Below are 58,667 nucleotides of genomic sequence, written 5' to 3'. Positions count from 1 at the left end.
GAGAAATTACTTGCACGCCTAGCAGAGAAAGTGGGAAAGAAAATGAACTATGCTAATCCAGAGCACTCAGATGTGTGAATCGGGTTGGTCTCAAAGTTCATGTGAATGACTTATATAAACAAGATTTAAAAAGAAATACAACTCTTAGTTTGTCTTACAAGAGCCTCTTTTCTCTATTTCTGCTCTTGTGCTGTGTAACACCTCTAATAGAGTTCCTGTGGCCAGGCTGGCTTCTTCTACCACAAGTTTCATCTCTTATTATCCCTGACACATTCATTAGTGACACATTCACTAAACAGTGCTTAAAATTAACTGGTTCCCCTGCCCAGACTTGCCTCTTCTTCAAATTTGATTCTCTCTGCAAACCCTTTGTTCTCCTTCTGCCTTGCCTGCACTTCTTCGGATAGGAGTTCACCGATTTCTTCTGAGAAAGTACAGATTAAATTCAAACTAATTTAGTTTCTGTTTAATCTCTTCCCCAAGTGATCTTCAAAGCCTTTCTTGATGCCTTTCTCAACTTGAATTTTGCTTTCTTCTCCTGCTTCTCTTTGCTCTTTTCCTCCCCTTCCTGCCTGCCACTTTCTCTTCCCCAGCTGCCCCCTCACACATGACAGGTGTAGAAATCCCTCATCTGCTGCCTTCCCCTCACCCCAGTAATCCCATCTCTTGGTCTCCTTTGTAATTAAGGTTACTCCATCCTTTACTCTCCTCAGCCTCTTGCACTTTTCATGACACCAGTAAATGTTCTAACTCCCTCAATCTTAAAGCAGGTGACTCCCCAACCACCAGAATTAAGAAAGCCTGGTTCCCCACGTTTGTGCCTCGTGGTTTGTTAACTTTAGGGTCTAAGGTGCAAGCTTTAACTGAAATCTCTTCCAAAGTTGTCATGTACATAATGTCTCTCTTTAGTCAGTGGATGCTGTTGCCTAAAATCTCCCACTGCAGACTTTCCATCATTCAGGGAGTACATGATACATCTTCCCTATGCCACAACTTATTGGCATGAAAGTTACAGGAACTAAATTATTCTCACAGCTTTAATCCTATCTGGAGTAAGTCGCGAGGTTCAAATATTATTAAACGACATGGATACACCCCCAAATATACCTGTATGACATGACTGTATACCTCATGACATGACCATGTAAAACTTGTTCCCATAAGAAAGCAACCTTAAAATCACACCTGATGTAACTCGTGCCTTCCTGCTGCCCATCTCTAAACTCACTGAATGCACTCTTCCCAATCACTGTCAAGAGGTCCTTGCTTTTCATTTTATCTTCAGTTCTCTCTTATACAGCTTCTGCAGGCTCGAAAGCTAAGCTTAATTTTTAAAATATCACAGCTGAAATGACTCCGGGAGATGAAGATTTAAGAAAAGCACTAAAAATTACAAGGCTTTTGAGAGAAGCCTGCAACATTTGGAAAATAGAAGGAGCTGGTTGCAGCAGGGGAAAAGAATGAAGAAGTAACTGAGACAAGTGATTCAAAGGCAAACAAACAAACAAACAAAAAAAACAAAAGGGAAAGGATAGGTAACCTTTTCTTTCTTTGTTTCTAATTGTCCAAACAAACTGTGTTCTCCCTCATCAGTTCTGCAAAAAGACAAGGGTTCAATACATAGGACAGAAGACAGCAATCGTGAGGAAATTCTTCATACTACACATTTTATAAGGGTTGTTACACAACTGATGTAGTTTTATGCTATGAACTTCCAGGGGTATGGGTGTACTTGCTCAAATGCAATAGTGAGAGGGCTGATTTTTTTTTCTAAAAAAGCAAAAGCTGCATGCCAAGGTGAATGAAATGCCATTTTAATATTTTGTAATCGCAAATTACAAGTACGTAAAAATGAGGTTCTCTAATATTTAGGCTTGTAACTGCAAATAACAGAATACTCACATTCTCAAACCTCTGTTACTTTCTCCACACTGTACATATTAAATACGCTTATTAAGTATAGCTCATTACTTAAAGCATGCAAAGATATGTTTGTAGGGTCAGGACCTTACTTGGTTACTGAGAACAGTCCCAGATATATAAGAGCATTCCTCACAGTTGGACCAAATATTTGCAAACACTAAGCAATGAAGGTCCAATCTCACCAAATGAGAAAAGCACCCTCCCAAATCTATTCTCTGAAACACACTTTCAAGTGTGATTTAGCGATAGTAGGATTGTGTAAATGTATTGGAGGGCAAAACTGTATCCTACATACAGTTGCTAGACAAATTAGCCTTACTCTGACATCCTTTATTAATTTCCAAGTTCTAAATATTACAACTGTGTGCATAATATAACATTCATATGCACTTAACGTATTCAGAAAAAGGAGACTTCTCATGGCTCTTGATTGCGTACTTTGCAACTGTTTCATAATTAAGCTTTCAAAGGAAACATTTACACAGAGGTGAAGGGATGGGCTTCCATGCAGGTGGCGGTAATCCACACTCATAACTTACTGAATAAAGACTGTCATTGCAGTGATAAGACTGGAATAATCTAAACAGAGCAGGGTTTTCCCTGGATTCCCATAAAAATCAGGTGAGTTTTTAAGTGCTGATCTCTTAACAATGGGAGGCCTCTGCAGCAAACCAGTTTCTTCTTTCATCACTCCAAGGGAAAAAAGTATGTAATAAGACATGTCAACGACTTAGATGTCCTCTGGCTGTTTGGAGAGCATTCCGAAAAGCAACCTCTGTGTGCCCTGTTTGCAGGCACAGCACATTCACATCTGCAGCCACAACTTTACGTGGTACAGGAGGAGCCTGGGAAAAATGTGTGACTTATTTTATAATGGATATGGCTTTTAAGATTTTAAGGCTGAAATTAATGAGTTAACTCAGCCTAAATAAATGTCAAGCTTTGCTTGAACTAGATCATGGAGATCAGTGTAACTCAGCTGGGAACACTCCCTCTGGAGAAATTAAGAGCTCATGTCCCACAGCAGGAGCTGGGCTCGGACCAAGAGCTGGCACTGCAGTGCAGTACTACTGCAAGGAGTTTCTGTGTGGGGATCAAGATGCCATCCTTTTGATGAGCTGTTATTGTCCTATGTTTTTCCACCCTGTCTGTGCAGTAGAAAAAACCAACATACTTAAAGCTTCCTTCAGAAAAGGAAAAATTATAAATGTCTTATTCAACATTTCTCCTCTTATTAAATCAAATTTGAATTTCCAGAGCTCTACATTAGCTGAATCACTGGCTGCATACTACTCACTCCATCTGTTTATATGGTTGAGTCACTGCATTACCAATATCTTAACACATTACTTGGAAAGAATTTTGGGCGATCTGGAGGATAAAACCCCAAAGCTCTATAAGATAATGTTCCCTTCTGTATGTTCTGTAGCACCATACTTTACATTGATCCCTTTCTGCTATCAGAGATGTTAATTTGAACAAACTGCTATTTTGGGAAAAAGAGCTTATCATAAAAGTACCGCTTCCGCTTAGAAGCTGAAGACTGAGCTGTGATGTAGAAATCCACTGCCACCTCCCCATGTGCAATGCCTTGCCCTGAGAACTGTGCGAGGACTTCCATGGTGATGGAACAAACACCTTTCACAACCCAATCTATCTTTTTTCCACTTGAGATGCTATAAACAGATTACCTTCTGAGGGCAAACTGTCTGCTTTTAATGATGCCAAAAGATGAGAGTATCTTGTTTGACTGCAAAGTTGCATCAAAAATGTGTTATACTTAAAAAGACATTTTCATTTCCATTTGGGGGGGGGGGGGGGGGGAAAAAACAGGGCAGCCGGCCAGAAAAGCAGAATCAGAAGGACCAAGGTGGAATTGCTAATACACACCTTGATTTTTATTTTACAAAAAAACATAAAAAGAGAATATTTTGTATGAATCTCACAGTGGAGGACTATGAACGTATTCACGTTATTCTGGGAATTGAGAAGCAGAAAGTGAAACCAACTGAAATAAAAGAAAACCAGTGAGACTAGTTTTACCTTCCAGACAAGGGGCTAGATCCAACTCTCACAGAAGTCAGTGGAACAATTCCCACTGGCTTAGGCGGGATTTGGATTCGGCAAAGCGAGATGCAGAAAAAATAACCAGGAAGCATTAATGAGAGGTTCTCAAACACTGGTCTACAGAGCACTTTCTTCAGTCCATAGAGACCTGTCTTTCCTCTCCATTACTCATTTACTTCCAGCCGCTTTTATGGGTTTCTGCCTTTTGGAGCCTAGAAGAACCGAGAGGCGTTGGTAACAGGGAATGAGAATGGCCAGCCAGCCAGCCTGCTCCCAACACTGTTTTGCAAATGGAAGGGGAAAGAATTCAATTGCTGAGCAAATAGAGAAAAAATAAAGAAGGGACTATCTGAAGGAGTAGAAGGCCATTAAGCTGAGAGGATTAGGTGGCCTTCAGCGAGGATTAGGTGCTTTACTGCCTAATGCAACTGTCTAGCCAGGCACCCGAGCTCCTAGCACAAAGCAAAAGAAAAGCTGAGCTCCACACAGACGTCTGCACTGAGCTAAAAGCAAATAGGAAATGCCAAGGGCAGAAGCGTTCCACAAACATTCCCCTTCTCATCTCCGCCAGGTTGAGATTTGTGGAAACTACCATGCACACCCACCCCTGGGCTGAAAGCAGACAAGCCCATCTCTGATGGTCCACGCTGCAGTACTGACACCATATCCTCCAGGCCCACCACATCCACACTGTCATTCCAGATGTGACACACATTCCTACCACCACGTCTAGCTGAAGCCCTTCCTCTTTGGAGCAGTCAGACATCTGGACCAGGCTCTGGATCAGCTGATCATTGATGTTTGGGATGACATTCCCATTAACGCTTTCAGGCTCTTCCTCAACATAAAGGGCTGTTGTCATCTGAGCACAAAGCTAACACACGCATGCATGACAGCCTGGATGGACCTAGCTGGCACCCAGTTCTTAAATGCAGGGCACTCCTTTCTTCCACATGTACATGTGGGTCAAACTACCTTAAGTCCAACAGTGGCCAAGTAGTAAGTGCTTACTGAAAGAGTGTAGGAAACGTGAAAAACAACTGAGTCGGCCTTCCTCCGGTGTATCTTAGGAGCTCCTGGGGTCGACAGTTTAGCACCTTTCTGAATGAGAAGTTGGAATCAGACCATCATATTCACTGGCCACGGGCAGACTTCTCCATTAATTCCTGTATTCCCTTTTTTGAACCCATTTACAGATTGCAATTCTATAATGTCCTTTTGCCCACCAGTGAATTTCTCCTGGAGTTAGACTACCTAAGTCAGCCTTTCCTCACAAGAAAGAGGAGATACAGGAGACTTTATGGACATTTTTTCTAAGATCTATTGGTGAGAAAACATTCTAGGAAAGAAAGAATATGTCAACAGCTTGCAGAACAATAAGGTACAGAGATCCATATACTGGCTCTGCATGAAATAGCTTTGGATCTGGAAGCAGTAGAAGTAATACTAACCTCATGCTGGGCTGGGGATCTGCAGCACAGAGATTCATTGTCCCACACTGGCACATCCCAAGAGGCATGCTCCCAAAGCTTTGCAATGCCTGAGGACACAGACTCACCTCCCCCATGGACCATCTAACCTGGAAGCTGCAGGGCAGTGACTTTTCAGCTCTTCTGAGTTTGCAATATCCTGTTTATTACCCAGAGCAGGTGCGGATTCCCAGGGAGAGACTTAAGCCTCCTCCCATACAGGCGGTGCATGAAATCCCACAGATCCGCAGACCACATGCCTCATACCCTTGCTACAGGGCCTCCTGGGACAGGAGCTGCACCCATCCATTACTGAGATTCTTCCTCATCGCATAAAATATTTATTGACCAGCACAGACAATGATGGAATGATACTCTGTAGGATTATTGAAGCACATCTGATCCAGAACCAGACCAGAAATAAAATTTGCCCTGTAGCATGCCCTGATTGCTCTCATGCCCCACGTCCAAGCTGAGTCACATCCTGCATCCATCAGAAAGCCCCATACTTCACACCGTGCTCTTAGGAAGGAGCTGAAGTGCAGCCCCTGAGGAAGGGTGAATTGCTTGGTGTGCCCAACAGCCCACTGCTGTCACACACTGCTTCCCACTGATAGGACCTTGGTAAAGTTCTCCAGCAGACCTTGGACTGCTGACCAAGGCTCGTCCAGACTAAATGAGTAACCCTGGTCTAGTGAGCAGCACGCTGACCAGGGAGAGAGGAGACCTAGGTCCCAGCTCACAGCCCCAACCAACAGCCAACACAGTCATGCTGAGTGGCTTTTTTTCTCTTACCCAAGGAATTTTGAGCCCTGGAGAAGAGAGCTATTAGCAACTCATTCCCTTTTACTCATGTAAGGCATAAGTCATGTCAGTAAGGGTTGGAATTTTTGGTTTTTTTAAATCTAGTAAGTGTAGATTGCATCTCTTTTCTAATAATCTGTATATTTTGGTAGCTTTACTTTCATAAATATGGCATTGAACAGGGTCAGAAAGAACACACTGGAATCAGCAGAGGCCTTTCAAAAAGTGCCAGAAACAATACTGCTTATGGCTTTGTAACTGTTCATAGAAAGCAAGAGTCAGCATTGCAGTCCATTTCATAACTAACCCATACACTCCGTAAGTAGTTTAAAGCATCAGAAAAGGCAGCAACAAAATCCATTCTTCACTGAGAGGTGACTCTTGTTATGCTCCCTCACCATTTCGGAGATTTACAGTTCAGCTGTCTCTAGAGTTTGCTTCCTGCAGTCCTACTTTCCGAGTATTATCACCGAACCCTGTCAAAATTGTTCTTTTGTTTTGCACTGCCTTCTCCAGTTCTCTTCTAAAATTGATCATGCTTCTGCTTTTCCAGGCGCACAGGAGTCAAAAAGCTGTATCAAACCCAGCATGTTTATCTCACTATGACATCCTATGTATAAAATGTGTGCCTATTCCAGATGTCAATCTTCATTATTTTATTTACTTCAGTCAGACCTAGGAAAACAATCACAAAACATGCAGGGGATTTTTTTTCTTCCTCAGTACTATTTCAGAGTACTGTATGCATCCACAGGATGACGGCATTCCTCTGACTGCTAAATAAGCATATTCCCTGACTGCACAGGCTCCATAGGCAGCAAGTAGCTGAGCTCCCATGCTGCACAGTTTGTGCGACGGACTGCATTTGCACGGTGAGATTCAATTCTATCTTCTTGTAGGGACTGTAGCTTGCTTTTTCTTTTTAAAACTCAGGAGCAAAGTTTTACATTATCAAAGGTTTGGTGTTTTGTGGTTTTTCCCCAATTACTATAACATAAGCTGCATGTAGCCAGAATCTGTGGTGACTATAAATTCCAGCTGCTCCCCTAGTAGACCACGTAGTGGTAGGACGCTACTGATATAGTTAAACATGAAAAAAATGAAAGATTTCAGAACCCCCATTTTCTTGTTGTACCTAGACCCAGCCTTGCCACTTTCTCATACTCCAGTTCAGTTTTGTATCACCGCCTCCACTGCTGACAATACTTTTTTCAATGGGAATATCACAGCCGTAGCCACTGCCAGAATCTCTTGGCAAACGAGCTGCTCTCTGAGTCAGAGCCTAATGCCATTACAAGGTCTGCAACAGCTGCAGCAGTCATACATCTGCAAGTCATTTGAACGTTTTATGATGAATAAAAACTATCCATTACATAGACCTATACATTATATATTAACCCTAATACTTATTCAGTTACACTAACAATAACCTTTTCCCTCTGCATGCTGTAAACTTCTTTGGCTACAGCATGTGTTAACAGAGATACTTAGAGCTCCGGTCCATGGTGGAGCAGTCCCTGTGTACATATTACCTAACTTATTCTACCTATTTAAACACGAAATGGGATGGTGGAAAGAAAGAAAGAAAGTGAATGTAAAGCTATAAAAATTCACACCATGCATAAGGAAACCATTTTTTATATAATTGCATGAGATTGCATACACTCATACAAATAGAGAGGATACAAAACAATGAGAAATGCAGAGGAAGAATGAAAACATGGGCTCAGAATATATAGTTGAGAGATTTGATTATGATATGCACAGATCTCAAACCCATCCAGATGTCCCCAGCCGGCAACCTGATCCTCAATACCATAGCCAAGATTTGAAATCTAAAAAGTCAGAATACTGAAGATGGGGCAGCAGGGCTTATGGAAAAAGAAACAGGAGTTGTGAGTAGTCAAAAACCTTTAAAATAATAACGATAATAAAGAAACATAAATGTGGTTTCATGAAGGAAATATATACACAGCCGCAAATTATGAAGTCAGCCCTTCAGGATATTACATTCCTCATGCAAGTTGCTGAGCCCGCTCAACATAAATAGGTGTAAAATACACTCACCGGCTTAGTGACTTCAAGGATAGAGTCCCATATGTGATTCCCTACCAGTGAGTCTTCTACATATGTATACTTTTACAACAGTAAATGCGAACTGGGCAAGACATACCTCCCTATGAGTTTCACCATAAGAGTTTTAAAGAGACAAGGCGAAAGTCTGGCATGACAGAAATCTATCATAATTTTTCCATGAGATGCTTCCAGACCCAGAATTTTACTAGCAACCCATATGCATGTAAATACTATTTCATGTTCCTTCTTTATCTGTCATTTGCAAACTCTTTTTGGATTCTCAGAAATACATCTCTATTGCTTCCCATTCACTTTTACTCTGTATTTCATGTATCGGTTTAGTGCCCTTCATAATATCAGTATCGCTTTGGAAGCAGAATGTCAATTAACTTGCACTTCCACACTAAGTTAAATGTGTGGAATAGTAAGCTATGAAATAGTGTAGGTTTTAAATAAGAAGCAGCTATTAGAATAGTCTTACAGTTAGAGAAGTGACTTTTAGGAAATATTTTCTTGACTTGATCTGCTTCCTCTGTGCAGTCAGAGGCCAAACTGTTTATTTTACTGGCAATCCATCTTTATTGCTTGTGCTGGCTTTAATATTTCCATTCAAACAATCCACATATTAAAAATGAAAAAGAAAATCCTAATAAGGTTACAAACAGTTCATTTAAAGGGGATTCGAAAGGCGTCCAGCAGAGATCTTTTTTTTTTAAGGGTCAGAAAAGCATTACATTTCAGGGCTGAAAAACCACCTTGCCACTGATGAGTGGGATGCTTTACTCGACATGGCCAAATCCCCGTGGTCAGTTTGTGGAGCGCCTACCTCCCGCTTAAGAAAAAAGGGAAAATCCTGGCCCTTCTGATTGCAAAGATAACTTACCAAGCGTGACGTGACGCAATGATGTCTTTCTAAGTCAGCAGCCAGCCAGCTGTCTCTTTGCTGCTGCTCCTACTTTTCCCATGCTCCGGCAGAGCGGAGCTGAGCAGCCAGGCCAGTTGCACAGCCGCTATCGAGTCAAAGGGCAAGAGCGAAGCTTAGAATAAACACGTTGTTTTCACTCGCTTGCTTGAAGTGCTGCCAAATCTCTTAACATTAGCACACATAAATCGGTGAGTATCATGAAGCCCGAGGCCTGAGCAGCTGGAATCTTGTAGTTGTTACCTGAAATCTTAACGTCCAAAAAAATAGCTTCCCCATTCCTTGAGGCTATGTGGAAAATCTCAAAAAACACAATCATAAAAGTATGACTAACATCAAGGAAAAAGAACTCCCAATTATTTCTTTCTTTAGTTCTCTTTTTTTATAGTAATCTCAAATTTGCAGGGGTGGAGGGGGGGAATGGGGTGTCTTTCCCTCAAGATTTTCAAACATGCCGGTTTCCCAAGACCACACGGAAGGAAGCACTCATTGATTCTAGAGGTAAATCCTCAAGTTATTCAAAGGGGAGGAAGACTGTGAAGATAAGCAGCTCAGGGCCCAGCAGTAAACAACGGTACAGCAGGAGCTAAGCAGCTGGAGGAAGGGTAGACTGGTCGATTTTCCTCTGCCCAACGGCGACCTTCAGGAGGCAGGAGTGGGGTAGAGTAGTGATGTTCCTCCTCTGGACAACAGCTTTGAAATGGTTCTTCAGCAAGGACTTGAGAGAAAAAGCTCCTTCTCCATATCCAGCCGCCAAGAGAAAAGGAGTTGAAAAACGCCGAATCCTTACGGCTAATGGGAGGGTGATATAAAAGATGGAGTCCATTGACTGGTGTCCAGAGACAACAACCTGGTATGAATTCCAGCACCATTCCACTTCCCAGCAGCTGGATTTCTCACCAGGGTGGATTGCTGGTTTTGGACACCTCCCCATTTTTTCCCGTCTGTTAACAGTCTTCCACTAGTAAGTATTTGGAACAGTTGTAAAGCTTTTTTTGTATCTAAACGGCCTTGCCATTGCATAAATGCAACTTCAAAATTGCTGGCATTTCTGCACAGACTATCTGAAGTGTATTTTTGTCATGCTGTTAATAAGCGTTGCATCTCCTGGGAGAACCTCAGCTAGCTCAGAGTTTCTAAACGATGTGCACGCTCAACGCAGAGGATGTAAGGAAAAATCTTTCCCATTTTTTACTGGTTTTTATTCTGAGTTGCTCGCTAAATAGATGTGATGAGAAAAAGAGAAAGTTGGGACCACTAACTCATCTATAAAGTGAGGATGAGAACCCAAGAAATGATGCGACTTGCCAAGTTATGCAGGCAGCCAGGGGTCTCACAAATGATCCAGAGCCAGTCCAATACCTGAGTCACGAGGACTATCCTTGCTCTCAGTTCCTACATTATCCTTCTGTTTTCTATATTCTGAATTTCTTTCCAGCTCCCCTCACGTTTCTCCCAGCCCTCAAACAATAGAACATAGCTCACTTTTAGGGATACCTCAGGAGAGCTTGGGAAACATCAATAGAGTTTAGAATGGCCTAGTCTGGCATGAGTCTAAACCAAAATCTAAACTAAATAGGAGATGCTTTTTGGTAAAGGACTGCATGAAAATAAGAAATGAAAGCATGAAGGGGTGGTTCTTTCAAGTCCCTTTCCAAGCCTCCAGGGAAAAATAACTATTGCCCCCTTCTTTGATACAAGACATTAGCATTTCCCTAGTACAAGGTGTGTTGTGGCTTGCATGTTCCCTCTCCAGTGGTAGACAGATGCTGTCAGATTTCAGAAACCAAGTGTATCTCCACTGTGCAAAGAGCCAAACGGAATACCAAGAGCACTTCGTAACCAGGGAGAGAGGTAAGACAGGAACAGAAAACAAATTAAAAACTCAACCAACAAAAAAAAGCATAAATAATCTTAATTAGCTCATTTTTTACATTACTGGATGTTAACTGCTTTAGGAACTACCTATCCAGACCTGATAAAACACTCAGATTTGGAAAGGGGTACTGCAATTTGAACCATATGTCAGACTGGAGAAACAAAGACGACTACTGCTAAGAATTTTAGGCATTAATTTTAACTAAGACTCACAGCATGGGTTCTGTGAGTATTAGAAGTTAACATGCATATAGGCTGTACTCTGTGATACTACAGATTTACAGAACCATGTTCCTGTTAATCGATTTTGCAGTTAAATGTTTGTTGAGAGTGCAGGGGAAACCAAAATAAATTCTGAGAGCTTATCCACTGACTCCATACACTGACCCAAAGTTTGTGGGATACTTTATTATCATAAACACACATGCTTAAACTTATGTCCCTAACTATGCATCAACACAGTCTTTTTTATCCCAAACCTGCCACATATCCTAAGACTTTCAGAGGTGGTTATGAATTTCCAAATGTAACTGAATGTGTGTAGGCAAACAAAAAAAAGGGAGCTCAAAAATACGTCCATTGGGAGTGGTACCATCCTGAGATGAACACTAAGGATAATATGTAAGCGCCAAAACCACAGAGTCATAGAAAAGATAAATAAGTATTATAATTCCGTGAAATAGAAGCACATGAAAGGAGAAGGATGCTCTGGAAACTTGATGGGATTATTTTGTTTAGAGTCCTAAAAGTTTAATTAAAATCATCCAGAGTTTAGAGGAGTTTCTCTCAAAGGATAAAATTAAAACAAATAAAGAAACAAAGCCACAATACAAGAACACCATGGTTGTAAAGTCAATCACTCAAACATTCAAAGGACCTGTACTGAAGTGCCTATATTACCCTTATTGTGTTAGTTCCTTTTGTCTAACTCCGTATGCAAACAAAAGCATACAATACAGAACAGCATGGGAGGGCTGTAAATCACAGGCAGATAGCAAATGCTCGGGCCAAGAACGATTCCAAGATTTTTTTTATTTGTTTTTACAGCAGGACAGTGGGGACCTGAACCTGCCCTGCACTACTGTCGCTGCGTAGCAGCCTGAAGAACAGGAGTCTCCCAGGTCCCTTCCCATTCACTGCAGAGGATTCCACACTAAAAAAATTAGGAAAATTAACACAAGCCCCCTTCTAGCACGTTATACCTTGAAGCATAAGCTACGGGGAGGAAGACAGTCAGAGACCACTCAGGCAACCTCTGTCGCTACAGAACGGAGTAGGATGCGCCAAGGGTGCGCTGTGACCACGCGCAGACGCAAATGGGCCTGGAGTATGTCGCACAAGGTGAGCCTGAAGGAACAGAGGTTATCTGTCTGAAGAAGAGAACAAGGGGGATGTTATTACTACCTTCAACTACCTCGTTGGAAGGTATAGAAAAGACAAAGCCAGGCCTGTCAGAGGCGTGTAGTAAGGATTAGTGTCAGAAAACAAAAAATTCCAATTAGATAACAGGTAAAGGCTTTGCTTGCTGGGTTTTTTGTTTGTTTTTTAAATCACGAGGGTGTTCAAATGCTGGAGAAGGTGACCAGAGATTGTAGGATCTCCATCCTTGAAGATGTTCAACACTCAGCCAGACAAGGTCCAGGACAACCTGATCTAATTACACCTGCTACAGAGCAGAGGACTGATCATCTCAAGGCTTTCCTTCCAACCTCAGTTTGCACGATTCTGATGTTACGATGCTACAGGATATTGTGAGCATGCTTTCTACTCGCTCACTCGCTGCACAATAGTCATTGACTGGACCCACCAGGAATTAAAACTGTTCGGAACAGACAAGCAGCTGCTCTCACCAGCTTCTCCTACTCTTCCTCCCAAATGCCACAAGATCACAAAATCTCACCAAAGCACTTTATGAGCTGTGGAATTCTCATCAGCATAAAGCTGAGAAGTCCTGCTCTTCTATGGACCTTCAGCAGATTTGGACAGTGTGGTGACTGTTCTCAGCTCACATTCTCATTACCCTGAGTAGCTAAAGGAAGAAATGTACATCATCCCGAGACAGCCTTAAAACTTCTACGTTTTCATCACATGTTAAGAGCTGACTCAACATAATGCACAAGTAGCTTAGACAATGGCATCTATTGTGGTGAGAGAAAAAAACTAAGGGCAGGTTTTTATGGCTTATGAGTTTACAAGAAACCAGAGTGAGATCCACTGGATGTGTTTTGATTGTTGAAAGTTGGGGACATACTGTGGAAGATCTCATTTCCCAAATTTAAAATAAATCTTGAAGATAGCCTTATAGATTGCAGTGCTTATCATGACCGGATGCCAAAGAAAGCACCAGGAAGGCCAAAAAAATCTTGACCTTGTAATTACTAAAGTGATCACCACAAACTCTGCTTGCATTACTACTTCAGGACCTTGGATTAGTGGGTTTTTAACTGCTGTACAGAACCTTCTGGGCTCATAAGTTACTTTTGAAGGTGTAAGAAGTTCTTTACTGAGGGTGGTGAGACACTGGAACAGGTTGCCCAGGGAGGTGGATGCCCCATCCCTGGCAGTGTTCAAGGCCAGGTTGGATGGGGCTTTGAGCAACCTGGTCTAGTGGAAGGTGTCCCTGCCCATGGCAGGGGAGTTGGAACTAGATGATCTTTAAGGTCCTTTCCAACCCAAACCATTCTCTGATTCTATGATGAAATTATAAAAAGCAGTTTTATTAGCAGTTTGCTACACTAAAAAAAGAAAGTCAAAACACCTGAAGTTTGAAAACCATGCCCTTTGACAAGGTAAGTAGTTGCTTCATCTTTTTAATGAGAAGTTAGTGAATTCCACTTTCCAGATTTCCATGTACTCCCCTCCCCCCCAATAACATTGAAAACCCCACTTCTGAAGTTTATGCTGGTTCTGAAGAGCTGGTTTTCACAAACACTAAGCTGAGATTTCATTTCTTTCACATTTGAGGTTTTCCAGGAATTATGTTAATATCCTGGATTACACATTCTTTAAAACAAGGTCCATGACTGTATCTGAGAAGTGCCTAGCATAGCAAGACAAAGTTACTAATGTTACAGAATTTCGGCATATTGTATCACATCCTGCTTGAAAGTTAAATGCTAGCATATGACTCAAACACAATAACATCTGATAAAAGCCAAGGACAAAAAAAATGAAGCCTTCTTCATTGAAGTCCAGGAAAACACAACAGTGGGAAAAAGTCTTGGTGCCCTTCCTCACATTATCTGCCCTTCCCGGAGCAGACTGGTTCACTGAACAGAACAAACATTAAAACATGCACTGTAGGTACCAGAAGGGTTATGAAGTTATTTGACTTCCAGCTTGATTCTACAGGCGCAGAAAAGATCACCGGAAGACACCGAGACAGGATTAGGAAGGGCATTCACCATTACTTTTTGCTGTAATTGCGAAACAAGGGTAGCAAAATGCCTGGCCCAAACACAGCTTAGAATCTCCTCAGCTAGATATGCAGTTAAGGAGAGCGTAGGAGTTGACTAAAAGCAAGACACACTTCTGTTTCAACCCACTCCTCCTCAGCTTATTAAGTCAGTGTTTATAACACCAAACCTCCTTAGAAATAAAAAGGGCACTAGGTGAACAAATCTGACTCCAAACAGCTAACAGTCACAGCTACTGTGGGTAGATTTAGTAAATACATAAGCATATTAATGGACTACATTTAACTTTCACTGTTTAGATTCTGACAATTTGCAGCCTCCTTCCGTAATCACAAAACAGTTAGGAACACAGCTCAGCACCAACACAGATCTAAGCTACAGGGTTCAGGTTATTACACAGAGTCTCAGTTAATAACAAAACACAGATTTACTGGGGCCCTCCAGTGGGCACTTAATAAAGGAAGACCCTTTTCCTTATTCTTTCATGTTTTTAATGTTAACAGCAAGTTTCTTTCCATTTTATAAGTACAGTGTACATGGTACCACTGTTGTCTCAAAGTGACTTTCTGCTCTTTATACCTAAGCACATGGATTTATACATTTGCTCATTTTTAAATTTCATAGTTAGAGTCAGTAATATGCTTTTTAGTTTTTACAGGACAATAAAATTGCTTGCCAGGGGTTTTTGACTTAAAATTCTACACAGCAGATTGATGTAGGCCTCTTGATCCTTCTTACCACATTTTTGCCAAGTTAGAATATAAAATATCTGTTCTACTAATTGCACCCAGGGATTTGCGTCCAATATCCAGATAGACTCCTAAAGCTGACTCTGTTTTCCCTTTGATCTTGCATATTCTGTTGCTTGAAAGAATACAGACAGGTGATGGAAAATGCTGGAGCTATTGAAACTACAACTGCTCAAAGACCAATTAACTCCAAAAAACCCCAAATGAACAAGAAGCCAAAATGGAACTAAACCCGCAACAGCTGGTGGTCATCAAGGCAGTTTTCCCAGAGGGCAGAAGACTGTTACTAATAGGATGGAAATACAAAATTTACTGAGACCAACTGTAACTGCTGATAACATATATTGAGGAGTGCCTCATTTCTCACATTTTCTGCAGAGCAAGAGTGAAGCAGGACAGCAATCTTACCTTTTATTGGGGAGGGAAGGGAAAAGAGGGAACTGAAGCACAGTCCCACTGAACAATTAGTACCAGGAGCTGATTTTACACCACAATGCTATTTTCATCACATTTAAAAATAACATTCAGGTCATTCTACTCATAGAAATATGTTATTCCTCAGAATTTAATCAATGTAGTGTAGTTCATTAGGAACTGCCCACTGAGGTTCTCTTACATTTTACATTATTTCAGTCACTGCAGAACCTGGATGTTAGAACCCCCAATAGAAGATTAAATAAAGTTGGACGTTCTCCCTTTACAACAGCAGAGGTTTTGAGATGTTTCAATCACATTACATAAACTTACATTCCTCTACTAACACAAAACATACACTACTCGCCACAGGAGACAAATACTTCTTATGCTGTTTCCAGCCAATGATTTTAACTTCAAATCCAGAGTAAACATAGCCTCTTCAGAGCTGGGAACATGTTTGTGTGCAAGGAGAACGGCCTGTTGCAGTACAGTGATAACAATACCTATTAAAATCCATGGCACATACCAAAGAGGCACATATGCAACGGCCATTACATTCTTTGACATGGTACTGAAAGAATGGTCAGTTTCAAAAGTTTGGAGAAGCTGAAAAGTCAGGACTTGTTTACACTATCACCAAATAATATATATACTGAGAGGCAGAAAAGCTATTTTCATTCAGTGATGATTCATTTGCAGCTCATTCATAAAAGTCAAGTGAGGGACTCCAAGAACCAAGAACAACTGTTCAAAAGCATAAGCATAAGTTATCATGCATCTATTTATTATTTATGATCTGATTTATAATACAGATGAAGCAACAGTGCTAAATAGAACAATTTATCATTCTGCCTGGGCATTTGTTTTGAATGTGGTTCTTTCAGTGCCTTGGTGACGGTCTTCCAGAAGATGGCTGAGGCTGCCTGAATTTTGAGAGAACCACAACAGAATCTACAAAGGTATAAATGTTATATTCATGATGCTGAAGGTTCTTGTAGGTAGAATTATCCAATTCCTCTGGAGCAGGCTCAGCAGCTGCTGTGGTCTCTGTGAAAACAAACGGTAACCGGTGACTATAAGGATGCCACAACAGAGGGCAATATTCTTAATTACTAAGCGAGCCTTCATATACTGGCATATCCCTCATCCAGTCAACATTAATTAAAAAAAAAAAAAAAAAAGAAAAAAAAGTCAGCAACTATAACAGAAGGATAAACTTACTAAGTTCTGCTGGTACCTTGTCTGGTCCTAAAGCAGCATATTAGTATGCAGTAGGGGAATAGGAATCAGTACAAGTCATCTAATACAGCATGGGTTTTAAAATCCAAACTACCACCTAATGCTGGGGGTGGATAGGGCAGAACATTTCATTTATATTTTGAAGACATATGTCTGCATTTCCCAGCTTTTTCATAGTTGCCTTGGTTTTCATTCCAGCCAGAACAGTAGGTGACATTCTTAGTAAGCCAGGAGAGGCAAAGCAGCAGTACAAATGATATATCTTCATGTCAGACCATGAGATACAGCTATTAGAACTACTCTACAGATTGAATTTTTTCCATGGGGAGAAGTGATGGAATTATTGAGGTCTCCACAGTTCAATTTCAAATGTGGTTATACTGAACAGTAATATATCAAGAGCCTTTGATGTAAATTTCCTTTCTTCTAAATGTAATCTTCTAAACTTTGTATCAGCTCTTCTTCCTAAAAGAATAACCTAATGAAGTTATTCAGAACTCCTTACTTCACATTAAATCCAACATTAATTCTTACACTTTTAGAATATTATGCAAATTTAGGCAGTACCATTTACATAAAAGGTTCCTGTTATGGACTGATTTTACAATCAATGAAATTGCAAGAAATAAAACTTTACTCCCAATATTAATTTATTTTCATATACCCAGAGTTTTAACAACAGGAAAGACATAAGCATAATCTAGTTAAAAGCTTTGTCATATAAATCTGTACGTAGTAGTTTAGGTTAGACTGTATATTAAGCTTCTTTTTGTAATACAACTGTCTACAATAAAAATACAAGAACTCAAGCAACTGAACACCAGAATTTCCCTTTAATCGTGACATAATTATTGCAGTGTAACAGTACCAGTTTAAGAGCATGTATCCATAACATTTAGCAAGGCTTGCTTATAAAATGCAATGTATTAAGCCATGGTTTCAGCAAAAGAACACACACAACCTATGAAAGGAAATATCCCTGTGCCTACTGCTTACTTCCTACTGAGACAGCTCATAGGAGACAACACTACAGATATAAAAGCCAGATGATGTGGTCTTTGCTGCAAATAGCCTCAAGAACAGGCAAGCGTAGGCAAGTGTACATTCAACCTGCAAGAGACAGTTGTTCCAAATTAAGAGACAGATGCTCAGGAAGAAAAGCAGATGGAGTCTCATTTTTCCTGCCCAAATACACTGTACTTGGCTTCTCAAAGGAAAAAATTTTCCCCGAGTTCATCCTCCCCATACTTCAGACTTCATCTATGCTTTCTGTCTTAAAGAGCAAACATTTCACAGGATGTTCTCCCGAAATGAATCAGAGGTATATTTCTGAGTTACCATGCTACTATTTTGCTACTTAGCAGTTAAAGTCAGTTTTTGCTGACTGGTTAGCATGCCTGCTCTACAAAGTGGATGACATCACCTTAACATCCAGGTTTGTAATGAGAAAAATTGCTTTTACATCTTCAGTGTGCCTGCTGCAGAGTTTGCAGATGAACAAAAGAACACAGGAACAGGACAGAAGCAGATTACAGAAGGTATCAGTAACTGTGAACATTAAATATGGAAAAGCAGTAGCTGTTCTCAAAGGTGGCCTCAAAAGGAAGAGAGAACAAGATACTCCTGGAGATACCGGTGACACTGTTGAACATGGTGTAGCTAGGTTTGACTTTTTGCCACCCTCTGGCACCCAAAGACATTACACCAGCAGTAAAGGGGTGTGAACTTGCCTGTACTAACCCCCACCTCTCCTACAGCCACTGCAACATGGTTCTCTAGCACGTACCAAACAGAAACTTTCCTGCTGTCACAGCCTTACCTACCTCCACAGAGCAAGAGGAGCTCAAGAGCAAGGGCTGCTTTCAGCAAAGCCAGGTCCTACCCAAAAGGGCTTTGCTGGTGTGGTTATGATGACGATGGGTCTGAGGCACAGTGGTACTGCTGCCCCATCACTACAGATCTACAGGAAAAGTTTGTCACCCAGGCTTAACCTTATTCTGGATTTACAGCATCAGAGTAGAGGACACTGTTTCATAGATTTTCAATGTATCATAATCTTCACCTTGAATCATTAGAACATATTAAGACCAAGTCCTCCATATCATACTTGAAATTAACTCAACTCATTTTTTGGGTCTTCATATCAGCTTCAAAGTGGGGAAAAAAAATAATGCTTGAGCATCTAGAACTCCACTGTGGATGAATGGGGAGAAAAGCATCATCTGTAGATAAATACAAATGTGTTCTCCTCCTCCCCCCCCTTTTTTTTTTTTTAAGAAAGCTTCTGCTGCTGACTGCGACGAGGAACAAGTAAGTGAAAATGTCACTTGCAAACACTGCTGTATTTTACCATTTGAGTTGCAGTCAGGGAAGAAGGCAAGCTTAGCTTCCAACTCTTAAAGCAGATCAAATTATGAGCCAACTAACCCCTTAAAACAGAAGGCAGGTCTTTTACTCAATACTGTATCCTGAAAACTGATGTACGAAAGCAATTAGTTGTCACTTAACCTGGTTAGACTCGTCACAGAATGGTTGAGGTTGGAAGACACTTCTGGAGGTCATCTGGTCCAACCCCAAATGCTCAAGCCAGGTCAGCTAAAGCAGGGTGCCCAGGACCATGTCCAGACAGTTTCTGAATGTCTGCAAGGATGGAGACTCCACCATCTCTCTGTACAACCTGCACCAGTGCTCCATCACTCTCACAGTAAAAAAAAGTGTTTCTTAATGTTCAGGCAAAACCCTGTGTTTCAGGTTGTACCCACTGCCTCTTGTCCCACCAGTGGGTACCACTGAAAAGTGTCTCACCTCTGTCTTCTTTCCACCCTCCCTTCAGGTATTTAACATACATTGATGACGTCCCCCCTGAGTCTTCTCCGGGCTGAACAGTCCCAGCTCTCTCAGCCTTTCCTCAACAGGAGAGATACTCCAGTCCCTTCATCATCTTAGTGGCCCTTAGCTGGACTCTCTCCAGTAGCTCGACATCCCTCTTGTACTGCAGAGCCCAGAAGCAAATACAGCACTCCAGGTGCATCTCACCAGGGAAGGATCACCTCCCTCGGCCTGCTTGCAACACTCTTCCTAATGCAGCCCAGGTTACCATTGGTGGTCTTTGCTGCAACGGCATATTGCTGGCTCATGTTCAACTTGCTGTCCACCTGGACATCCCAGGCCTTTTCTGCAAGGATATCATTCGAAGGATGATATCCAAGCAGTTTTACAATTATGCTGCTTTTACTTCCAAGTAGGCAAGTTCTTTAATTCAAAACAGCAACCAGGAAGGGGATCTTAAAATGGTACGCTGCCTAAGTTGAAAGGCAAGAATGGTAAGCCACCACAGTTCAGGACAGAGGGGCATTTGCTACTGAAATACACAGAATGAGATCAGTAGGTAAGTTAACAGGACTGGTAGTCAATAAGAAGACTAAGTTAGACAGGGAAGTATAGCTAGGGAAATGATTATATGATGCATGATGCTCATTCCTAAAACATATCACTGTCTCCTCCCCAACTCACTACAAAAACTGGGTTATAAGGTCAACTCTGTGCTAATTCAACATGACTCGCTTACAACCTACCAATCTCAGAATCAATACCTGTTACTGGCATTACACTATGATTTCTTGAAGTCTACTGAAATCTGAAACACTGCAAGATATGAAAAAAAAAAAAAAAAACGGTAAGAGAAAGACAGCAGGATTTAAGCAACAATAAAATGGCATCAAATTTGGCTCAGGAGAAAGGCAGCTACCAAATCCTCCCAAGAAAAGAGGGAAAACAAGTTTTGTCACACAAACCCCATCATTTTGCTCACAGTGGAAACAATCTTGGTTTCATTTTATAAGTAACTGGTTTATGAAACTAAATACAGTGAAATGAAGACCACTTCCTTTCTCAGCTTAACTGGAAACTGAGTATTACTGAGCGCTTATAACAAGTAGCAATGAACAAGAATTTATCTTCCAGAAAGTCACTGCTACATAGTTAGCTTCAGTATAAAGATCAGAGAATCATGAACAGAGAAGACTTAGAAACCCTTGAAAGAAAGTTAAACCCTAGCCCAGATGAATCAATACATTTCAAACAATTTAAAGTTGTACCCTCAATTGTGCTTCTTTCTCCATCCTGGACTCCTGTGTCCTGAATGGTCTCCTCCTCTGCTGTAGTGCCCATCACTGACACTGTGCTTTCAGAAGTCTCCTCTTCTAGTTTAGGAGCAGCTACTACTTTTGCTTCCGACTCCTGTGCCTCCTTCACCTTTTTTTGTTCTCCTCTGGATACCAGTTTTTGCTTTTTGTCTTCCTGAGTCACTGATGAAGCTTTCAGCTGAATAGCTGCTACTTGTGTTCCAATGGACTTTTCCTCCAAATAACCAGATTTATGAGTGACATCGATCAGGTCTTGGCTGTCAACCATGTGTGGGTCTAAGACCAGCTTCTGCCGATCTGCTTCTTTTGGAGTTGATTTTACTTTGGGGTCTCTTGCTTTGGATTTTGATGTTTCACGGCTAACTGATGTTTCAGAAAATGTGACCTGCTTGACAGGAGACACATCAGTTTCTGTTTTGCATGTCTTCTTCTTAGCTACATATTTTTTGTGTGATTTCTTGGACAAGTTCTCTTTTGCTAGCATTGATGCCTTTACTGCTATGTTCTCAGAAAACACGGAATCTCGTCTAGGAAACTCAACTTTGGTTTTAACGGCAACTTCTGAGTCATCATCATTTTCTTGCTCAGAATCTGAGCTAGAATCTGAATCTGAGCTGGATGAAGATGAAATTTCTTCCTCAACTAACTCTTTCCTCAAGACTCCTTCTGTTGCAGGTGTAGTGAGGTTTTCCTCCTCAAGGGAAGAAACAACTACTCGCTGAGGAAATGCAACCACAGTTTTTCTTGACATGAACATCCTCACATCTTCAGCAGAAGGTTTTGAAGCTTTCTCAAGGTTAGTACTAGATATGCTCTCACCTTTGTTTGCAGACTCTAGGAGAGAGCTGGAAGACAACATTTTAGGAAATTCAACTGGTGCCTTGATGGCTAGCAGCTTGGTGCTTCCCTGTGGTGCCACTACATCTAGGAAACGGCATAAAGAGGATTATCATCATTATATCTGACACCACTGTTAATTAGTGATCTTAGTCATACAATTTTAACTTTCTGAGATAATCTAGTACAAAAAGCAAATTGAAAGAAGTTATTATACTAAATACAGGCATTATGAAGCAGAAAGTTTTAAGACATTTTAAGTTAAAGAAACTAGAGTTCTAGTTAGCACTTAACAGTTTTTGCTGCTGCGATGCTGAAACTCATGAGATAATGCCTTTTGCTCCTTGGTCTCCCAGACTCTTTGCAAGAGCTGTTTTTCTCTGTGCTTCAATTCTGCATCACTGAAAATGGTTTACAGACACCTTCCTATCTCAGATGAACATTAAGATAGCTTGTTAACTGAGCTCTTCAAATATGCTGCTACAGAGATAATATTTGTCTATGAACAAGCCAGCGAAGCAGAAGACATAGTAAACAGACATAGCAATAGCCAGCCTCTTGCAATAGTTATCTTTAAAGCAGTAGGAAGGGATGACTCCCAAGAGACAAAGTAGCGGAATAAGAGATACCTGAGGCCATACATGAAAGCATTACTTGTTCACGCATCCATGTGACCTACCAACTGAATTGTGTCTAACAGAGTTTGACATTATCTCCCCAAGACCTTGTCTCCTCCAGTCTTCACTGTCTCCACTTCCTATTTTTGGTTTGAGATCTCCATGTAAAAAAAGGTCTTAGAAGATCTCCTAATGCTTCACATTAGCCTGCCTTTATTTCTTCTCCCTCATGGATACTTTCATTAAGCTAAATTCTCCAGACAAGGAGCCCACAGTTGAAGAGAAAGTAGCAACTTTCAGGCCCCTTCAGAGTACCAAATACCCCTTGGATGCTTGTGCCAATGCCATTCTCAAGAGGCTGATCAACAGCAAATACTGTTGCGGCTACAGAAAACAGGAGGACGGAGAGGACTGGGAGCACATTAGGAAGACACACCACCACTGAAGTTTGCTATAGCAAAGCCAACTCCATTATGAGTTGCACCACTTCCAACCAGCAGTGTAATTCAACAGATTTCCAGTCTATGGTGCAGATTTATCTGCACAGTTTGGAAACCCAAATCTACCTTACAAGACCATAAACTAGATGTAGTTTTCCCCCTTACTAGTATTTTACAGTAATACCTTGTATGATCCAAGGAGTTACTGTAATTAGTGCTGAATAGAAGCAAGTCTTTAGCAATATTCAAATGAAAATACAGAAGAGAGAGACACATGAAATTAGAAGTAAAGTATTTAAGAAAGAAATACAGAGTTCTTAACATAGGTACAAATGAAAAAAAAAATATCAGTTTACTGTACAGGTAATACTTTGAATAATTTCAAACACATACTTCTCTCTGCCAGATGGAAGGTGCAGGGCGGGGAGGGAAGTAGGAGGATGGGCAGCCACCTTTGAAAGAAGCCTGACTCCCTCCACAGACAGACACCGCCAAACAGCAGCCCATATAAACTAATATGTGAGGAAATATCACTCAGGATTGAAGAGTTCTTCAAAGAAGCATACAGGAAGGTCAAACTAACACAAGAATGCCCAAAGGGATGACAGACAAGTGAAAGCTGAGCAAAAGTTGAAGAAGTATTGATGTTAAGATATTCTAAGAAACCAAGAAGGCAGGTAACATTCAACTTGACCATTAACAGTAGGTGTTACCAGAAAAATTCTTTAAACAGTAATATTTGGATATGTGAAAAAGATACATTTCAACTTTTAATCATAAAGTCTAATACAACTAGTACAGACACTTTAATTAGGGTACTTCAAACTCTGTACCACCTGATCTGTATTTGAATCGCTTTGCCAAAAGAACAACACATTCAAATCAGTAACAAGAATATTATTCCCAGCTGCATTCTTACTGATGCTTGTAACATCAGTATCATTATCGGAATGTGTTTAAAACATGTTTGCACTCAGAAAGGTAGCATGCGGAAATTACAGCTCTATTCCCCTTCATCAACTTTGTAAGTAAACACGACCATTTTATTAAAGCAAAGCAAATTTGCACACCCTGTTTCAGGCAGAATCTGAAAAAGACAGATGCATCCTATACACCTTAACTAACCTTAACCATTTGCAGGGGAAGCAGCTAGCTGAAAGAGGTGGCCTAAGAGGTCTCCTGACACCTTGTGCAATCAGAGCTGCAGGACAATGAATCTAGAAACTGATGCTAAAGTACATCTCAAACACACTTAAAATAATGAAGAAAAAAAAATAATAAAAAGCAATTTGTTATTCAGTCAAGCTTATAGCAATCTATGCAGCAACAGCTTCCTTAATGGAACAACCAAGCTTTTATTTGCTTTGGCGTTTAAGAAGCTAACATTAGAAGCCAAAAGTCTGCATTCAACTACTATTTCAGTGGTCTTTTCAGCAGCTGTCAGCAAGTCTGATCACTCCTATGTATGGTTCCATGGAGTTTGCTTTTTAAGCACCTGCATCTCTAATTTGGGATGGGAATCCTACTCACTGAATCAGTAAGCCTCTATTTACAAACAGCATTTTGCACAAGATATCCCTCTTTGAAATTCGTATTCATGTTTTGACTTTAGTCAGGGACAGAAAGGGTTCAAATACTTCTGAATGTCAAATGCACTGCAGCATCCAAACCCAGGTCCATGTATTGACTTGCTTGCAAACCTATAGGGCAAGAAGCATTATAACTAAATTTAACAGAACAGGGCCATGGTAGTTTGCTGCAGCTTCTCAACACTGTTGCCTGGAGCAGATATTCAGATCTTGCAAGTCTTTCTCTCTCTCTGTAAAATGGGACGCTTTTTGACCCTCATAATCCAAACATTTCAAAAGAGAAGGGCGAGTATCTGAAGTTCAAAACCAGATTTTGCACCTCATTAAAAAAAGTAACTTGCTACACTCATTTCCACCAAATTTCAGGCAACTTGCAAAGCTTCTTTTTATTAAGACAAATGTAATGGTAGCTCTCCTTAAGTCTGATCAAGCATCACAGCAGCTAGCATATTAAATTGAAGGTAAACAGGAAAGAAGTGTCAAACTCACAACATGGCCTATGAATATAAATATATCCCAAGCAGACCCAGTCCTGCCAGACCTTTAGTTTTCTTACTACATAGTACATTTCAACAGAAATCCTTGTTTACATGGTGGTGACCTTTCACTTTCTGGGCTTACATAGCAGCTGTTCAGAGACATGGCTGTGAGCATTTCTAAGCAATTCTTGCCTATGTTCTCACCAACAAGGAGGGGCTGGTGGGGAATGTGATGCTCAAGGGCAGCCTTGGCTGCAATGACCATGAAACAGTGAAGTTCAAGATCCTTAGGGCAGTGAGGAGGCCACACAGCAAGCTCACTACCCTGAACTTCAGGAGAGCAGACTTTGGCCTCTTCAGGGATCTGCTTGGTAGAGTACCATGGGATAAAGCGCTGGAGGGAAGAGGGGCCCAAAAAAGCTGGTTAATATTCAAGGGTCACCTCCTCCAAGCTCAGGAGCAATGCATCCCAACAAAGAAGAAGTCAGGCAAAACCACCAGGAAGCCTGTACGGATGAACAAGGAACTCCTGATCAAACTCAAACACAAAAAGGAAGCCTACAGAGGGTGGAAGCAAGGACAGGTAGCCAGGGATCAGGTTAGAAAGCTAAAGCCCTGACAGAATTAAATCAGGCCAGGGACATCAAGGGCAACAAGAAAAGCTTCTGTAAGTACACTGGTGATAAAAGGAAGACTAGGGAAAATGCGGGCCCTCTCTAGAAGGAAACGGGAGACCTGGTTACCTGGGACATGGAGAACGCTGATGTACTCAACAACTTTTTTACCTCAGTCTTCACCGGCAAGTGCTCCACACATAGCACCCAAGACGTAGCAGGCAAAGGGACTGGGAGAATGAAGAACCACACACCGTAGGAGAAGATCTGGTTCGAGACCATCTAAGGAACCTGAAGGTGCACAAGTCCATGGGACCTGATAAGATGCATCCAGGGGTCCCAAGGGAACTGGTGGATGAAGTGGGTAAGCTACTATCCATCATATTTGAGAAGTTGTGGCAGTATGGGGAAGTTCCCACTGACTGGATAAGGGAAAACATAACCCCCATTTTTAAAAAGGGGAAAAAAGGAAGACGTGGGGAACTACAGACCAGTCATTCTCACCTCTGTGCCCAGCAAGATCATGGAGTGGATCCTCCTGGAAACTATGCTAAGGCACACGGAAAATAAGGAGGCGATTGGTGACAGTCAACATGGCTTCACTAAGGGCAAACGGTACCTGACAAATCTGGTGGCCTTCTACAACAGGGTTACAGCCTTGGTGGATAAGGGAAGAGCAAAGGATGTCATCTACCTGGCCTTGTGCAAAGCATGTGACACTGTCCCGCATGACATCCTTGTCCCTAAATTGGAGAGACATAGATCTGATGGATGGACCACTCGGTGTGTAAGGAATTGTCTGAATGGTTGCCCTCAAAAGAGCTGCGGTCAATGACCCAATGTCCGAGCGGAGACCAGCGACTAGTGGCGTTCCTCGGGGGTCAGTATTGGGACCAGCGCTCTTTAACATCTTTGTCAGTGACATGCACAGTGGGATTGAGTGCACCCTCAGCAAGTTTGCGGATGACACCAAGCTGTGTGGTGTGGTCAACATGCTGGAGGGAAGGGATGCCATCCAGAGGGACCTTGACAGGCTTGAGAGGTAGGTCCATGCAAACCTCATGAAGTTCAACAAGGCCAAGTGCAAGGTCCTGCCCATGGGTTGGGGCAATCCCAAGCACAAATACAGGCTAGGTGATAAGTGGACTGAGAGCAGCCCTGACAAGAAGGACTTGGGGTGTTGGTTGACAAGAAGCTCAACGTGACCCGGCAACGTGCACTTGCAGCCCAGAAAGCCAAGAGTATCCTGGGCTGCAGCTAAAGAAGTGTGACCAGCAGGTGAAGGGAATCGATTCTCCCCCTCCACTCCACTCTCGTGAGACCCCCTCACCCGGACTACTGTGTTCAGTTCTGGGGCCCCCAACATAAGGAGGACATGGACCTGTTGGAGCGAGTCCAGAGGAAGGCCACAAAGATGATCAGGGGGCTGAAGCACCTCTCCTATGAAGACAGGCTGAGAGAGTTGAGCTTGTTCAGCCTAGAGAAGAGAAGGCTCCTGGGAGACCTTATAGCAGCCTTCCAGTACCTAACAGAGGGCCTACAAGAAAGCCAGAGAGAGATTTTTTACAAGGGCATTTAGTAATAGGACAAGGGGTAGTGGCTTTAAACTGAAAGAAGGTAGATTTAGGTTAGATGTAAGGAAGAAGTTCTTCACTGTGAGGGTGGGGAGGCACAGGCAGAGGTTGCCCAGAGAAGCTGTTGCTGCCCCATCCCTGGCAGTGTTCAAGGCCAGGTTGGATGGGGCTTTGAGCAACCTGGTCTAGTGGAAGGTGTCCCTGCCCATGGCAGGGGGGTTGGAACTAGATGATCTTTAAGGTCCCTTCCAACCCAAACCATTCTATGATAACCAGAGGGACTTGAACTTCAGACAGGCACTCCCTGGTCCAACAGGCAGATAAACTTTTATGGTCTGGGCACCACCACAGGGTGCAGAAGGCTCCCGAGGCCGGCAGGCTGCAGGGGAAGGCGGTTCGCTACCCTGCTGGTTTAGCAGCAGAAAACAGGCTCTGCTACGCGCAGCTGTACACCCATTTGCTTTTATTTACAACCCCACCACCGCTCAGCACGAAACAAGCATCTTACTCTTCGGCGGCGTCCGGGAGCCCACCGGCTTGGTGCAGAGCGCCGCGGAGGGGGCCGCTCCTCGCAGCCCCCAAGCCTCCAGCCGCAACACCTGCAAAGCACCATATAAAAGAAATGAACGAAACGGGACAAAAAACGTCTCTTGGGTACGAGGGGACTTCCCCCAACCCAAGGCGCATGCGCGCAAACGCCGCCAGTCCCGCCCGCTGCCCTGCCCCACGCCCGCGCACCGGGCCCGGGGTGGGGGAGGTGACCGACTGGGTACGTGCCACCGAGAGGAGCCGAGCAACCGCACGGGGGTAGAGGCGGCCCGAGAGAGCTCTTCTCTGCCTTTCTACCCCCCCGCCCCGCTCCGCGCGGAGCCCACCCTACCCCTTACCTCACGAGTCGCCGCTCGGCCGCAACCCAGCAGCGAGGGAGCGGCCATCTTGACGTGGGCGGGGTCTAAGCCGTGAGGCGGTGGCGGACGCCGTTAGTGGGGGGGGAGAGGGGGGGGGATGGAGTGTCGTCAGCGGGGGTGGAAATTAAATAGGCAAGTTCGTGTCTCCTGAGCGGCCTGACGGGGGCTTGCGTTACCGCTTCATACGCTTAATGCAGAAAATACCAAAGTATTTTCACACAGAATCGCCGCTTTTACGTTAAAAGCGGTCATTCTCTGCAGCTGCACCCCGAATGCTCTCTGGCGCAGCCCCGTCAAACCCCGCTCCCCTCGACGGCGCCAGGCGGGAGCGACCGCCCCAACCCCGAGGCGTACGGCACAGCCGGCGCCGCTGCCGTGCTCTCCCCGCCCTCCGGTTCCCCTCAGCCCGCTTCGGGGAAAGCCGTCGCCGTGACGCGCCGCGGAGCGGACGGACGGATGTTCCCTCACAGGTTCGCCCCCGCGGCTTTCCTTCGCCGCGCAAGCTGCGTCATCGCCTCGTGCCGTGACGCCGGTAGCCTGCGCCCGCCGTGGCGCGCACGTGGCGGTGTTGACGCATGGAAGGTGGCGGAGGGGGACGCGGCCCCGGGCCCGGTCCCGGACCCGGACCCGGACCGGCGCTGGCGCTCCGCGGGGCGCTGATGGCCGCCAGCGGTGGCGGCCGGCTGCTGGCGGCGCGGTACAGGGAGGCCGGGTCAGTGCCGGGCGGGTGCGGGGCCTGTTCCGCTGGCGGAGCGGCGGAGGCCGCCCCGCCGGTCGCGGCCTAGCGCTGAGGGGGGGGGGGTGGCCCTGCGGCTTCCGCAGCGAGTGCCAGGGCCGGGGGGAGGTGGTGGGAGCGTGGAGGAGGCTCGTCCTGCTGCCGCCTTCCGGCAGGGCCATTGTGTGCGCTCCTGGTGCTGACAGAGCGCTTCGAAGGTTTTTGGTCGTTAAGGGTTTTCTGGCGCGATTATGCCCCAGGAGACGGGCGTCACTGGTGTGTGAGCAACAGGGTGGCGGCTAGAGACGAAGGTGTTAAGCCTGACAAAAGTAAAATATCACCGTTGCTTTGCCAACAGGTGGGAATTTATTTTTTTTCGGCATGTGCGTACAGTCCAAGGTTTTAAACTTCTACCGCGTCCGTAGCACTTTGGGAGCCCATTTCACAGGGGTGGTTCCTCGAGATAGGGGTCAGTTGCGCAAATAACTGTGAAATAATAGCTTGTTACAAAGGAGCTGACGCTCGTCATAGTTAAACTCATGGTGGTTCTAGTTCCTGTGGGTTTAGTCTGTTGTTTTTTATTTGCAGTGATGATAGTCTCTTCGTATACGATTGCATCAATGCGGAGAAGAAGACCTTAGGAAATAAAGGGTGAGAAAATCTGCTTAGGTAATCTGCTGTTTTCCTGGAGGGTGCTTCTCCTCCTGAGGTTATGTGGCAGTGAAGGTAATAAAGTCTAGGGATGACTCCTTGATCAGGAGATGGCTAGGTTGTTTTTGCTAACCCTGATGGATATATATGTATGTAATTTTTTGTTTCTTGCAGAGGGGAGACTCTACACTATTTTCGTTTTTAGAGAAACACCAGTAGTGTAATCAATGATTCTGTATAACTCTTCTTGGTCAAGACATTTATGGGAGAATGCTGCATTTTTTATTAGACCATCTAAGCCAGAAAAAACCCCCAAACCAGTTACATAACTCCTCCTTCAGGTCTATTCTCTTAAGTCATGAGATTTCAAAACCTGAAAAAGTTTTTTTCTTAGTTTAAATTCAACCACTGGACGTTGTTTTACCTGTAGCCAGTTTTACTGTTTTCTCCTAAATTTGTGTTAAGATCTGCTAGCACAAACTCTAGCGTTGGTTGTTTTGGTGGTTTTTTTTAAGCAGGTAATGATGCAGGCTTAGACCTTATATCAGTTTCCTTTTTCTTGGCTTTTTTCTTTGCACTAATGTTCAAGTTGGCTCAACATTTTAGGCACAAATAAAACTTTTAGCGTTGTACTTTGTTCTTCATGCTCCTTATTGGTGGTGTGGGAACAACCTTCTCTTAAGGATTTCGCTAACTCTCAGGTTGTGAACTATTGTTCCCCTTCTTTCTATTAGGCAGGATGGAAAACCAACAGATAAAGGAAGTGATGACATCCTAGCTTTTGCCTTCTCCCCATCAGGAGATTATTTTGCCTTGACAGATGACAGCAAACGTCTGATTCTGTTCCATACAAAGCCTTCCTGGGAATGTGTTAGCATCAGGTAAGGAAATAGGATGTTGCATGTCACTTTGTTATGGAGTTACAGCTGATTAATTTAGAATTATAAAATAGTAGTGCTTGGGATGTTGCCATCTGTTATCACTAAGCTTCCTCTTTTTTCTTTTTCTTTTTCTTCTTGCTCAAATTTAATGTTCTTGGGAATTCAAAGATATTTGTCAAGAGGTGATGTGTGGTATGCCCCACACCAAGAATGGGAGTGCACATGTTTATATCATTGGCCAAGGAAAGGATAGTCTCTTTTCTTAGTCCAAAAGACAGTATTTGCATCTTTGAGAACTGAAACTTTACCCGCTCCTAGTGAACAGTAAGGTTGGGCCCGTAAGAGTGATGCTGAGCAGTTTAGTGGGTGCATTGTCGGTTTTTGTTGATTTGGAGAAGATGTTTTGGGGAGTTTGTGAACTCTCTTAAAAGCATATCTTCAGAGATGCTGCCAACTGTTTCCTTCTGTAGTACGGTCCTCTTGAGAAAACAGTCTGTAGCTGTCCACCAGAGGTCCTCCAGTTACAAGTTTTCTGCTGCTGCTTGTGACAGTTGTCTATAAAAAAGAGGACCATGAAGGGCTTCCTGAGAAAGTACCTCAGCATGCGATGTCTCTACTTCTGGTGGTCTCTGACAAATGTGAGGCTCTGGTTGCAAAACGAAATGGAGTCTCTGTCAGCTTGGCTCTGTGTGTAGGGTACGTGATGAACCTTTGGTGAGTTAACCAATCTTGTAATGAGTAAGTAATCACTGACAAAACCAGAAATGGCAAATTCTGTTCATTCTGCGTTCTGTCTTCCCTGCTGTCTTGCCCTGTATGTCTTGCCTGTAATATGCCATTGGATAATTGTTTGATGCAGTTTTGTGCTGAAAGATGAACTAGGACAACAGTGGGATTTTTTTGGAATGTCACTACCTCCTGTTAGGAAACTGTGAATACAGGCAAAAGGGCCTCTGTGTGAAAAAAAGAATGCCAAAGTTGAGCTGTATAATTTGCATTGGTGTTTTGTGGCACACTGTATAAAAGTTTTCACGCGGTGCTAGCTTTTGTAGTTAGCTCGTTTCAGACAAGGGGAACTTTTGAATCCTTGTGTTTAAGATCAAAGGCAGTACAATGAACTTGGAGCAAGACTTTTTCTTGTTGGCAAGGTAACCTATTTTGAAACTGTGCTCCCTGAGCCTGCAATTTGTTAGTAGGCGTTTTTGTCCAATACGTTTTCCCATTGTTACGGTGTTCCTTTAAACAGCCACTAAAAAGTAACAGAAGTTCTGTCTTCCTACCTGAAGTACAGTATATTGTTCTTTTGCCACCAGACAGTCACTGAATTGCAGAGTAGGTGAATGGGAATGTCCATTCCCTACGATCCCTGGTGTCCACAGTCCTATGTTAACACACAGGACATAGAGGGGTTTGGAAAACAGGTGTTATAAAAAGAAAAGAATAACAGTAATAACAATAGCTGTTAAGTTGCAGAAGCATTCTCCAGACTAAGTGATTAAACCTTTTTTAAAACTTGTTTTCTGACATGTATGGCCCTACATTTATCTGAAAAGTTGTAAGAAAACTGTTACCTGCTACCTGGCAACAGGCACTAAATGATACTGGCAGATGATGAGGGAAACTCAGAGTTCAAGTTCAGGGCTTTGCCTGGACACCATACCCTGAGAGTGTGGTGCTCTGACTCTGGATGTGGGGAGGAAGAGTCCTTGAGGCTCACAAGGAAGGGCTTCCTTTTACAGTACAAAGTGGCAACTGGAGAATTAGTTTCAACACAGTTTGTAGATGTGTTGCTGCAAAGGACTTTTACTAGGAGAACTACCTTGTCTTCTCTTTTTTACGTGTTTAACTTGTATTTTTATTATGGAGAGTGCGAGAAAGTCTACCAGCTTTCTTTAGATACTGGCAGGCTGCCGAGGCAAAATGATCCGTTGAGAAAGTACCTAAGCAAAATGCAGGCATGCAACTTTAATGGTCTCTCCATTATTCCCCCCCCCCCCCCCCCGCCCAGATGTTTGCTATTACATAGTTTAGTCATTTAATAGGTCTCAAAAGTGCTATTTCAGTCCCATACCCTCCCTTAACATTATTCTCATTGCTGCCATTTCAAGAATGTTGCATCTGAGAGCTTTTTGTCCAGTCTCTTGGTCTGTTTAACTGGGTCTGAATCCAGGCTTGCTGAAGCTGCCATCCAGAGCTGTTCAAACTGTGCCATTTTTCTTTCAGGTCTGTGAGCAGGAGATGTACTTCCTTGATTATCACAGCTGCAGAGGATAAGATTCTGGTTGCAGACAAATCTGGTGATGTCTATTCTTACTCAATAACAGAACCCCAAGCAGATGGAAAACTTGAGCTGGGTCACTTGTCTCTGCTATTGGATGTGGTAAGTATGTGCCTCCTCGCAGTTAGTGTACAAACCTGCATTCCTGCTTGTGTTTGGGTCTTTCAGCATTGCTCTTGTCCTAGATTTGGGGGTTTGTTTTTTTTATATAAATGATGTATGTGGTCTGGATTTCTTCCTACTGAGTTTGTGTCTGCAGAATTTGGTGAAGAAACAAGCTTACCAAAGGATTATCTGTTCTGGGAGTGTGAGTGTTCAAAAAGTCTTCATGTTGCAGTCACAGAAGACTCGGTGGTGGAATATATATGGGAATTCCCCCAGTCTGTCATGTCAGTTGGGCCCTTCAGTGTGATAAGTTTCTTTCTTCTTAAGATGCAGTGGGACTGCTGCCTGTACCATTGGAGCTCAGTAGCTTTCACTGAACCCAGTAGTCGGTGTCGCTTGTCTTAGTGAGCGAGGAAGTTACTGTTGTAAAGGTTTATGCTTTCATTGTCAGGGGGAAAGCGTGGCTTAATGTTTGCACTTGCCATTCAGAGTCAAGAGAAACAGATAGTTTACTGCTTATCTTTATTTTTCCTGGTTAGCAAGAATTATATTAAAACAAACATTGAACTACTGGACACTAAAACTCTCCCTTTACCAACAGACACTGAGTCCTGATGACCAGTATATCCTAACTGCAGACAGAGATGAGAAGATCAGAGTCAGCTTGGCAAAGGCTCCTCATAATATTGTATCCTACTGTCTGGGACACAAAGAGTAAGTTTGTTGTGTGCAGAAGTTATTGTGTGCCGGTCTTCACTGTGCCTCAGTGGATGAAATGATTGTCTCCTCAAATCATATTAAACAACAGCTAGGTCTATGTTGGAATCACAGAAACATAGGATGGTTTGGGTTGGAAGGGATCTTTAAAAGTCATCTAGTCCAGCCCCCTTGCAATGAGCAGGGACATCTTCAACTAGATCAGGTTGCTCAGAGCCCCGTCCAACCTGACCTTTAACGTTTCCAGGGATGTGGCATCTCTCTGGGCAACCTGTTGCAGTGTTTCACCGCCCTCATTGTAAAAAATTCCTTATACCTAGTCTGAATGTACCCTCTTTTAGTTTAAAACCATTAGCCCTTGTCCTATCATGTCAGGTCCTATTGAAAAGTCTGTCCTTATCTTTCTTATAAGCCCTCTTTAAGTATTGCAAGGTTGCAGTAAGGTCTCCCCAGAGCCTTCTCTTCTCCAGGCTAAACCACCCCAACTCTCTCTGCCTGTCCTTATGGGGAGAGGTGTTCCATCCCTCTGATCATTTTTGTGGCCCCCCTCTGGACCTGCTTGAACAGGTCCATGTGTTTCCTGTTTTGAGGGCTTCAGAACTGGGCAGAGTACTCCAGGTGGGGTCTCATCAGAGTGGAGTAGAGAGCCAGAATTACCTCCGTCGACCTGCTGGTCACAGGAGAATCCAAAGCCCGGAGATTGTTAGTTCAGGATGGAGCCTACCTTAGCCTTAGGAAAGGAAATCTTAGGAAGTCTTTGTGGCTTGAACAGACGCTAATCTAATGGCATCTCAATGCAGAGCTCAGACTTGGAGGTTCTGTGGTAATGCAGAAAAACCTGGCTGTATCAATAGGACGGATAAAGCACTCTTCCTGCCTGGACATTAGACTGCAGTGAGCTGGAGGGTGCAAAATGGTCCCATAAAATAGATTCAAGGAATCACGGTTTTTAATGTAGTTACCTGGCCTTTCTGGTAGCTGAGAAAAGGGACTTGGTGTTTTACTTGAGATTGGTTCTATTGCTATGAGGAGGAACACTCAGGCAAATAGAAGGATCTGTGGAAGGTGGATCATAGGGGATATCCCTGTAGAAAGATGATGTGCTGCTGTGTTACTAAGTCCAGTAAAACGTAGGGTTCACTCTGCATCAAAACAGAAAGGATGATCTCACCTTTCCCTTCCTTTCCTTTCTCCTCCATCCTGAAGTAAAGGTCCTAATTACAGTGATCTAAAGAGTGGAAGGCAGCAAAACAACCTGCTAGCTACACTGATGTGATTCAGATGTACTCTGACTTGCTAGGAGACTGGTAGTTTTTTAGGAATAGGAATGGGGGTTGTCTTCAAGCCAGTTTATCAGGACTTTCTTTTCAGCCTACAGGAGGGACTATCCTTTCCCTTTTCTTCTCAGTAGTCCTTTTCCCATAAAGAAGACTGACATGGCAAATAAACTTTTAAAAGACTTTTCCCCCTACATTTTGCTGCTTAAAATGTCTATGAATTGTGGTATTTTCAAAGTCTCTTGCCTTTGCCTTCCACAAAACCACATAGAGGTGGGCTTTTGAAGGCTTTTTGTTGTTGTCAGTTAGGGGTTTTGAGTAGGGTTGGGGGGTTATGCAAGGTTTTTTTTGTGTGTCCACTGCTACATTTGAAGTCCACAGTGACAAGGTAACAGAGAAGACATGACCCTGCATAGGGCAGGGAATGCATGTAATTCTGCTTGTCTGGCCATAACAGACAAGGGATAACACCCTTCCAGGCACATTCTTTCATGAGATGATGCAACGTGGTACAGTCAACTCACTATATCAGAAACAAGACTTAAAGAAAGATGATGTGACTAGAGAACTTGAGATTTGGGTAAACTTACCCACGAAGGTGTTTTAATAGAGCATTTAGGACACAGATTAATTTGGAGTGTCAGTTTGATTTTAATAACATCATTTGGTAGTCTAACCTGTGTAGAATTGGCATAGTACAAAAGCAAGAGACTACTCATGTTAAAGATCTAAGTAGTCTTTGATCAGGTCAGTTTCTGTAGCATATTTACAGAGCCATGTCTGATGTTCCACCTACTGTGTACACAGTTGTGCTTTCTAATGAACAGAACTTGATGGTTCGAAGGACACATTTAAACTGGGGCTGTTGTGTCTGCACAGAGAGTTCACTAGTGGCCACAGAGTGGAAAAGCACTTAGTGTAAATTGATTGAAATATTTTTAAAAATTCAATATTTAAATTAGGAATGAATAAGCAAAGGATTGCATAAAGCAGCTATAATTGTTGTCTTGTTTCACGCTCCTGGGTTTTCTTCTTTCAACAGGGTGCATGGTGATTCTTGCTGGATCTATTACACCTGCATGCACCTGCCATTACTGCTTTGACATGAAAGTTTGTATTACAGTGACCAAATCTATTCCTTCTATTTTTTTCTCTTTCTTTTTTTATTGGCCTCAAAATTATGTCTGTTTTCAAAAGCAAGACTGTCTCACTTAGGTAATGTTTTGCTCAGGTCACTCTGTTTTTAGTTGCCGAGCTCTAAGATAATAATGAACTCCAGAAGTTCAGGTCCTCATTACTCAGCAAAGACAAGTCATGGTAGACACAGCAGTATTACATACTTCTGAAAAACAAGGTTTCTAGGTGAATGTAGAAGCTGGTGGTAAATTGCCACATGTTTGTTTTAAAATTTTGTAAAGATTGCTTTTGAATGATCTCCAAATGTGATGGGAGAGATCTGGTACTCTGAAAGCTGAGTCATCACTGTTGTGTTTTAAAAGCATCTGTTGATTCATGTTTTTAATGTGCATCATGAATTGAGAAAGGGGAATGTGCTACTCAAGTAAATCTGTCTCCATTGGCATTTTTTGGTCTAAATGGCAATGTTCTCAGTCGGGAGGAAGTCAGTAGAATTCCTTAAGTGCAGATGGGGAAATACTTTTTTTCTTCTATTACGTAGAAAGTCAGTAGTTTGTGTAGTATATACACTGTATTAAGTACTGTAGACATATTTTTTCTTCCTCCTAATTAGCTTGATGTGGAGAATCTGCTTGTTTGTTTGTTTGTTTGTTTATTATAAGGTTCTCTTTAATATTGGTGTTTTTTCTTACTGCGTGTGTGTAAAGACCAGAGCGTCATGCAAGAGAGTTCAACTTTTGACTACTTTCCCTTTAGGTTTGTAAGCAAAATACTTGTAATACCCAACTATCCTGATCTGCTGTTGTCAGCTTCGGGGGTATGTATTGCAATTTCTTCAAAAAAGTATTTTTCTTGAAAATTTAGACTTTAAAACCATTGTTTGCTTGTGTTTCCTGCAAGTTGCTTGGGATACTTGGAATAATCTGTCATGGTTTACAGCATGCCCTCTCTCTCCCCCCTTTCTCAGCTTTCTGTTCAGTGTTCAGTCATTCTATTGCTAGATCATATAAGAGCTGTTTACTGTGTTTATAGCAAGGCTAGCTTCTTATTCAAGATCTTTGGGATGAAGGAATCACAAAGTCCTTAGTATTTCTTCATCATTAACTCTTGCTTTGGAGCACAGATAAACTTTAATCATTGGACTATTAAACAACTTTGAAGCAAATGGGTATTATGCCAGCCTGCCATTGAGTAGATGGAGTTGGTCTAGAAGAAGGGAGACAATATTCTTTGTTTCCCAGACTACCAAAATTGCATAGGAAACAAATAATGTTTTCTGTGAAGATGTGAAGATCATAGTAATACTTAGCATTTGGTTTCAGCTGCTGCTCTTGCTTCCCTAAGGCTCTTGGCTCTCGTTCCTCTAATTCTTCAAGCAACTCTAGTGTTAGTGCTGTTATTTCATTCTTAGCAAATGCTCTTTGATGACTCTAGCTTCTCTCCAGGAGGTTACTAAATCAAATGACAATTTGGGTGATAACAAGAGTAGGGGCAGAGAAGGGCAACCTGAAAGAATGGCCATTAAAACGCTGAGCACATGTATTACTGTGCTATTTGAGACAGCCTTGAAATGCACTCCTCCAGCTACCCAATTTCCACTTCAAAAGGAGAATTAAAGTTAGCATGATTGAATAATTTAGAATGGAGGGGGAAAAAGATGTTAATTAAAATGCTTTATCTGCAATTTGAGGTCTTAACTAAGTGACTATTTAGCAGCTTCTGTGGGAAGCTCTTCAGGGAAATAGGATTTAGCTGAAGGCCATGAGTGATCTCTCTTTGCCTGAGGTGCTGTTACTAACAGACTTGTGTCTGCTTCCATCTGTCCAGGACTTGACACTGAGACTTTGGGAGTACAAAAGCGGAGAAGAAGTGTACTGCTGTCATCTAACTAGCATCTGTGGGCGTGAGACAACCAAAACTGACCAGGTACGCACATTTGTGTTAGTGCTTTTGCTAACCTCCGGATCCTTGTGACTCCCAAACAGATTTGTTGCATTTTGTTAGGGTTGCCTCCCTTCTGTTGGTGGGTTTTTAGTTGTGTGGGACCTAGAATCTGTTACAATAGCCTGGAATTTCAGGAAAGGAAAAAAGTCCCTGAAATGCATTCCTGTGTCTTCTGTACATTTCTAAAAAGTATGAAGCAGTGACCAAAAGAAGCTGTTTGTAATTCTTCCCAAATACAAGTTCTGCACACTGGACAAAGCCTTCACTAGAAAATTTTTCCAAAAACACAGGTGACTGTCTCTTAGCCACAAAATATCTTGTAACACTGGAAAGATCTAAAAGTTCACCCAGTTTTGAAAATACTTAGAATTTCAACTGTTAAAGTTACAATTTATCTGAGCAAAAAGAAGCTTTGTAACATTTGCAACCAGTCACCTGCAATAGTACTGCCTGGTGGAGTCAGAACACTGGGCTTGTTCCTTTGGCTTGTTCTGAAGCTGCGTAGTGTCCAAAATCAAAATGTATGACTCCTATGTGAAAACTGAATACCCCAGGAACTCTCCTTAGCTTGAAGCCTGTACATGACTGGTGTCATACATACATGTTTGGGGTGCTACTGTGATTTGGGATGCTAATCTGATGTGAGCAGTGGTTCTGGTAGTAACTGATGTTTGGTTTTGTTCTTTCTTGTCATGTGAATTGGCATACGACCTATTAGCAATGAAACAGTACACATTCTTGTCCCTGCTGTGTACATCATATTAAGCCAGCTGCTAATCTGTTGGGTCATTTAGGAGTTGTTATCTTATCACCCTTCCTGCTGGGTGTTATTTTCATGTGAATCTCTAAAACCACTTCTTTCTCTGAAGACCACAGCTGTCTCCCAGTTGTTAGGTGACTGGGAAGCCTGTAGCCATGCATGGCTCTTGAGGCAAATCCACTCTAGAATTTGTATCCAGGTGTTGTGGTTAGTCAAAGTGTGTTGTGCTTGGCCTCTCCCAGCAGTTGGGAGCCATTCGTGGGGATCTCTGAGATTCTTTGCTGTACATGTAGGTCTGGCCTGGTCTTGTTAGTGGGATTCCTAGTTAATGAAGTGGGAGCACAACCTATGGGAAAACCAAGCTCCTAGGGAGAGAGACCTGACAACTCAAGGTTTCTTCTGTGTAGAAGACATCAGCAAGTTGTTCTTTGTGTTGGAGCAATAACGTGCAACTTTCTGTCCATGCATAAGCCCAAGAAGGCAGCCACTTGCATCACAGCATTCAAAGCTTACATACTGGAAATGTTGGGTTTGGCCTAGAGTTCCTGTTAGCAGGAGTTCAGGGTAGTGTGTATATATATATATATATATGGACAATTTAGCCTGCTCCTGAACTTGAAAGTATACTTTAAAGCACACCTGAGCCAGAGACCTCTTGTACACATTCACAACGTCTCGGACTCATTTCAGCTTGAGTCTAGTGCTTGAACTCTTTGAAGTAGCTATTTCTGGGTTTTTTCACAAGCAAAAAAATGTGTGTACCAAATTGGGGGACAAGCCCATCTGGCTGGTATCCTCTTACAGTCTGAGCGCAGCAGGATTTGAGTGAGGAATGGATAGTTAACATTGAGGCAAACCTACAAATTTACTTTACCACATACAGCCTTCTGGAAATAAGTGGATTGGGGCGTTTCAAAGCCCAAGTGTTTTATCTTTGTGTTCAAAAGTAGCTCATGAATTGAGTGCTTTGAAACAACGTGGTTTGATAGACATTGAATCCATGTCTGCAGTAATGTTGCAAGGCATTTCTTTTGGAGAGAAGAATGGTTTTATTTTAAAATACTTTGTCTTTTAGCTTTATTGGATTATTGAGCACTAATAAGCAACTAGCTGTGAAGTGGGGAATCTTAATTTTCAAAATGTTACTTGTCGCTTAGACTGGCTTAGCATTCAGTAAGATAGTTTGCATGTAAGTTAACGTGCTTGATCTCACACTGAATCCTAACTCCACTGCTTACAAACAAGTTTATAAAAAATATTAAGTTATATAATAAACCTTGAACGTAGTATTGGATAAACTAACACGTTAGAGGAAAAAAAACTTGGTGCTGCAAGCAAGAGCTATTTAAAAATTATGTCCGACTGTCTTACAATGTTTTTGAAGGCTTTTAAATGTAGTTTAGTAATACTTGCTTTGTGTCATAACACCTGATGAAACCCCTTCCATGTGATAGTCTTTATGCTGATGGAGTCTCTCAGTAGAAATTTGGGGTGCCCTTTGACTGTTTGAGGAATCTTTGTTTAGCTGCTTTACCTCGGTGTGAGTAAGCAATGACAGAAAGGGAAAACCCACAAACTGTGGGTTAATTAATGTAACACAGTGGTTAATAAAGTATTCGTGCAGTGTTTTGCAGTTCTTCTCTCCACTGCTCTATGTGTCTCCTAACTGTGGTCTTGGAAGCCTCAGGCTGGTCTGTTCCTTGAATCTGTGAAATTCTGCTTACTGCCCACTCTTACAGGTGTTTTAAAATCTGTCTCTGATGACACTAAATTTGCACAATGCTTGAGGGGTGCAAAAGACTCAGTTGACTTCCAGATTTCATACATACTTGGAACAGTGATCAGACAGTGTCCCAGGGTTTACAGAGAGATAAAGGACAGATGTAAACCTTAATGCAGTGCATTGCCACCTTTGTGCTGTATTGCTACACAGGTGACAATATGTACTACTTTTAGAACAGTTGCTATCTTGATGGCCACCAGGACCAAAGGGGAAAGGAGACTTGGGTTTTGCTGGCATAACAGTGCTAGAAATGCCAGAGATGATGTCTGGTGGTAGTATTTAGCCATGCTGTGCATCCAGGTGTATCAAAGATCATCTTCACAACCGAGTGTGACATTTATAGTCTGAATTTAAGGAAAGAATCTCTTGAGTCAGCACTTTGTAGGTTGTAACTACAACCTACAGACAGCATGCTGTCTGTAAATGACTCTGGCAACCAAAGGTCAGATGAGGACATAAGTGTTTTTTCTTTTCTTTTGCGTTGCATTTCATTTTTACTGTTGATAACTACTGTGAATGCACTGAAGCTTGAAACACAACTTGAAGCACAATGATAATGGAATCATCAGTAATGGTGGGTTATGTGAGTACATAAATGTGGGCTTATTTTGCTTGGCAGATGATGAATATATGTCTGTTTTGGGAATGTAGGAGTGTTTCTGAGCAGTGTAGCATTGATTTCAGCTGATGGGTTGCAGATCCTCAGTTCATTTTCCCACTAGAATGGGAGTAATTCTCTAATTTTGTAGTGCTATATAAATATTTTTCCTACTTCAGAGCTTTCACCTCATCTGATCCTCTTGATGGCAGAAGCTTGTTTAAAGTCCAGAATATGAATTGCACAACTCTACCCCAGTGCTCCAGTACATTAATTTTTCATAGGGTCACCTCTCCTTACAGAGGACATCAAAAGTTAATTTTAAGGTGTTGGCAGGCTGGTAACAGTGTTATATAAATGCTGAATAAGTTCAGAGAGTATTAGCTGAACATCTGTTTATCACAGACTGCTCTTGTAGCTCTTCTTTAAGTTAACTGATTTCATAGGCTTGTCCTTGAACAAGATACTACTCTGGGGCTTGCATTCACTTGGCTGATTGTTAACTTATCCACACATGGAGAGGAAAGAGCTTGCAATGAAGATGTATTTTCCTGTCTCCATCCAGCTGTGAGTAACACTTGGTTCAAATCAAAAAAAGCTGCCGCCTTCCTCCCCCAGTGAGGGTGGGGGAGAGCTGCTGCATACTTCAAGTTCACAGAACCCTTTGTCTCTCTGACAAAGCACTCAGCTGTGTAGGTGGCACTTCCCATCGCTACACTTTCCCTGCATGTTTGTCATGAGAGAGGCAGAGCTTTGTTATTAGAAATAAATATCAGAGGTTTGGATTTTTTTAATATATGTATATATATCTTGGCTTGTTCCCTTAAATGTCTAAAGAACCCACTGGTGGTTTACAATAGGAGCTGTCAGTTCTACTCTGAATCTGTGGTGTAAGTGGCTCCATACTGCAATAACTACATTTAGATGTATTCGCTACAGAGAACCTTTCAGATTTAGCCCACTCATCCTACCTGGTATTTGGAACCGTAAGCATTTTATGTCCATGTTAAACAGGGGTCCCAGGTCCCAGTGCTAAATATGGACTAACAACTTAGTATTTCTGCAGAGTAGCAAGAAATTAGTCCCATCTGTTCTCAAGAGCTCTGAAACATATCATCCTTTTGATAATGTCTTTTATAAAGTGCTCCTCTTCGGTCCAAACAGGCAATTATGTGAGTGAAAAGTGTGTGCATGCTGTTGTTCTTGCTTCTCCCCCACAAGATTGTATCACACAACAGATTTTTATTTTTTTTTCCCCTCATGTGCTGGAGATGCACTGTGTAACCCTGGTTTTCAGCTATATTTATATAATTAATTAAATTTCTTTCTTGCAGTTGGTTTATCTTTTAGTAGTTGCATCATGTACTGTTCACAAAATAGTTAGCTTCTGGTATTAAACTTGCTGACTTGGATGTTTAGAAGTTGTACAGCTTGTTTTGCTTTCCTATACTGATTGCAAAATTCTGAAACAAGCACCCTGACAATGCCTATGCATCAGCTGGTAGCTCAAAGGGTAAAATCTTGTGGTTACTCGCAAATTCAGCTTTAGCTGATGAACCAGAGGTTCTGTCTAGTGGCCAGTGTTGTGTTAGGGAAAGAGGTGAAGGCTGGAAAGGGGGTAGAAGGAAAGTGGACATGATGCATCTGAATTCTGCCAGCAGAGCGTCAAGATCTATTTTCCCTGACCTAGAGGGAATAGCTCACTGCTTCTCTAGTAGGAAGGTTTTATTAATCAGAAGTGCTGGTGTTATCGCTACTTATAAAATATACTTGAGAACCAGCCTTTTTGCCTTTACAGTTTTGTCTTTCACATTATATGACAGATACTTTTGAAAAAGCACTCTAGGGCATCTTCTTGCAGCTTCTCTGCTCCTCCCAAGTTCTTGCTTTGCACTTGAGCCTCAAATCAGTTGCTATATATTTCAGGTAGTATGGTTGTGCGGCAAAGGTATTTCTCTGATTCTCTTCCAGATAAAACTATGTATCTTTTATATCAGGAGTGTGGTGTGGGGTTTTTTTGTTGTTGTTGGGTGTGGGAGTTTGTTGTTGTTTTGTTTTGGTGTGTTTTTTATTTTAATGAGGAAAATGGCTTCAGGCAGTCTTGCCTTGTTCTTCAGAGCACCAGAGACAACGCAGCAAGGATATTAGCTATGCATCACTATCTTCTTTTTTTAACAAACATAACAGCAGCTAATGGCTTGTGTTTATAATCTCTAAGCTGCTAGTGTGATATTCTGGCTGAGCAGGCTTAATGTTTATGTTTTTGCCATTAGCAGTGCAGGAGAGAATATTTGAAGGTGGTGTACTTTTCCTTCATCTGTTAGTTTGTCTATTAAGAGTAGTTCACTAAAACCTTTACATTTGATCTCTGTTTGGATGGCTGTGAAGGGAGAAGCGTGGAAAACTTCATAAAACAGCAAACACTGGTACAAAAATATACTTGACTGCAGTTTAAAGCTAATTATGTTGCTTAACTTGCTGTAAATTAAGACATCTGCTAAATTTTAAAGGCTAAGACATGAAATGGAATGTGAATTTTCTGCCCATAAATGGTCTTAACTTACAAGGATGTTTCTTTTTCTTTTCCTTATAGAAATACCCTGTGTCAAGAATAACCTACTGCTGTCAAGGTGGTTATGTTGCTGTTCTTTGTGATGGGTAAGAATAAATGGAATAATGGCTAAAATCATCACAGCTCCTGCAAAGGCAAGAGCAGCTTTCCCTGTTGGCTGTGCTAACTTTCCCCTAGCCTGCAGTACTTGGTACTGTGGGTCTCCGAGCATCCCAGGCATGCCTGTGGCCTCACAGGGAGCCTCTCAGCCCTTATTGTATTTGGTCTGAGTGCAGAGGTGAGCATGAGGGGCACCCGGCTTAGTTAAGTTTTGCAGACTTTGTGATGCCTTTCCCTCACAGGAGGAAACGCAAGACTAGGATGCACTGCTTGGTGCTCAGGATGTCTCCCTAAATTGCTGTGCCTGACCTGTGTGTTTTTGTTCAGGGTGCTGTGGCGACGGAGCGGCTACACTTCTGTTACTGTATTCTGCTCCTGTAAATGGGTTCAGCTATTCTGTTTAAAACCACAGCGTTGCTTCAGTTTAAAACTGTGGAGAGGCTATGTTGACTTTTGTGTTCAAATGTACGTGTTTGCCTAAGGAGAGAGTGCTTGGGAGCTGAATGGCCTAAGCACTGAGGAGGAACCTTACAAATCTGACTGGCAGGGAAATGTCTTGCAGGGATGGACAAGCCTTCTTCCCCTCTCATTCCACAGCACCTTAAGCCTGCCAAGGAGGCTGTTCTTCCTGACCAAAGCTTGCCAACAGGAAAGGGAGAGATTGCCAGAGCTGACTGTACAGTGAAATTGGTAATCTATCCCCTCAGTGGACTTGCTTTTCACCGGAGCAAGGAGCCTTGGCCTGCTTCCCATCAGGCTTTCTGCATGGGCATCCAGACTGGCCCTGGAAGGGGAAGCCATGTCAGCTGAGGGCTGTGCTCGTGTCACTTGGCCCAGGGGCTGTGCTGTACTCTGCATCAGGCTTTTATTTCCAGCTCCACAGCCCAGCGTTTCTAACTGGTGCTGTCATGTGGACCTGGTAGGCAACTCAGGAGGGAGCTGAGCTGTCCTGCCTGGTGCACTGGGAACCTGTCTGAGGGAGGTTGGAAAGCTCTGCACGTAGAGGCTGTGGCTGTTAGAGGAGCGAGTGCTGATGGAAGAGGTGGAGATGAGTGCAGTGCTGGAGTCCTATTCTTCAGCCATGTCAAGGTTTTCCTGTCCCTCTCATTCCCTCCTCCCCTCCCTGGCATGTAATTTCTTTCCTGTTTTATTTTGACTGGTGCTCAGCTACATGTTCTTTCAAGTGAAGCCCTGTAGGTCAGTGTGCTATGATGCAACACTCCTTATATAAATCCTTAGTAATCCTTATGAAATTCCCTTTACTACTTTTTTTTTTTTTTTTTTTTTTTTTTTTAAGAAAAGGCAGCTTTGACTGCTTTTTCTTTGATTTAACACTTGAAAAGCCATTTGACATGTTAGGTATTTACAGCTTCTGTCTCAGATCACATAAGCAAACTGCACTTGAAGTGCTAGGGTATTTTTTGCAATTCCTAATGACTTTGCCTTGGCTCTGTTTGGAATTAGAGTGGGTGTTTGCAGTTTGCTGTACTAGTGATGGCTGTAGGTGGATTTGGTTATAATAGTAATTAAGTTTTTCCTCTCAAAAGTATTCCCACAGTCTACATCTTTCAGCTTGATGCCATTGCCCAGCAGCTAGTTTACAGACAGCAAATCTCTTTGAAACATAAAGTTTGGGACATTGCATTTGAGGAAACGGGAGATCTATGGATTTTGGAGGAAGACAGTGAAGCTCCTCTTCAATTGTACAGACCATGTGATGGACAGTGGAAGGTAGATAACTTCTGTTATGCTAACATCCTAAATGTTTTGTGTTGTCTTGAGGCCATAACAAAAATGGAGTAAACTATGTTCCATGAAAGCTAAATGGCACACTTCTCTATGTCTTGAGACTGAATAAAAGTCATAGATATACAACTCATTCTACTTCTCTCACCTGTGTATAACACAAAGCTGCTGAGAGCTTGTCATGAATACCAGTCTCTTCTCTGGTAAAGCTAACATCTGGTGTATCAGGATCAGACAGAGTAGTTGTCAGCTGTTGCACTCAGTACTTTAAACCGTTGCCTGTGCTTTCTGTGTGCTACACTTGATTATTTAAAAAAACCACAAAACAACAAAATCCCTTTGTGCTTTGCTCAAGAATGCTTTCCACACAGCCTTTCCTGTGCCTGCCTCTCGAGGGATCCTTTGGGGGACAAGGCATTCTGGAAGCATTAGGGGATTTTTTATTTTTTTTTTCATTGAGAACAGGGAGTCAAATTTGAGGGATGTGCTATCAAGTTCTCTGTAATAGCCTATTAAACAACTGGAAACTCGCTTGTTATCCTTATAAGTCCCCAGTTAATGATGGTGTAGTTGTGAAGTGGTTTTAAATAAAACTTTCTCTGACCTTTTTGTGTTCCTCGTGATGTTCCTTTTCCTCACAGATAGTAAGTGGGAATCTATTTTCTTTTCCTTCAAGCCACAAAGCTTCCCCAGCAGAACACATGATCTCAGGCCAGGTTTTTGTAGCAGTCCTGGAAAAAAGGAGCCTAAAAGACATCGTGGAGGGCTTACACTTGCTCTCGTTTCACTGTACTCATGTGAGAGCTGTTGCATTTTTCAGTGTGCTGTGAAACATGAGATTGTTTGTTATTCCGAAAATATCATGCAATATTCCTTCTTTTCCTAGCCTGTAACTGATGACAAAGGATTACAGAAGATGTCAAAACATCTTCAAGACAACTGGACAGTGTTTGAAGGTGAGAAATTTGGCCTAGAGGCCCAGGAAATGCAGTTTTTACAGCTAAAGCATAATTTTTAGGAGCAAAATCAGAGTTCAGGTCAGCTCAGCTGGCTGTTGAAGTCACTTTCAGTTTTCTTAGTTTCATCACTCCATCTGGTCTGGAAGTTAGTGTAGATCATGAAGTGTGTTCAGATTACTGTTACAACAAAATGGTGTAGGTATTTAGATCGGAATTACAGCATTATAGCTGTTTTACATAGACACCTTATCGCAGGGCTGTATCTAAACACCCTATGACAGAGCTGCTGGAGTCTGTCTTACTGCTGTAATATTGAATACTGTTGTTTGTGGTCTTGTTTCTTACTTGGGCATGACACTTTATCAGAAGTACAGCAGAGATAGTAAGAATGGAATAGCCATGGAAGGAGCAGCTTTGCTGTAAAGATGGGCCATTTGGGTCCACTTTGGCAAAGCAGATTATGTGGAGCTTGTTGTGGCTGGAGGGTGTGACCCTGGATGGTATCATCAGGGGTGAAATTGATTGCTGTCAGGGCTCGTTCATTTTGTTCTTGATTTCTGCCCCACCTCCAGTCTCTGGCAGAAAAATAATACATGGTTTACTAGTTCAGAAGCACCCTATGTTTCCAGGATTTTTTGTATTTAAAAACCATCAAACTTTATTTAAAAGCTGAAATTAGTGCAGTGATGGCTGCAGGGTAGAGAAGGGTTGTGGCATGCGCTAGCGTATGTCTCATTATGTATTGAGTTGATTAATTGAAATGTCTCTCCTGTACTTTGCTGCGAAACTGGGAACCTTCTTCCTTAAAAAAGGTGTTACAGTCCTCACTGGTCTCTTGGTCTGTTCCTGGTGGTCATACATAAAGGTGATTAACCTACATAGATGGAATTGTTGCAGGAATGGGCAGTCTAATGGAAAGTCTCCTTAATATCTAGTATTTGATGGTTTAGGGTGTATCTGTCATTAAGTTGGTACAGTCTTTGAAATTTAAGAGGAAGTCAGGTACTCCTTTAGAAGGGAGATTGTTTGCATGTAGATGTTGCAGACTTGATAGTTACAGCCAGGCAGATAATTAGAAGTATGAGGTCTGAGTGAAAATGAGCAACAGAAAAGTAAAAAGAGCAGGCAGGGGAAGAGGTTCTGAGCATAATTAGCCAGTGTAGCAAATTACTGTGGTACACGGTAGCTGGCTGCATCTGCAGATGGGAAGGGAGGACTGCTCAGATGACAGGGTCTATTATTGTTAATTAGTAAGGGCAGGCTCACTTGATGAGCACTTATGCTAGTGCATAATTAATGCTTGAAAAGGTAGTTACTTCTTTTAAAAAAGGTGATCATTATATTGTTTAAACCCAGTCTTAATGCCTGTATATCGTCCTTTTATAAACTTGTTTCACCTGATTGATGATTTTGTAGTATTCAAGATGAGTAGGTCAATCTTGAAGTACACGTTAAACACTTTGACATTCTATTATAACTGATCTCAGAAAAAGATAGAGCAAGATTTAGTGCAGATTGATCAAGTAGAGAGCAGCATGGCTGTTCAAACTGACAGCACACAATTTCTCCCAGGGCCAAAGGCCAATAAATTGGTTACTATGCCAGTGCAAGACCCTCAAAAGTAAAGGTGTGCGCTTTGCTGAGTACCAGTGAGGGAAAGTTGTTTTGTTTGTGTACCAAGAAACAAGGGGATGTTGTATGTACATTACTGTGGGGCAGCACGCTAGCTTCAGGACCAAACCCTAGCAAATACTGGATTTCCTTGCATTTGCCCCTTAAGATTGAGAATTTTGGGAAGTGGGAAAAGGTAGGAGTACAAAGAGAACTAGAGGTAACTGACTTTGTTAAAATTTTTTTGAAATGTGGACCTAGCCAACTAGTCTTATTCTGTATTCTCTACAGAAACAATCTGTTCGGGGTTTTTTGGACAGTAGTTAGTTCCCCTGTTAAACTTGTCTAAACTTACAGTCTTGGAGATGGTGTGATGAACATTATGCTGGATTCACAGAAGGTGTAACAGAACCATTGGGGTGGATATTTAGAAATGTGTATGTGCTGTAGGACATCACTGTTTGAAGTCTACTTCTTTAAGCTTCTTTTAATACTGTAGGAGGCAAGTTAGCTAAGCATAGTTCAGTAGCATATGCCCTTTGCAGCACTTAAGTCTTGGGGAACAACAAGTGGTGACAGCAGTCATTTTAAAACAGGAACCTTGAAGTTCTGCAAGTGTACAACATGTAAAAAGAGCTGTGTGCCCTCTTTGCTTGAATGTCAGGTGCTTGCCTCTGCGAATTTAAAAAATGGGGGCTGTGCTTGGCTGTGTGAATGCAGGACAGATGCTTACCAACACAAATCAGGCTTACACAGTGCAAATGCTGATATTAAGTAAAGCGGATAGGACCACAGTAAATGAGTTGAAATGCCACTATCTAGAATTACAGTACAGGAAGTAATTGGTGAGACTGCTAAGGGAAATAACACTTGTCTTGTGTTCTTGCTTTGCCCAATTGCAGGTTTTGTTGGCACAGAGAGCCACTACAGCAGTCTCTACAAGGCTTCATTTGATAACATGGCTGCCTACCTACAGAGGAAAGAGGAAAGGTTACAGCAGCAGAAAAAGAAAAGGCAGGATCTGCAATGTGGTTCAAATGGACAAACAAAAAAGATGAAGACTGAGGAATCATTGCTATGACACTTGTTAGCTTGTAACTTTTCCCTCGCTGAAAGGAACTGATCTGACTGCGGACTGTTTTTAAATGTAAAATGAATTACGGAAGGAGACTGGTTTAAACTTTTATTTAGATCCAGGTTTTCAGGTAGCCTGATATGAAAAGATCCTGCTTGCAGCAGATAATGCGTTTACAATATGCTTAAGCTTCTAGCAGCATACAGGTGTTAGTGGTTCAGTCCTAGGAATCTCTAAGGCATGATAGATGAATATTGGAAATGGTATTTTCCTTGAAACAGGATTTTCTTTTTGCCTACTGTGTTCAGGCTTTCTTCTTCAGGTGGAAGTGCACAGATTAAAGTTGATGTGATTTTTTTTTTTTTTTTTTTTTTTTGTTATTTGTTTCTTTTGGGTTTTAGCTTTTTTTTTTAACTTTTTAAAAGGTCTGTTAGTTAATGTAACTAACTTACTGTACCTGGCTATGGGAAAGGGACTGTAGCGAAATTGTTGCTGTATATGAAAGCTTTTAGCTGAGACTTTGCCATCCCTGTTTTTACCCTTTACCTTCAGTTTATATGGTAGGGATTCTGCCTAGCTTCTAATCCATTGCTTCTTACTTGCGGCTTATTTCTATAGCGAGAAGTGCGAAAATAGATTTTATACACTGGAAGGTAAAAGTAAAATGTGTCAGTCAACTTTGTGTTATTGGAAGATCCTTCCATTACAGTGTGATCCTGGTGTGTCTGTGAAAACGATTTGAGTGCCCTATGTGCAAAGCCTGGAGTGCATTCTGCTGCTTTCAAGAAGTCTTTCATGTTGCAATTAGCCAAAGAATACATCTTTTTGAAAAGTTATCAGTAAGAGCCTTATGGGATCACTTGTTGCTTCATCATGGGGCAGAAGATGGCATTCATCTACCAGACGGCATCATGTCTATATGGAATATAATGTACTTCATAAAACCGGGTGCAGAAATCTGTACAATCGATTAAAATTATTCAGCATTAGCTCATGAACTATGAATAGTTCTCTAGGTCTCTATATAGCTGTCCTCTTTGGAGCATCTGGTCATTTAAAAATTTTGCACTCAAATTTTGGTTACGCTGATGTGTAAGACATTGTTGAGATGTAGCTTGTTTTGAGAATAGCAGGTATACAGTAGAGAAGCAGAACTTGCTGCTTATGTCTGCTCAAAATTGCAGCCTTGTCCTTACTGTATGTCCCAGAGGCCACAAGTCTTTCTTGTGCTGTAGGATATCACATGGATTTTCATATTACTTCTATTTGGAATTGCCTTCTTAAGCATAAAGCGTTCCCTGCGTTAGTACAGAGGCAGTCCTTCACCTCCAGAGTCTGATTTCTTCCAGTGATTACCTCTAAGTAAAGAGCCTTCTGCCTTGGCAAAGGTCTCTTTGGACAAAAATTTTGAAGTGTCAAGAGTGGTATTGTCTGTTCCAGTTAAAAGTCTTAATTCTGGCAGGAGCTGCCTTGGTGCAAATAAAATGTGAAGTAGTTTCTACTATGTGTGCAGTTACATGATGTAAGAATGCAGTGTCACATCGACAAAGATTATGGTCTTGTGTAGCAGTTCAGCCCCCTCTGCCCAATGTCCACATACCAGTGATCAGATGCATCTTGTTTGGGTATCACCTACTCATTTGAGTGCTCCTGGATTACGCTGGCCCTTAGACAAAGGAGAACGTGGTAGGTAGGCATGTTTGGGCTTGACGAGTTTTAACCCCTCAGGTGCAATAACCCTTTTATTAGAGAGTCTGCTGAGATAAACGGACCTAACTTTACATGATCTGGAACAAACAATTTTGAGCTGATGTGTTTTTCTGTCTTTCAAGAGAGTGCCTGAACCACCAGGCTGGCCTGGTGGAGTGGCTCGCTGGCTGTCACGGCAAAGAGCTGGCCTGGCGTGAAGGCTCACCCCTAGGACAGGGTTGGTGTCTGAGCACGCCAAGTGCCTGAAGGCTCTTGTGCTACCTGGGAGTCCTTGCTGTTTCCTAGAAGTTGGCTTGGCTAGTTTCTTGGTTTGTACTGTGACTGGTGAGGACCACATTCTCATACACACGGTGCCCTCCTTGCTCTGGGAAAGTGGTGTCTCTACCTTAGCTATGCTGTATTAGGAGTAATTATTTCTGCAGTGCATCATGGTATATCTGTGCATATGTGATGTCATATAAATGGAGCAAATGCTTTGATGTTGAGTGTTATGAGTCCATGTGCATAAACAAAACTCATAGAGGAGGAAAATCTTCTCAGGACAACACAGATAACTGCTTTCAGTGGGTTGGTCACAGATCCTTTATGGGGTTTTGGCATGAACGTTGGTATTGTTACACCTCTAAAGGATAAGAGACTGCAATGTCAGCAGTTTCTATCCCCAAGGGATGTTTTTCCCCAGCCGTTTTCTCAGTGCAGGATAGACCTTGGCAGTGATCTTCACTGGCTGTGGGGTACTCTTGTGATCCTCACCCTGCCTGCTGTCCTGGAAGAAACCCAAAATTTCTTCCAATGCTTGAACTGATGACAGATCGTGGCATTTGGGAGGGAGATGAGATGTGATATCTGGCAGACGACTCAGGCCTTTTTGTTCTTTTTCCTGCAAGTTTTCCTTTCCTTTCCTATTCCATTTCATGTTTCCTTTTCTGCATGCAACAGTTCCTGAGCTTAAATTGTGAGCTCATGTGTGTCTGTGGACTGCTTTGAAGGGGTCTGTGAAAAGTGGTCAGAGAAAGGAAACTTGCGGGAAGGTCTAAATCCACTGTAGTGTGCCTATACCTTGAATGGGAAATGGTTGGACACCCGCAAATCATTAAAAAGGAGTGAATACCACTACTACAGAGAGTGAGACAACACTCCTCTCCCTGGTATTTGAACTATTTATTTCTAGTGGTTAAACCTGGTGTCACTTGCTTGCGCTTATTTTCTGAACTTGAACCGAAGCATGTATGTGTGCCTAGCAAAAAGGGAGGGGATGCGTCAACGAGGGTGTAGTTTTATAGCAGAACTGGGAGTGCTCAAACCGTTGCAAGGGCTGTTTGTAGGCCACATAAGTTCACCCCACACTGCGCTAGACTTTTTGTGGTGATTGTGTGACTCCCCTGCTTCTTCCCTAAACACTGACAATTCAAGGAGCCTTTAAAAATGCAGGTAAGGAAAGGAAAAAGTTGAAGCAATAATGAGTTTCTTTTCCTCAGCGTTTTAAACCAAAACATATGCTTCCTACTCCTGTTGCTGGGATTTCACTGAAACCCCTTCAACAACACATTGTTGAGCAGAGTGACTTTTCATCTGTCCTAGCAGGAAGGAATCCTAATCAAATGCAGCCCAGTAGCATGCTTTAGAACAGTCCTTACGTTTTTAACAAAACTTCGAAAGCATATTTACTCTATAAACCAAAATGTTCCTTTATGTAAAAAAAAAGTAATTCCCAATACACTACAGTTGCTTTACCTTCAGGCTAATAAAAAGTTGCTGCCAATTTCGATACACTCCAAAGTCTGCTTCAGCTTTCTTTGCTGAGATATTTTGTATGAAGTGCTTTGATCTGAAAAGGAAAAGCCCTATGGGCTTAACTCCTTCTGGTTGTCCCTGCTGCCATCAGTCCTGGTGATGTGGTGTGATCGAGCCTGGGATGACTCGGCTGAGTCGTAATTTGCAAATGAGAAAAAACAAGCTGGACATGATTTGTCAATAGTTGTAGATGCAGAGGCTGGAAAGAAAAATTAGTAGAGAACTGAATGGCTTTAGAGGCTGACAGATCTCGATTTCCAGTGTGTTTGCACAAGTTACTGTGCACCTCTGAACACAGGGGTTCTGGAAAGTCCTGCAAGAACTAGAAATGAAGGTTCTTCCACTCCTGAAGTGGAGCATTGCTTGATAGCCCACATCAGCACTTTTTTACCCATTGACCTCCTGCACATCCCCTTCCCTCGGTCAGGTCAAGGTCGGAGTAGAAATTCTGTGGAAAAAACCTCTCGAAGACTAACGTGACTAGAAGCCAAAGGAGCAGCTGAGGAATAAACCAAGGGCAGCAAGGAGATGAAACATCCCTGCAGAAGGTAGGGACCTGCATGTGGAGGCCACAGTTGAGGGCACACCTGTATGCACGTGTGGGTAGGAGGCTCTCGCAGGTCAGTGCCGAGTTCCCTGGCACGTGGCTGCTTTGAGCAGGGTGCAGAGCGTAGCCCTGCAGCAGTTGCAGTTGCACTGGTGTCCACCCCTCCCACTCAAAACAAGAACGCTCAGGCTTTCTGCTCTGCACTACGATTGGTTTTGTCTTTTGCTTTTCTCCCCAGCATCATCCTTCGCTTCAGGCTGAGTCACCCACCCCAGCAGGGTTTGTGGCACTGGCAGTTCTTCTCCTGGGCGCCTTGAAGCACAAGCCCCATTTCGGTGCTGAGGTCCCCAAGCAGCAACTTCATGGTTTGCGGCCAGAGCTGGAGACGCCATGCCCAGCATGCAGGCAAGTGTGCAGTCACCACTGGTGGTGAGGTACAAGCCTTGTGTAGTGTGTGACATTTGGCAGTCCTATAACGCAAGGCCACCATGTCCTGCAGGGATTAGCAGCTAAAATCTATCAGAGCTCATCTCCAAATTGAGATACCCTGGCTATGGGTGCCTCGGAGGCTGGACCACAGCAGTGAGTAACCATTGACATGGTAGAAGACTGTTTTGTGTGACCTGATGCTTTGTCTTCAAGAAAGCTCACAGCATCAGCAACATACTTCTTTTAATACTATATTTTTTCCCCCTCGTTTTTCTGTTAATAAAGATAATGGATGCGTTTGCACATGCATAAGACGCATGTTCCTGTGTGCATAATCTGAACATCCAAGAGTGGCTATGCCCCATTTTCTGATCAGTACTTACAACCTCGAGTCTCAACGACTTTTGGTAAGTTTTATTAGAGTCAGTGGGACTGACGTTCATTGGATATGGAAGTCAGGGACTGTTGGTTGTTTAATTCAACTTCTAATTCAAACAGTACATTATAGTCAGGTACATGTATTAACTCCAGAGAATCAGCACAAAGCAAATACACATAGAAGCAAACATGACATTAATGCGGTCATGGAGCCCGCCTGCTTCTATTAACAGCAAAGCTCGAGCTCTCGATCGAAAAGCTTTGTACACTTGCTCACTTGTCTGAGATTGATCAGATTTACATCTACAAGCAGGATATAGTATTTCTGCATGTTGCCCATAGGGATAAAAAGAAGAATTTAATAGTCTCATCTGGAATGGAAATTTTGATTTTGGAGTGTCAGACCTAGTCGTATATATTTATAAACATAAAATCATATATATATGTGTATATATATATATATATAAACACAATGAACAAAAAATCCCCAACCATTAGTAGGAGACCCAAACTGCTTTCTAACACGAAGGAGACCCTCACTCTGTATTGTATCTTGCTGTCATCCATTGGCTTAAGCTTCACTTGTAAATGGGAAGAGAACAATACTGCTTGTGGCCCTCACCTGTCTTGACCACCGTGGGAGGAGAAGGGGACAGCCTAAACCCTGTGCGATGGCCAGGGAGTAGTACATGCTGGCACTGTTTTCTATACCGTGTGTTAAAGAAAAAAAAAAAAAAAAAGTACAGTGCAAGCAAGTAGCTGTTGCTGTTAATCCTTTCTGAAGTGACTACTGGGGGAAGGCAGTTACGAAACACAGTATTCAATATGAAAAACACCAATTAAAACATCCATTTCAGCATTCCATCTGTGCAGGTTTTTACGCATGTAGCCTGATTTAACTGCCTTTACAGCTGTGTTGCAACCCACCAGGGTTTTGTGCTTTTAAATAAGAACTGTGTTACTATATTTTCTCATCAGCATGTTGTCAAGATGGCAGCATCCAATATAAAATCTAGTTAGTTTTCTGCAGTGCTGGGTGTCTTGGATTTCTCCATTGACTTTTCCCCTTTATAACTGCTGTATTTCACATTGCAGTGCTTCCTTTGCTTTCTAATATTCTAAAGCCCAAGAAAGGTAGGATGAGACACCCCAGCTATTTTAAATTAAAAGCAATATTGATCTGATTTTTTTCCTATTTCCTGGTCTGTGGAAGATTCATATTATTATCTATGTACCATTTAGATTTACCTGAAATAATTCACCATCGTATCTAAGGCCAACAGTATTCAGCAAATAAACCAGCCATTAGAAAGCGAAGGCTTCTTATCTTCAAGGAAATAATAATTGTAATAATTAGTCATTGTCTTAAGATTTGCATGTACTGTGTTTCCGGAATACTTTACCAAGAAATTCTGTTTTGTAAAGAGGGCAGAACTGTGCCAGGCAACTTCTAGTAAGAACAATAAAAATAAATCAGCGCTTCTCAGTTTTCCTGAAATTTCTTGAGAGTTTCTTTAGAGAGAAGAGTAGTGTCTACCTGCTTGTTTTAATACAAAGACATAGGAACTCATGACATTAAGTCATAAGACTGAGTTTTCAGCCTTTTCCCACTCTTGCCACTGCCTTGATTAAAAAACAAAAAGGCTCTCCAAAAACCAAAACCAACAAAACAACCCTTCCCCAGCCAAATTAGGACAGATCTCAGGGATTCCTCTGCTCAGTGTAAAGTCAGCGATATAAAATTTCAAATTTCTTATCAAAAATAGTCATATCAAATCAGGCTCTGTCCCTTCTCTACTCTCCGTGGTACAGCCAGGAGGAAGTTTCAGCCACTGTTTTTTTGGGGTTTTTTTGGTTTTGTAACCCAGCACAGGTACGATCTATAGTAAAAAGAAATAAAAAGAGAAAAATCCACCTGACTCTTTCACCTTTGTAGCTATAGAGAGTCCTCTGCATAAAAGGTTAATGGCTCAAAACTCAAAGTGCTCGTTGGTCAGATGAGCAGCTTGGGCAACAGTTGGGTATAGCAGCTCCATTTGGATGTGTCAGGTATTAGCATGGAAAAGCTGCAGCTGCATTTTTGCCTCCTGTTAATAATCAATGGGTGTATTTAGGAAGGCACTAAAAAGAGGTTGAATAAATCAATAAGCAAGAGTTTTTTTCACCCTATCTGATTTTTTTTTATGCTTGCTGGGAAGCTGAACAGCGTTATCTAGATAGAATAGGGGAAATCCATGCATGAATTAATAACAACTACTGTAATTCCTAGGAGGTTCCCAGTTCACTTACTGCCCTGTGGCCCACGTGGGGCTTTGCCGGCACCACGTAGGCAATGCCCTGTCTCGCTCCTTGCCTGCCTTGTGCCACCCTGCACTGGCACCCATCTTTCCCCATGCTGGTACAAGGTTGGGGGACCCAGTCTGTGGCTGGGCCTCTTGCTGCATCCCCTTCTGGGAATGCCCAGCACAGCGGGAGCTGCTCTCCTCGCCTGCTGGGCGTGGGAAGGAGGCTCGTGTGCCTGCACAGGGATGCAGGAGTGCGTGAGCCATCAGAGCCCTATTTCCCTTTCTCCCTCTGGCTTGATGTGTCTTCTCTTCTGGTCAATCCCCCTTCGCGTGTGCTGCTCGTGCTGTGGCACAGCGCCCAATGCTCCTGCTCCGGTCTGGGTTCTGACGCCTTGTGTCACGCTGAGAGAAGTGACAAGTGTCAGGCTCTCCCTGCAGATGTCACTGGCATGATACGTCTCGCTGAGCAAGGTACGCAGTTGCACCGAACAGTTCAGTAGCGAGAAACAGAGAAGTCGCTCTCCTGTTAGGGCTCTCCAGGAGGTACAGCAGCCTCCCCATTCCCACACTCATCCTCCATCGCTCGGTGAGAGATGCCACCTCTCTCTTCTGTTGGCATAGTCAGGCCTGCATACCTTGTGTGCATCTTGGCTCTTTCTGTGATTGCCATCAAGAACCCAGTTGATCTTACTTGCCTGAGGACAATTAACATGTGCAAAGCCTATTGGTGTTAGCCTATTTTTTAAAAAAAATGTATTTTTTAATAAAATAACCTATTTTTTAAATATAGGTGACATCAAAGTTGCAAGAGATGACCAAAGGGTCAGGAAATTGTGCTCCCTGGTAAGCAATGAACAGCATTGCAAGCGTGGCTGCTGCTTTATTTCCGAGCAGGAGACATTAGGGCTGAGAAGGTATTTCACCCCTCCGATGTTCAATCCCTTTCTGCTGCCCCGGGGAGCGGGGTGGTGGCAAGAGGGCTACCCGCTGCCCTTGCTGATCAGCTCCCCTTCATAACAGCAGAAGTGAGCCTGGCAAAGGCAAACACACCGAGACATGCCGACAAGCTGAGGGAGCTGGCTGCGGCTGGCTGTCATGAGCGTACAGAGAGAAAGAAGTGGTGTGACTGTGGTTTTAGCTTGCTTTTGCCATCTTTTCCTGCTCCTGAGCTGTGGGCAGATAGTGCCACTGAGGCTGGGACCTCATCCCACCCTTGCCACCTCTAAGCCGTGGAGGACTTCTGCGGACACAGCTGCCACGAAAGCCAACCCGCACTCAGGTTTTACTGGCAGTGCTGCTCCTGAACTGGTCCACCCAGTTCGCAGCACCGTGCCATCTAAAGCTGCGCAGCCACTACCCACACCCAGCTTACATTGGGCTGGCTCCCTGTTGGGACAGAGCAAGCTCCTATCTGCCTGCAGCTTATCACGTAGACTCAGCCCAGTCTGCTCTGCCTGAATGAGGTCCCTCAGGGCCTCAAACCAAAGGAAGTTTAGTCCTAGTGAGCACTGACCGCTTGTTTTTAGCCTCTCGGAAGAGACACAGCCGTGCTGCCCCTGCCGTGGGTGGTACATTAATGAGCTTTTACTCAGCCTGGAGGTGGTGAAGCGTCTGAGCGTGACCCTGCCATGACATTTCTGCCCTGCTCCCCAGGCAGTAGTAGTCACTGATTTCCAGCTCACGTGCCTGTCATTAGTCAAGTACACCCCCATTTATAGGAAAAGTCTTTCCTGGGGAGGGTAAGGGCAGCCTGTTTTTTGCCCCAGTGTGCTTTGCTTTATCCCTGTGAGGTTAATGGGCTCTTTGCACTTAGCTGAGCTGAGCACAGTGTTCCCAACTCAGCTCATCCACTTACAATAAAATTATGTAATTCAGGAGGAAAGCATATCTAAATTATCCTGATTTAAAAGCATCAGATAAGCTGAACATGCAGGAGTAACATGAGGCCCAGCAAGTTCTAGGGGAGGAAGGGAAAGTCTTTCTGGATCCGAGCTTTCAGCCAAGCTCCTCTGAGAAGCAAACGGATCACCTCTGTACAGGGCTATCTGGCAGGCTTCTGTCCAGGTGTAACGGAGCTGCATCAGCTCCTGCCTGTGCTGCCATGGGTTGTATTGGTGCAGTCAGCAAATCTGTTCTGAACTACAGCAGAAGAAATATGCTGTGACCATCACTGCCACTAGCCAAGCAAGAAACTTCAGCTGAAAAAATGCAAATGGGGTTGCACTGGCAACTTCATTTTGGAGAAATGTAATTAGTGTTTTATGTATTGGGTTCTGCATCTCTGTGAATTTCCCGACTTGTCTCTCCGATCTCTTGGTGACCAAAGCTGGCACCAGCACTGCGTTCACGGAGGTTAATGAGTAGGACACACGTGAGGAATGAGGGCGGGAGGAGGAGTCTGCTGGCCCTGCAGAACATTCAGCATCACCAGAGTGCTTGCTTATCCTAGGGCA

The 58,667-nt window shown here is 42.7% G+C and overlaps 2 protein-coding genes across 6 annotated transcripts; one reads left to right on the top strand and one right to left on the bottom strand.

Annotated features, from left to right (window-relative positions):
* Nucleotides 1-16,484: 16,484 nt before the first annotated feature.
* NDUFV3 (NADH:ubiquinone oxidoreductase subunit V3) lies at nucleotides 16,485-28,458 on the bottom strand. 2 transcript variants are annotated; one of them, XM_049835246.1, is made up of 4 exons: nucleotides 28,143-28,458; nucleotides 27,764-27,854; nucleotides 21,058-22,029; nucleotides 16,485-16,768 (listed from the first exon to the last, which is right to left on the bottom strand). In XM_049835246.1, the coding sequence occupies exons 1-4, from the start codon at nucleotides 28,188-28,190 to the stop codon at nucleotides 16,602-16,604; spliced, it is 1,278 nt and encodes a 425-aa protein (XP_049691203.1). In that variant the 5' UTR covers nucleotides 28,191-28,458; the 3' UTR covers nucleotides 16,485-16,601. The 2 variants fall into 2 exon arrangements, with proteins under 2 accessions (XP_049691203.1, XP_049691204.1); XM_049835247.1 differs by lacking the exon at nucleotides 21,058-22,029 and having other exon boundaries at nucleotides 28,143-28,315.
* On the top strand, nucleotides 28,230-49,907 carry WDR4 (WD repeat domain 4). Of its 4 annotated transcripts, none has more exons than XM_049835250.1 (11): nucleotides 28,230-28,295; nucleotides 29,467-29,529; nucleotides 30,264-30,410; nucleotides 32,634-32,790; nucleotides 33,395-33,507; nucleotides 36,681-36,741; nucleotides 37,752-37,850; nucleotides 43,603-43,667; nucleotides 45,228-45,411; nucleotides 46,313-46,382; nucleotides 48,899-49,907. In XM_049835250.1, exons 1-11 carry the CDS (start codon nucleotides 28,261-28,263, stop codon nucleotides 49,075-49,077), a joined length of 1,173 nt encoding a protein of 390 aa, XP_049691207.1. In that variant the 5' UTR covers nucleotides 28,230-28,260; the 3' UTR covers nucleotides 49,078-49,907. The 4 variants fall into 4 exon arrangements, with proteins under 4 accessions (XP_049691207.1, XP_049691208.1, XP_049691206.1 ...); XM_049835251.1 differs by lacking the exon at nucleotides 28,230-28,295 and adding an exon at nucleotides 28,552-28,633; XM_049835249.1 differs by lacking the exon at nucleotides 28,230-28,295 and adding an exon at nucleotides 28,712-28,875.
* Nucleotides 49,908-58,667: the final 8,760 nt, after the last annotated feature.

The sequence above is a fragment of the Accipiter gentilis genome, chromosome 32 (assembly GCF_929443795.1).
Source record: "Accipiter gentilis chromosome 32, bAccGen1.1, whole genome shotgun sequence".
Lineage (NCBI taxonomy): Eukaryota > Metazoa > Chordata > Aves > Accipitriformes > Accipitridae > Astur > Astur gentilis.
This window is presented reverse-complemented; position numbering and strand designations above follow the sequence as displayed.

Excerpts from the sequence above, each read along its gene's own strand:
- NDUFV3 (XM_049835246.1), bottom strand. The coding sequence starts at position 28,190 with ATGGCCGCTCCCTCGCTGCTGGGTTGCGGCCGAGCGGCGACTCGTGAG. Across the intron at positions 22,030-27,763 it reads CTCCCGGACGCCGCCGAAGA|ATGTAGTGGCACCACAGGGA; the intron begins GTAAGATGCTTG and ends GCCGTTTCCTAG. Across the intron at positions 16,769-21,057 it reads AGAAAGAAGCACAATTGAGG|AGACCACAGCAGCTGCTGAG; the intron begins GTACAACTTTAA and ends TTGTTTTCACAG.
- WDR4 (XM_049835249.1), top strand. The coding sequence starts at position 28,739 with ATGGAAGGTGGCGGAGGGGGACGCGGCCCCGGGCCCGGTCCCGGACCC. Across the intron at positions 37,851-43,602 it reads AGACAACCAAAACTGACCAG|AAATACCCTGTGTCAAGAAT; the intron begins GTACGCACATTT and ends TTTTCCTTATAG. Across the intron at positions 43,668-45,227 it reads GTTGCTGTTCTTTGTGATGG|TATTCCCACAGTCTACATCT; the intron begins GTAAGAATAAAT and ends TCCTCTCAAAAG.